Source organism: Coptis chinensis, chromosome 2 (assembly GCF_015680905.1).
Source record: "Coptis chinensis isolate HL-2020 chromosome 2, ASM1568090v1, whole genome shotgun sequence".
NCBI lineage: Eukaryota > Viridiplantae > Streptophyta > Magnoliopsida > Ranunculales > Ranunculaceae > Coptis > Coptis chinensis.
The window spans coordinates 17,097,066-17,169,154 of record NC_141457.1 but is presented as its reverse complement, the minus strand read 5'-3'; the positions used below and the strand labels follow the sequence as shown (position 1 = coordinate 17,169,154).

Genomic DNA, 72,089 nt, shown 5'->3' with positions numbered 1-72,089 from the left:
AATTAAACACGCATTCGAGCTTAAAACTCTAATCGAATCACTCACTAAAAAGGTAGAGGCCATTTCTCAGACAACAAAAAGTCTATCCCCGTCATGAATGTAAATTCAAACCCATGTAGTTTCTGTTGGAGTCCTGAGCATCCCGACTCCCACTGTCCTATAGCCTATGAACAGGCTTGTTCCATTAATAGTGAACCTAACGCCCCTTGGAGACAAAATCCCAACTTCGGTTGGAGGAATAACCAACAAGTCACACCTCAAGGGTACAATAATCAATATGTTAGGCCAACGCACAGCTTTAACCAAGCTCCACTACGACAAGGACAGAGTCAGGGTAATTTTAATAATTATAACAACCAAGTGCAACCTCGACAAGGTCAAGCACAAGGTCAAGGTAATTATAATAATTATAATGCTAATAGAGGTATCGTTCCGGTAAATAATAACTATCAAAATCCACCAATAAATAATTCACGGGAATAGTTCCCAGTAACACCACCCGTGAACACTACACCCACCCAACCGGATCGTCTTGACACCTTCATACAAGTGAGCCAAAAACTTTTCCAAACCATGGCTCAATCTAACCAACAGCTTCTCCATCCGCTAATAATTTAACCCAACGGTTGGCTCAAGATAAAGCCCAACCCAAAGGTGTGTTTCCGTGTAACGCAATACCTAATCCTAAAAAACAACAAACACAGCCTTTGAGGTCACCGATAATACTAGTAATGAATATGAAAATGTAGGTGAGATAAATGCCATCACCACTCCGCTCGGCAGAGTGGTTGATAACAAAGTAACTATGCCTATAGTTACCCCACCAAGATAGCCCCTACACCGCTATATTACTAGATAACCAAATAGAAACTGAAGAGCCTACCACCGTAGAGGTCCCGGTTACAACACAACTTAAGAAACAAAAGCCACGGTTAAACATCCAGTGATACCATTGCTAAATATCGTGAAACCACCGTTTCCACAAAAATTAGCCATGTTAACTAGAGATACAAATTACGAGGAGATTAGGGATGTTTTCAAGAATCTAACTATAAACCTTCCTTTCCTCGAAGCTATAAAAAGCTACCACACCATGCTAAGTTTCTTAAGGAATTGTGTACTACTAGGCGTAAGACAAATATACCAAAAGACGCCTTTTAACGTAACAATTCCCAACCTTATCCGAACATAATGGAATTGTTAAGTACAAGGACCCTCGGGTCGATCCCCATCGCATAATGCACCTTAGAGATTCCTATACGACCACCGCGTTATTAGACACGGGGGCTAGTGTTAACTTACTCCCATTTTATTTGTATAGACAAATAGGTCTAGACAAAATGCAACCCACTAAAATGACGCGTTGCAATTAGTCGATCGGTCTATTAAGTACCCTAAGGGTGTAGTCGAAAATGTGCTTGTAAAAGTGCAGGATTTCTACTATCCAGGGCTGATTTTGTAGTCCTCGATACGTAAGTCGCTAACGACTGGTGTCCCATCATTTTAGGGCGCCCTTTCTTGGCAACCGCCAACGCGCTCATTAATTGCCGTGATGGTTCAATGTCCATGTCTTTTGGCCATCTTGTCATTTGAAGTCAATGTTTTTAAAACAAGGACCACAGTTACCCGATTCGCCTATGGATGGAGAGGTTAGCATGATCGAGAGCTTTGCTCGAGATTATTTCAACAACACGCTCCATGATGATCATATGCCCAAAATTCTTTTCTTTGGAAAGTCGACTCAACATTTTCATTCCTACACTAGTCGATACACATATTATTGATGAGGGCCGGGATAGATGACTTTCTCAAAGATGTAGAGGACTACCATAGTAATGTGGATATGACCAATCTAGATGAGGAATTTGATGAGTTTCTTCGAGTAGGTGACAATTCACCCTATCAAGAACTAACTTGCACAACAACCACCTCGATGCCCCTCCTTCCACCCTTTCAAAGGAATCTCGAGTTTGCACTCGATCCTGTTGTTTCTTCTGTGCTTCATAATTTTTTAAATCCTCCTAGCAAACGGATACCTTGGAGGAAGGACAACCTATTTGACACCTTCATTTTCAGAATTGAGACAGTCCCTACACACACAATGAATGAGTTCGATGCTAAAACCACATCCTCATTGTGTACAAGCTGCCTTTCTAAAACTTATCCATATCCACCATATCCTTCACAACCATTCACTTTTCCACACTTATTTACTAGTACACCCACTCATTCAAAAATGAAAAAGAAGGTGCATGATAGGTTACACAATAGGGTTATCCGACTTCGTTTGGATTCCACTAGGCTGTGTCGTAGGAAATCTTGGTGTTTCATTGTGTTTGGATATGTTTCCTCTGATATTTATTTATGGAATGATCCACAACTATTTCGGTTGTTGATATATGATCAACTGCATGTTCATACATATGTTTTAGATAAAGTCTTGAGTATCTGACTATAAACGACTCAAATTTCTGTGTTGGTGCAATTCCTTTCATTCCAATATATTGGTGAGTGCACCATTAAGGTAACCGGGCCCTCCCTATGGAGTGTGTGGCTGTAAGTACCGGATCCTAAGTCCACGGTTCACATAGTTCACGTTTTCCACTCTTGCATGTTTTCTCGGATTTTTGAGTCATGTTTCTCTATGGTGTGAATTATGTCTTTATTGCTTATTGTTTTTCCTTCTAAAACTAAAATAAAAAAATAAAAAAATAAAATAAACATAGTAATCTATGAAGTCTCGGGAATCTGACTTTAAAAGACCCACTGCTAAAAACAAATTTTCTAAGCTTCGTTGTAAAAAATTTGTTTGGGGGTGGGGTGTTGTGTTTCTGTACTAAAATGTTTTATGTCCCATTAGAGTTGCTTAGGCCGTTTTATTGTATTACGATTCGGATTGACATGATCTATTCATTTAGATTTCATTCGTTCGCATAACTTACGTCATGCACGCACTTCGAGGCGTTTTCCACTATCTCGTATGTCATCCCGAAGTCGGAATAGAGTGTTTTATGGATCATTGGATAGGAAATTCTCTCCTGATCATTTCCATATATCATTCGCAAAAAATCGGACATGTAAGCGGGAATTTTGATTTGAAATTAAGCGAAAAAAATCGAAAAATCGAAAATTTCGATTTTGGGCTTGGGCCCAACTCGCTCCCACCCGCGCCCATGGAGAGCGCGCTCGCTAGCTCTTACATTCTCACGCAACAGTTCATCTTTTCCATCTTCCACCGCCATTAACAACCTCCAAACCTAGAAAAATCAAAATTAAAAAGAAATACCATAAACCCACGCCAAAAATCAAATCCCAACCCCAAATCGACTTCAAACACCAATCAAAACAAACTCCACCAATTTAACCCAACAAAAACGACCAAAATTTCAAAAATTTGTTGCCGCGCCGCCACCACTCCACCACCACCACTTTTCTTTAGGTCGGTCAAGTTAAACCACAACTACCACACCTCTACAAACCCCAAACCATAATCAAACTCTAAATGGCTCAACGAATCATACCGAGCAGGTTTTTCCTCCGGACCATTTCGCCGTTTTACGGTGACGAAATGGCTAGTAGAGACTGGAGTAGTTCGTGGTACTTTCGACCAAGACTTCTACCACGAAGACTTGGTCCGACGGTTCTACAACACCAGGGAGTTGGAGGAGAGTAGGATTTTTGTGATGGTAAGGAAGAAGAGAAGGGAGTTGACTACGGGATTGTTGGTTGAGATTCTAGGCATTCGCCTAGAATCCATCCATCCGAGGCCACTCTACAGAGCCCGGTTTGACGGGTAGAGAGCCGTTGATGGCGTTACTGTCATCAATGGGAGTTACAATCCAAACTCCCATTGTGTGCGCCAGGCATCCCTGAGGACCAACCAGCTGGCTACAGCCCAGTGGATTGGTCGGAATGTCCTAGGGAAGGTCAAGGTCAGTGACATCGGTCTGACCTGCCTCCACGTGTTATGGGTACTCCAAGAGCAGAAGTACGATTTCTGTATCCTGGAGTTTTTGCTGAGCATGATCAGGGGGGTCGGAAGGTCTTTGGCACCTCTCCCTGTGCTTATTACTAAGATCATGCTGAAGATGAAGGCAACTCCGGCTTCTGAGAGGATTTACATTACCCTGCACAAGAACCCGCGTATCTATAGGGAGTGTGTCCAACAAGTCTGGTTGAGGGTCGAGGATAGAGATGAAGAGGATGGTGGAGCTGGGAATGAAGAGGAGGTCGGGGACAAGCAAGATGATTCGGAGGAGGATGAGGAGGATGGCACTTGCTTTGATACGGATGCCTTCCGAGAGGTGTTGGTACGATCTTTGGCGCATGGCTATGCTTCATAGGGGCATCGCGTTCACTCAAACACTCTGTCTGCAGACCTCCGGACTCGACGGCGACCATTCATCACAACCGAGATCCGCACCTAGAGAGAGGATGAGAGATGGGAGCAGGCGGAGGGTGAGATGGAAGCCCGGTGCCGGTTTAGAGTAGATATGCTAAGACGCTTCCCCCTCATCTGGACTCGCCTCGAGGACCAAACTACTAGGCATGAGCGTCATCGACGCCGAAGGGCGGCGCTTTCTTTGGACCTTCGGAGCCCGTGAGCCACCACTGAAGTTCAGGCCCTCCGCCACCAGTGGCGAGGTGTTTAGAGAGGATGAGGAGTGATAGTGGTAGTTATTTTTGTTTTATAAGTTGTTGTTTTTATTTATTTTTGTTGTTTTTATTGTAATGTAATTTTTATTCTCGTAATTTGAATTTTGTAAGTGAAAGGACCTCCGAATGAAATTTTTTAATATAAGGGGTTATTTTCAGTTTGTGTGCTTGTTTCATATTGACCCCACCTTCCCAACTTGTTTGGGGGTGGTTTGATTATGTCAAGCTGTATTTTTTATAAAAAACCCTACTGTTAGAATTTACTGCGGAGTAAGGTGAAAATATGGTAGTTTAGGCATATCTGTGATTGAGAATCATTGTAGGATGAAATCTAGATTAAATAGGTACATTCAGTCATAAAATCCAAATAAGAGATACTGGGTTTGAATTAGAATCCAGGAGATGAGTTGTTTCCGTTTCGAAGTTTGGAAATTTTAGGATTTCCGAAACTAGCGGTAATTAGTTTTGGCAACTTTCCGATCCATTCTAGCAACTTTAAACCTATATAAACTTGATACAATCTATCCTCACAACTCACACTACACCTAAACTCCATCACTCACCCCTTCACACCCGCGATTCCCACGCTTCTCCATTTTCACAAAATTTCTTCAAAAGCGCTAGTTGAGCTGGCTTTCAGCGCCCTAAAAATTCTGTCGAAAAATTTGGTCGAGGCCGCTCGCGCACAAGTCAAGCGCGACCAGCTAAGTTCTTGGAAATCAAAATACAAAAGATGCCAGCGTACCTAAGTTGAGCTACCTACGACTCTCGGACCAGAAATTTTCCGCCAGCGCGTAGTATCCGGATCATTCGCAGCTATTCCAAAGCGTAATTTTGAGATGACATCTCCAATATTGATACCGGAACAGTCTTTCGAAGATTTGTTCCAAAGCACTACTTACGGTGCTTGGTTTCGCGAGGTGATCACATATGTTGGCTGGGAACCTCTTATGGTAAGACCGGCTGAACTTTATTCTCCAGCACTTGCATCTTATTTTTATAATAACTGCATTTTCTTTGAGAGACCGGACGGAGAACAAGTGTTCTCCATCAACATTGACGATGAACCAATGGAGATTACCGTGTTCTTGCTAGCATTTGTTCTTGGACTTGCTATGCCCGGCCGAGATACAAGACCCATGGTGCTATTGGGTCGATAATATGCATGTCTACACTTATGAGTCTTTGCACGAGGCTTATGGGGCAGGCATTTTTCAGATTGAGGACCAAGGGGACTATAACGTTGCCCTTGGTAGCCGGGTCCATGAACATAAGAACTGTTATGTTTTGGATTATGCTAAACATTTTAGGGGAATGGCGTTTTTTCTTACGTGAATGACGCCACTTGCAGCGTTTTCCTTGCTTTAGCCAATGGGCGCCCGATTCTATGACCTTCCTTAACTTTGATGTCTAGTTTAGCACGAGCCTATACCATGAGGCATAAGTACCTTCTTATGCCTGTTTTAATTTCACGTATTATGCTATGTTTCTTTCCTGTTTTTGTACACGTTTCACGGATTGGATTAAGGTAGACACGGTGCGACCCACCAATAGTATTATTCGATCTTTCCGTGCAATGACTTGGCATGGGTGGCGGATACAACCTCACCAGGTTGCACCCTACACCCCATCAGACCAAGTGGCACTTAATAGGTTAGCAACCATAGATGATAAATGGCGTGAAGCCTGGCAAATTATCATAGCATGGCAGGATGCGAAGGAACCTCACTTCTTTATAGAAGTAGAGGATGACGAAGATGACGAATAACAACGGGAGTGGAGGTAAGTTTTAGTTTCTGTTAGTGTCTGCTTATGTCCCAAGCAATTTAATTAGGTTAACCCCATAATGGGTGGAACTCTTATAGAGTACGCGTCGGAGTTTTATTTCCTATATTAGTGCGTTCTAACATTGTTTTGCAGATGTTTTCGAATTTCCACGGCTTCAATGGTATTTTTCCTACCCTCTTTATTTACAATGCTTTGAGGACAAAGCATGCTTCTTGTTTGGGGGGCATAGAATCGCGTGTAATTAAGACATCTGTTAGGATATAGATATATATAATATGCATTTGTTTTCTAGTTAAAATTTCAAAAATTTAAAAATATAAATAAATAAGTTTATGCTATACACTTAGGAATATTGGTATTGTTTTCTTTCTCCATGCTCTTAACAATCTAGAAGTCTCACATAGTTGTTGCATCGAGAATAATTGTTAGAAACTTAGGTTAATCGTAGGTAATAATCTTTGCATCTATCTATAAATATATTACATGAGTATCTATGATTGTTAGAAGTAAGTTTACGAAATCAAGGCTAGAGTACTTATTCTACAAATCCTGTGAGAATATAGCCTAAAAAGCCTTATATGAAATAAACATTTGAGAAATGACACAAGGGAGAAGTAAAACCGGATAGAGAAATCACACGCCCACTTGCTTGATCACTAAACCATATCCTAAGTGAGAATTTAGGCCGCTCTTTGGATCGATATAGCCGTAAATTCAAACCTATGAATTATTTTCGCTAGTCACCACTCGAGCCTTTTCTTTAGCCTTCCGTACACCACAATTCCTTTACCCCCTGTTAAAAAACAAAAAACAAAACAAAAAAAAAAAAAAGAATAAATCAACCTACCCAATTTAGAATAAGTCTGAGAATAGAATGAGTGAAGAAAGAAGAAGAGAAAAAAACCTGTGTAAACAAAAATTGTTACTTGCTTCAGAAAATAAAGAAAAGAAGTTTCCATCCAAAGAAAAGAAAAAAAAAAATACGGCTAAGGATGGAAACAAAGTGTAGAAGCAAAAGAAAATAACAAGGTTTTCTCTAAGTTACATAATACGAAGACTCTATTATCTCAGACTTGTCCTTTTGAATATCCATTTCCTTCCTTCTTAAACCATCTCCTAATCCCCGTAACACCTAATAAAGACCTTTAGCTCAATTAGGAATAGGTTAGTGTGATAGTAAGTGGCAGATGTGTTTGATTGACCCCGGCTTCCTTGTTGTCATGGAGATTGTAAGGTAAAGTGTGCCCACTGTACACTGGAGTAACGAAACTTGAGTGAAAAATCAAAGTGTTGTTTCTTGACTATTATTGTGAGAACCTACTTAAGGACGCTATTCCGAGTTCTCAGAAACAACCCTGCTAAACATTTGATAGTACTACTCATTGTATATATGTGTATTGTAGATGATTGATTATTATGCATATATTAACTTAGGGTTTTGACTGGTTATTCTTATGTAATTGCTAGAGAGATGTATAGATAGTTGAGCATGAATAAGGAAACAATAGTTTTATTTTCTTAGTGGTTGTAGTATAGATGAAGTTTGTGAGTACCTTCATCGAAAACTCTCACGAGGTTATAACTCGTCCACTAGGGAATTCCTAGTGGTTTAAGGCCTTGTTGCATATGGTCAATGCAATCGACTCAGTAAAAACGAGTAGTTAGAACTCCACTTTTGGTCACTTATTCTAATTTCTCATCTTTGCTTGAGGACAAGCAAAATCTTTGTTTGGGGGTGGTTTGATAAGAGCCCAAAACTGTAGTTTTAACCCCTTAATAATCATATCTTGTTAGACCAATTATGTGAATAATAAGTAAGAGTTAACACTGATTACGCGTTTTTATGCATTTCGGGCTTCAAAGTCCATTATGTGCAGAAATGTACCACTTTAGCGAGATCTGAGGAGCAAAAGTCAGTGAGAACTTCCAAAGCCGTATCTTTGGACTCGGACCACCGAATTGGGCATACCTTATGTCAAAACGACCGGCTCGGAAAGAGCTTTGTAATGGTCCAAGCCTTGACCCAATCAGAGGAGCAGAAGTGGACGAAAAGTCTGTGGAAGGCAACTGCAGCTGAAGAGGCCTTTTTGGACTGAAAGAATTGGGTTTTGGGCCTGATTCTCTGGCCCAAACCCTGGCTCCAAGCCCATGCACGAATTTTGGATCTGAATGTATAAGAACAAAAGCTTAAGTCTTTGTTAATGGTAGAGAAAATAGTAGAGAATTAGGGTAGATAGCTTAGAATAGAAAGTAGCCATTAAAATAGCTTCTAGATCTAGATTTAATTGTTTTATTTAATCAGTTTCAAATCCTTTATTAGATTAAACCTTTGGATCTTGTTCTTCAATTTGATTAGATCAATAAAGTAGTATTCTTTATCAATTTCGATTTTGTCAATTCCAATTCTAGATCTAATTTCAATTCATGTCCTTATTTCTAATTTAGTCATTAAATTAGATTTCATTATTGTTAAATTAAGTAAATTTCAATGCTTTATATTATGTTTAGTTTTAATCTAAATGGAAATGATTATGAATGATTCAAGGCTAAACCTCCATTAGAGGGGGTTGTGAAGCCTTGATGAAAGCTTGATTCCGATTATCGTAGAGTCGTCGTATTTTCTATTCCACTCTAGAAATGATTAGTTCACCATGAGAATGGGTTTAATTGTTCACATGCTAGTTATGAATTGGTAGAAATGCCATGTATAATTAGGGATTATGAATAACCAATTGTTTCTGCGAAGCAGATTCAATTCGATTACTTGACGATTCGTCGTTAGTGGATTAAGTTGAGTTAAGGTGGAATCAATCCCCCTAACTCCTTATCATAGAATCAACGTAGCCTTCCCATAATTATTTAGATAATCGACTAGTTGCATCTTGTGGGTAGTTGCATCGTAGTATAATTCCCTTCGTAAAACTCTCATAGACTTAAAAACGACTAGTTAGATTAGAAAACATCCATGCTAGAGCACTAGGAGTGGAACGAACTTATCTACTCCACTATATCTCATAGGATTGAGAGTAGAAATCTTTGATAAACAAGATAGCATCAAAATAGTTATAGTTTACTTACGTTGTGAATTCATCGTTCATTTCGTAGGTAGACTATTCATTTTACATTTATCACAGCACATGCGTAGGATAGACCAAGTTCTCACTACATTCCATCATCCTAGCGTAAGTCCAGATCAAGTTAAACTTAGGGTGTTTCCTTTCACCCTAGCCGACAAGGCGGCGTCTTGGTTAACTGCCCAAACGCCAAACTCTGTGGACTCATGGGCTCAACTTGTTCAATTGTTCATGGAACAGTTTTATCCACCACTGAAGACAGATGAAATGCTTCACAAAATTCATTTCTTCAGCCCGGAATCCTCATGAATCCTTTTCAGGAGGCACGGAATCGTTTCATCGATCTTTCATTGAATGCCCAAGATCATAATCTTGCGAAAGACACGCTTTGTTCGTGCTTTCTTCAAGGGGCTTTCACATTATCATAAGGAGGTTCTAGATATCATGTCTGGGGGTAGTTTTCTTAGTAAAGGAGCCTTAGAGGCTTATACATTCTTAGAAGATCAATCTAAGAGGAACAACAATTGGGGAGGTAACGATTCCTCCCGCTCCTCTCCTTCTTCTCTTGAGGTTAAACATGATCCCGAGCTTAAAACTCTTATCGATGCCCTCACTAAAAAGGTAGATGCCATCTCTGTTCAACAACAACCCACTCCAGTCATGAACATTAACTCTATTCGTTGTAATGTCTGTTGTAGTCTTGAGCATTCCGACTTCTATTGTCCTCTTGTCTATGCACAAACACCACCACAACCACCACACTTCAACTAGTTAACTCAACATCAAGGACAAGGGAACTTAGGTGACCAGAATAGAGGTTTTGTACCCATAACCCATAACTATCAACATCAAGACATGAACGCTCAACAAGCTTTAATTCCAATACAACCATCTACAGACAAAGTAGTAGTGACCTTGTTGGAGAAACAAAATCAAATTATGCAACAAAACTCCAACTTGATGAAAGATCAGCATGATCAAAACTCTAATATGATTAAACAAACGATGCAAATGATGCAGTCTTTGTGCCAAAAGGTTATTGACATGTCTTCTAACCAAAATAATAACCAAACCGGCGTGTTTCCAGGTCAAGCAGTGCCTAATCCTAAGTCAACAAACACCGCCTTTGAAATAAACAGTAATTACGGTAATGGTAATATAAACCAAGGGGACCTACAGGCAGTCACTACCCTTCGTTCAGGGCGAGTAGTTGATAACCAAGTGACTATGCCTAAAGATTACCCACAAACTAAAAATGATACCATACCACATATTATAATAGAAACTGAAGACCCTACAACTGTAGAAGTACCAGTTAAACCACAACCAAAAGGGAAAACATTACAAGATCCAATAATAGAAAGTGAAGACCCTACACCTGTAGAGGTTCCAATATGGATACCTAGATGGAAAACGGATAGAGATAAAAAGCAAAGCCTAATAATACTCTTATCCCTTCGTTAAAAATAGCGATAAAGCACCATATCCCCAAAGACTAGTTGTGTTTTAAAAATGACGAGAATTTTGATGAGATTAGGGAAGTGTTTAAAAATTTGACTATAAACCTACCTTTTCTAGAAGCTATAAAAGTCTACGGACACGCTAAGTTTCTAAAAGAGTTGTGCACCAAGAAGAGGAAAACCAACATACCCCACGAAGCATTCTTTAGCTGAACAATATCCCTCTTTATCCGAACATAACGGAATTGTTAAGTACAAGGACCCCCGGTCGATCCCATCAGATAATGCACCTTAGGTGATACCTTCATAACAACTGCTTTATTAGACCTGGGGGCGAGTGTTAACTTACTCCCTTTTTATTTATATAAACAATTAGGTCTAACAAAACTTCAACCAACCAAAATGACTTTGCAGTTAGCCGATCGTTCTATTAAGTATCCCAAAGGTGTAGTTGAAAATATTCTCGTTAAAGTTCAGGATTTTTACTATCCTGCCGACTTTGTTATTCTCGACACAGAAGTTGATCATGATTCCATTCCCATCATCTTAGGGCGTCCTTTCTTGGCAACCGCCAATGCCCAAATCAATTGTCGGGATGGCTCAATGACTCTTTCTTTTGGAAATCTTTCTATAGAAGTTAACATGTTTAGACAAAAACAGGGACAACTAGGTTTGCCTATAGAAGGAGAAGTGAATTCCATTGAGAGTTTTGTACCTCACATTAGTGCGGCTGACACTTTAGTCCCCACACTAGTAGATACCCCTCTTATGGAAGAAGACAAGGATCACAATTTCTACTCCCTAGACGTAGATAACATCGAGGAAGATTTTCCGACTCCTTGAGTTCTCTCCTATTGACATCCATTCATCTCTTGACGCCATGGACGGAAGAATTTTTAAGCCCTTTATCCCAGTGGATTCTTCTTACCCACCTATTGAGGAATGTCTTGCATATCTCAAGGCCTCGATGATATAGACCTAAGAACACTAGTTGAACACCATTCACCCACCTCACATCCTCATGTCACTCATTCACCTTCCATCACGAATGTTCCTCGCCCTCTACCTTTTCAAAGAACCATTGAGTTTGTACTTGACCTTGGTGTTTCTCCTATGCTTCATAACTATCTAAAACCAATTGGTGAAGAAGTAACACCCAAGGACAAGCCACCTGACATTTTTTCATTTTTTCCATTTTTTCCTTCTCAAAATTATCCACATCCTACGTATCTTCCACAACCATCAATTTTCTCAAGTTCATTTACTTGGCATCCCCTTCGTAGGAGGACAAAGAAGAAACTGTATGCTCGATTAGGTTTTAGATCTATAAGGCTTTACTCTCATTCCACTAAGCTACATCATAGGAAATCTTGGTGCTTAATTCTGTTTGATGGTGCATTTCATGTTAATTATTTGTGGAAAGACCCACAACTTTTAGATTATTGATATATGGGAAACCTGCATGTAAATACATATATATCACTTTAAGTCTAGGGAATCTGACTTTAAAAGACTGACGTTTTAAAACAAATTTTTACAAACCTGTTTTCAAAAAAAATTTGTTTGGGGTGGGGTGTTTGGTTTTTCCATTCTTGATCACTCAAATTCCTATTCTTACCCCCACCTCACTCCTTGAAGAGTAGTTAGATTTCTTCTTGTTTGTTGTTTTGATGTTGTGTCTTTTTTATTTTTTTAGTAGATAGGATGTTACGTTGTTAAATTCCGTAGTTAACTTTGAATTTGGTAGTTAAATGTTGTTTGAATTTCAATTTTAATATAATGTGGTTCTTTTCAAATTGTGCATAGATTTTATTGTTAATCCCACCTTCCGAATTGTTTGGGGGTGGTATTATTTATTCTATCATGATTTGTAGAAGATCCTCCATTTTAGAGTTTGTTTTGGAGTGAAGGTTGAGAATATTGTCGTGAATTGGCATACCTATAATTAGATGTGGTGGTAGGATGAAATATAAGAGAGTTTAGAAGTTACTAGTCTAAATCCAAAGATAAAAGATACTAGAGTTGTTTTAGAATCAAGAATATGAGTTGTTTCCGTTTTGGTTTTGAAATTTTATTGTTTCGGAAATTGCCTTAAAACTTTTTGGCAACTTACCGATTCGTTTTAACAATTAAAACCTATAAAAAAACCCCTTCTTTCTACACTAACAAACCACAATACATTCCACCATCATCCCGCACCATCCACTCCAAGTTTTTTTCTTTTTCATCTAAACTCCGGTTTCAGCCCCTTCAGAGCGCTGCGCTTCTTCACATTTTGGAAAATTTATTCAGAGCGACCGCCCGCCATCATCTTGAAGCGACCGCCCCGCCCTCATCTATGGACCTAGAGCCGCCGAATTTGGCGACGCTCAAACACCGGAATTCTAAAAACCACAGAGCGCGACTCGCGCTTCTAGTTGGCGCTGGCGGGCTCGACTTCCGTGGACCAGAAAAATTCCAATTTTCCGCGGGTTGTTCCCGGGTGATTTGCAGCTGTTCCAGAGCGTAGTTTTGAGATGACATCTCCTACAATAATACCAGAACAGTCTTTCAAAGATTTGTTTCAAAGCACTACTTATGGTGCTTGGTTTGTGAGGTGATCACACACACGTAGGCTGGGAACCGCTTATGGTTCTTGCTAGCATTTGTTCTTGGACTTGCCATGCCCGCTGAAATACAAGACCCATGATGCTATTGGATAGATAATATGCATGTCTACACTTATGACTTTTTGCATGAGGCTTATGGGTCCGGCATTTTCCGTGTAGAGGACCAAGGGACATATAACGTAGCCCTTGGTAGCTTGTCCCTTAATGTGATACGGTAATGTTCTTTATCATGCTAAACATATTAGGGGAGTGGCATTTTTCTTCTGCGAATGATGCCACTTGCGATGTTTTCCTTGCTTTAGCTGAGGAACGCTGCTATATGACCTTCCTAAGACCTTAATGTCTAGTTTAGCACGAGCCCATATCATGAGGCATAAGTATCTTCTTATGCCTATATTAGTTTGCCGTATTATACTATGTTTCTTCCCTGTTTTTTGTGCCCGTTTCACGGACTAGGTTGGGGTCGACATTGTGAGACCCACCAATTCTATTATTAGATCTTTCCGTGCAATGACTTGGCAAGGGTGGAGGATACAACCTCATCAGGTTGCACCTTACACCCCATCCGACCAAGTGGCGCTTAACAGGTTAGGATCCGTAGATGATAAATGGCGGCAAGCTTGGCAAATTATAATGGCATGGCAGGATGCAAAGGAACCTCACTTCTTTATAGAAGAGGAGGATGACAAGTAAACGCTGGAGTGGAGGTAAGTTTTAATTTCGGTTAGTGTCCGCTTATGTCCCAAGCAATTTAATTTACATTAACCCCATAATGGGTGGAACTCTTATAGAGTTCGTCGCTTTTTTATTTTCTATATTAGTATATTCTAACCTTGTTTTGCGGATGTTCCGAATTTCACGCATTTCCATGGTATTTTTCTACCCTCTTTATTTAAATGCTTTGAGGACAAAGCATTCTTCTTTGTTTGGGGGCATAGAAATACGTGTAATTAAGGCATCTGTTAGGATATAGATATGTATAATATGCATTTGTTTTCAAGTTAAAAATTTCAAAAATATAAATAAATAAGTTTATGCTATACACTTAGGAATATTGGTATTGTTTTCTTTTCTATGCTCTTAACAATCTAGAAGTCTCCGTAGCTTTTGCATCGTAATAATTGTTAGAAACTTAGGTTAATATGTAGGTAATAATCTTTGCATCTATCTATAAATATATTACATGAGTATCTATGATTGTTAGTAGTAAGTTTTGAAATCTAGGCTAGAGTACTTATTCTACAAAATCTGTGAGAATATAGCCTAAAAAGCCTTATATGAGCCGAAATATTTGAGAAATGACACAAGGGAGAAGTAAAATCCGGATAGAGATATCACACGCCCACTTGCTTGATCACTATGCCATATCCTAAGCGAGAATTTAGGCCCTCTTTGGATCGATATAGCCAAAAATTCAAACCTATGAATTATTTTCCGCTTAGCCCCTCACGAGCCTTTCTTTAGCCTTCCATAAACCACAATTCCTTTACCCCACGCAAAACAAAAACAAAACAAAATAAAAAATTCAACTTACCCAATCTAGAATAAGTCTGAGAATAGAATGAGTGAAGAAAGAAGAAGAGAAAAAACCTGTGTAAACAAAAATTAGTTAGTTGCTTCTGAAAAAGAAAAGAAGTTTCCATCCAAAGAAAAGAAAAGAAAAAGAAAAATAGAAATAAATAAAAACTCCAAAAATAGAATAAAAGGGAGTCAAAAGCCAAAGAAAAGAAAAAGAAAAATATGGCTAAGGATGGAAACAAAGTATAGAAGCAAAAGAAAATAACAAGGTTTTCTCTAAGTTACATAATATGAAGACTCTATTATCTCAGACTTGTCCTTTTGTATATCCATTTCCTTCCTTCTGAAACCATCTCCTAATCCATGCAACACCTAATAAAGACCTCTAGCTCAATTAGGAATAGGTTAGTGTGATAGTAAGTGGCAGATGTGTTTGATCGACTTCGCTTCCCCTGTTTGTCATTGAGATTGTAAGGTAAAGTGTGCCCACCGCATTAATCGGAGTAGCTTAAACTTGAGTGGAAAAATCGAGTGGTTTTTGTCTTGACATTTATGTGAGGACCTACTTAAGGACGCTTATTCGAAGTTTCAGAGAAACGGACCTGCTATTACATTTCATAGTATTACTCATTGTTATATGTTTATTTTAGATGATTGATTATTATGCATATATTAGCTTAGGGTTATTTGACCGGGTTATTCTTATGTATTTGCTAGTGAGATGTATAGATAGTTGAGACATGAATGAGAAAACAATAGTTTTATTTCTTAGTCGTTGTAGTATAGATGAAGTTTGTGAGTACCTTCACTGGAAAACTCTCACGAGGCTATAACTCGTCCACTAGGGAATTCCTAGTGGTTTAAGGCCTTGTTGCGTATATGGTCAATGCAATCGCGACTCAAATAAACGAGAGTAGATAGAACTCCATTTTTGGTCACTTATTCTAATTTCTCATCTTTGCTTGAGGACAAGCAAAATGCTGTTTGGGGGTGGTTGATAAGAGCCCAAAACTGTAGTTTTAACCCCTTAGCAGTCATACTTTTAGACCAATTATGTGAGTAATAAGTAAGAGTTAATCACCGACACGTGTTTTTATGTATTTCGGGCTTCAAAGTCAATTATGCGAGGAATGTGCCACTTTGATGAGATAAAGGAGCAATGGTTGGTTACTAAGGAGTTCGGTGATTAAAGGCCAAGATTCAAGAAGACAAAGCCTTTGTAAAAGCCCGGTCAAAAGATGAAAAGTCAAAGTCCACGAAAAAGTAAACACAAGACAAAGGCAATGAGAACTTCCGAAGACTATATCTTTGGACTCGGACCTCAGAATTGGGCCTACCTTATGTCAAAACGACCGGCTCGGAAAGAGCTTTCCAATGGACCAAGCCTTGACCCAATCAGAGGAGCAGAAGTGGACGAAACATCTGTCGAAGCCAACTGCAGCTGAGGAGCCCATTTTGAACTAAAGAAATTGGGTTTTGGGTCCGATTTTTTCCGCCCAAAACATGGCTCCAAGCCCATGCACGATTTTGGATCTGGAAGGATAAAAACAAAAGCTTGACTCTTTGTTAATGGCAGTTAGGTTAGGAAGCTAATGTTAATGGAGTTTAGGGTTAGAAAAAGATAGATCTAGATTAGTTTTTAGATCTAGATCTAGTTTTGAATCTCCATTTTTATTAGTTTTCATTTCCCTTGTTTTAATTTAAAGTATTAAAATATTGTTATTGCTTCATTAGATAAATCAAGTAGTTATTTATTGATCAAATTCGATTTTGTCATTTATCTATTGCTTAGATCTAATTTCATTTCTTGGTTGTTAGTCATTTCGTAGTTATTGATGTTGGGTTGGATTATTGTTCATTAAATTCATAAATTAGGTTGTCTTCATTTTGATTCTTAGACTATTGTTAAATTTAGATTTATAAAGTTTTAATTTCAGTTTAATTTAATTATGTCTTATTGTTATTATTGTTCTTGTGTTGAGAATGGTAGTATAGAAATTTCACACCAAACACATCACTCTCACTGTTCCTTGTGTTTGATAAATTGAATTCTATTTAAGTCTTGAAGGTTTAAGAGTGGAACGAATCCTGACTCTCTGATATTACTTCATTATTGAGAGTAGGAATATTGATATAAACACGTATTTACGTAATTTGATTATTTGTGTTTACGCATAGATAGTTAGAATACGTAAAATCACTGTTATCAATCGGGTTTCATCTCAAACATACAAGCGGCCTTAACTGTTGAAGAAGAACTAGCAGAGCGGGGGATATCATCACTACCCCCCCAATTGTTATTGCGTTTAGTTTGTTCTTCTAAAAATTTGTAAGCCTCCGAGGCTCCTTTACTTAGGAAACTACCCCCATTCATTATGTCAAGGACTTCTTTATGGTGATGTTGAAGTCCTTTGAAAAAGGCACGAACTAACGTGTCTTTTGCTAGGTTATGGTGAGGACACTCTATAAGCAGATCGGTGAAATGATTCCAAGCCTCAGAAAATGATTCATGAGGATTCTGTCGGAAAAAATGAATCTTGGAAAGCATCTCATCCGTCTTTAGGGGGTGGGTAAAAATGTTCCATAAACAAATTTGAACAAGTTTAGCCCACGAGTCCACAGAGTTAGGCTTTGGGCAGTTAAAGAAGACGCCTTTATCGGCTAAGGTGAAGGAAATACCACCAGTTTAATTTGTTCGCACCAACCGTAGGATGATGGAATGTTGTAAGGACTTGTTCAATCCTACGATGTGTTGGTAAGGTTTTTCATGGTCTAAACCATGGAAGGCGGGTAACAAATTAAATATGTTTGGGGATCGAAAATCCCCCATCGGTCCGCTAGAACGATGCAAGATTTAGGGCTATATTTTCAAGGCTTTGTAGAAGTCGGAGAGAGGAGTCTCTCTTTCTTCACCATTATGTCGAGGTGTGGTTGGTGGGATAGTAGTTAGAGGTGTAGTGATTGGTATACTCGATAGATTTGTTTGTTGACGTTGACAGATTAATTACGTTGGTGTTTTTCTCCCACTGGACCTTAATCTCATGCAAGTCTAAGTCTAAACACGACAACACTCCAAACAATCTTGATATTTTAGTATAAACCTCTAACTGGAGATGCGAGGTATGGAAGAAAGGAATACCTGATAGCGTCCTTGCTTCGCTTATGAATAACGTCTTGTTTACGCGTGTTCAGTGTACATAACAAGTTAGAAACACTGAAAAACTAAAAAATCGGAAGTCAAAACAAACGTAGAAATCCGGAAAATTTAGCTTAGCTGGTGCGCCAAGCGGCGGTCGTATTCGCGGTATATTTCAAGTTATAGTGTTTTAGGGCTGGTCGTGCTCAAGATGGTGGAGGGTCGCGCTCAAGGTTCCAGGCTTATGGGCGAGGTGCAAATGGCGGCGATCGCCTTCGGTGTAATTTTAATGGCGGAACTTTTCAACGCTGAAACGGACAACCACAGTATGAATCAAACAAGGGTGGGTGGGTTTAATGGGACTTAAAAATGACTAATTACACTATGAAAACAATGCTAAAGTGCAACTAAGATGGCAGCGGCGCCATTTGATAAAACATAAAATTGATAGTTTACCTACGAAATGAACGATGAACTCAAAACGTAAGTAAACTAAAACTATTTATGATGCTAGATTGCTTATCAAAGTTTCTACTCTCAATTCTATCGAAATAGAGTGGAGTAACAAATTCGTTCCACTCTTAGTTCTCTAGCATGGAGTGTTTTCTAATCTAATTAATCAGTCTTAAGTCTAATGAGAGCTTTACGAAGGCTGTTATACTACGATACAATATGAAATTGATTATGTTGAATTTAAACTACGAATGCTATGGAAATATGATTGTTTTTGAATCTAGATAAAGGATTAGAGGGGAATTGAATCCACCTCGAATCCAACTTAATAACCTAGCATAGATTCTTGTATCTCGATTCTTCCGTTCTTACGGCAATAATTTCGAGTTCTAATCCCTAGTGTTCATGGCATTTCTACCAAATACTAACTAGCATGTGAGGTCGTCCACCCATTCTCATGGCGAATCACGACCTTCTAGAGTGGAATAGATTCTACAACGCTACTACACTATACCGCTAAGTTTTCATCAAAGCTTCATCAACCCCTCTAATGGAGGTTTTAGCCTTTAGTCATCAACCCATCATTTCCCATTGAATTATAACTACTCATCATATTAAAATTCTAACTTAACTAATTTAACTAACAATGTTTCAATCTACTTAAACTACGAAATGATAATCAACAAGAATTAGTAGATCTATAAATTGAAATGACAAAAATCGAAATTGACAAAATAACTATTTTATTTATCTAATCAATTAAGAACAATGATTCAAAGACTTAATCTAAAACAAGAATTGAAAATGGAACTTAAACATAATTACTCTACTGAAAACTATATCTAGACTTCTATATAGTTTTAGGTCTAACTAGCTACCATTAACAAAGAGCTAAGCTTTTGTTTTTATATGTCCAGATCCAAAAATCGTGCAGGTCTAACTAGCTACCATTAACCCAATTCTTTCAGTCCAAAAAGGCCTCTTCAGCTGCAGTTGACTTCAATAGACTTTTCATCCACTTTTACTACTCTGATTGGGTCATAGCTTAGACCATTGGAAAGCTCTTTCCGAGCCGGTCGTTTTGACATAAGGTAGGCCCAATTCCGAAGTTTGAGTCCAAAGATACGGCCTTCGGAAGCTCTGCTGACTTTGAGTGCTGTTTCTGCCCGCGCCGACTTTTCAGCTTTTGACCAGGCTTTAGAAAGGCTTTGTCTTCTTGAATCTTAGCCTTTAATCACAGAACTCCTTAGCAACCGACCTTTTCTCCTTTATCTCGCTAAAGTGGCACATTTCCGCACATAATGGACTTTGGCGCTTTGAAATGCATAAAAACAATGTCGGTATTAACTCTTAATTATTACTCACATAATTGGTCTAAAAGTATGACTGTTATAGGGTTAAAACTACAGTTTTGGGCTCTTATCACTAAATGTGAAACATCATCTTGAGAAATACCTCTAGATATAATAGATGATTTGTTTGAGTTTAACACCAATCCAGTTGCCCTAGAAAAGTCTTCAAGTAATTTGTTTAGGGCTAGAATTGAGTTTTCTTTCCCCTTATGAAGATTGATAAGAGCCCAAAACTGTAGTTTTAACCCCTTAACAATCATACTTTTAGACCAATTATGTGAGTAATAAATAAGAGTTAACACCGATGCGTGTTTTATGCATTTCGGTGAGAAAGTCAATTATGTGCAGAAATGTGCTACTTTGGCGAGATAAAGGACCAAGGATTGGTTGCTAAGAAGTTCTGTGATAAAGGCCAAGATTCAAGGAGACAAAGCCTTCGTAAAGCCCGGTCAAAAGCTGAAAAGTCAACACGAGCAGAAACAGTGCACAAGTCGGTAGAACTTACGAAGACCATATCTTTGGACTCAGACCTCGGAATTGAGCCTACCTTATGCCAAAACGACCGGCTCGGAAAGAGCTTTTCAATGGTCCAACCTTGGGCCAAATCAGAGGAGCAGAAGTAGATGAAAAATCTGTTGAAGTCAATTCCAGCTGGAGAGCCTTTTTCGGACTGAAAGAATTGGGTTTTGGGCCCGATTTTCTGGCCCAAAACATGGCTCCAAGCCCATACACGATTTTTGAATCTGAAACATATAAAAACAAAAGTTTAGCTCTTTGTTAATGGTAGCTAATTAGACCTAAAATATAGATAATTCTAGATCTAGTTTTAATTGTTTTTAATTAAGTTTAGTTTCATTTTCATTCCTTGTTTTAGATTAAACCTCGAAAATATCATTATTGCTGGATTAGATAAATAAAATAGTAGATTCTTGTTCATTTGATTTTTGTTATTTACAATTGTTTAGATCTAAATTCCTTTATCACTTGTTATTCATTTCCTATTTATTACCTGAGATTTCAATTATTGTTTAGTAAAATTGCATAAGATAGAAGTTTTATATGATGTCTAGTTTTAATTTAATGGGAAATGATAGTAGTATGACTCAAGGCTAAACTTCCATTAGAGGGGGTTGAAGAAGCCTTGATGAAGCTTGATCCTTGTTAACTTAGAAATCGTCGTAAGAGTTTATTCCACTCTAGAAGGTCGTTGATTCGCCATGAGAATGGGTGGACGACCTCACATGCTAGTTATTGATTGGTACAGATGCCATGTATAATTAGGGATTAGAATTACTAATTTGATATGCGGAGCATTCAATTTGGATCACAATGAGTCTTTGTTAGTTGATTAAGTTGAGTTAAGGTGGATTCAATTCCCTTTAATTCTTCATCTAGATTCAAACCCTTAGCATTCTATCATTTCGTTATTCGTAACTTGTTAATTGAATTCACCTCGTAGTATAGAATTTCCCTCGTAAATCTCTCATTAGACTTTGGACTGATTAGTTGACACGAAACCATCGCATGCTAAAGAACTAGGAGTGGAACGAATCATTTACTCCCTTATATCTTAATAGGATTGAGAGTAAAATATCTTTGATAAATCTAGTAAAAAGAAGCTTAGTTTTACTTTCGTTTAGAGTTTCATCGCTTTATTCATTTGTAAAACTATTCATTTTATCAATATCAAATGACGCCACTGCCATCTTAATTCCCTTTAGCATTGGTTTCAAAGTATAATTAGTCATTTTTTAGTCCCATTAATCCCACCCACCCTTGTTTGATTCATACTGTGGTTGTCCGTTTCAGCACTTAAATTTTCCTCGCGAAAATACATGGAGCTTACTGGCTGCTTCAAATAGAAGCTACTTGCGCTCAAACGCCTGAAATTCATTTTTTGTACGGGCGCACCTGCGCTTCAAACAGCGCCACCAGCTCAAAACATGGACATCGAACAAGTCCCGGTTTTCGGCCCAAAACGAGCGCCACCTGTGCCCAAAGACGGAACTCGAAGTTGTCCGGCACTGCGCTTCAAACAGAGCGCACCTGCGCCCTCTGTTGAAATTGCCCGATTTCCTCAGGTTTGTTTCAAACTTTCCATTTCTTCAAGTTTTCAGTATTCTAACTTGTTATATACACTGAGCACGCGTAAACAAGACGATATTCATAAGCGAAGCAAGGAGGCATTCAGGTACTCTTTTCTTCCACACCTCGCATCTCCGGTTAGAGGTTTCTACTACTATATCAAGATTGTTTGGAGTGTTGTCGTGTTTAGACTTACCCTTGCATGAGATTGAGGTCAGGTCGCAGAAAAACACCGAACGTAATTAACCGTCAACGTCAACAAACACGTCTATCTAGTATACCAATCACTACACCTCTAGCTACTATTCCACACACCACACCTGACATAATGGCTGAAGAAAGAGAGACTCCTCTCTCCGACTTTTACAAAGCCTTGAGCGATAGCCCTAAATCTTGCATCGTTCTAGCAGACCTAGTGGGGAATTTTCGAATCCCCCCAAATATTTTTAATTTGTTACCCGTTTTTCATGGTTAAACCTTATCAGCACATGCGTAGGATTGAACAAGTTCTTACAATATTCCACCATCCTATGCTGGGTGCTGAACAAATTAAACTGAGGGTATTTCCCTTCACTTTAGCCGATAAGGCGGCGTCTTGGTTAAGCGCTGGCGCCTAATTCAATGGACTCGTGGGCTAAACTTGTTGTTTGTTTATGGAACATTTTACCCACCCCTAAAGACGGATGAGATGCTTTCCAAGATTCATTTCTTTCGACAAAATCCTCATGAATCATTTTCAGAGGCTTGGAATCGTTTCACCGATCTCCTTATAGAGTGTCCACATCATAACCTAGCGAAAGACACGTTAGTTCGTGCCTTTTTCGAAGGACTTCTACACCACCATAAAGAAGTCCTTGACATAATGAATGGGGGTAGTTTCCTAAGTAAAGGAGCTTCAGAGGCTCACAAATTTTTATAAGATCAAACTAAGCGTAATAATAATGGGGGTAGTGATGATATCCCCCGCGCTAGTTCTTCTTCAACAGTTAAGGCCGCCGGTATGTTAGAGATAAAACCCGATCCAGAACTTAAAAATTTAATCGAATCTCTAACTAAAAAGGTAGAGGCTATTTCTGTTCAACAAAAGCCTATCCTCGTCATGAATGTCAACTCCAACCCATGTAATTTCTGTTTGAGTCCTGAGCACCCTGACTCTTATTGTCCTATCGCCTATGAACAACAACAATCAGAGCAAGATAATGTTTGCTCCATTAATAGCAATCCTATTCCTAATGCCCCATGGAGACAAAATCCCAACTTCAGTTGGCGAAACAATCAACAAGTTACATCTCCAGGGTTTAATAACCAAAATGTTAGCAAGCAAACAATTATAACTAAGCTCCACCTAGGCAAGGACAAGGACAAGGTCAGGGGAATTATAATAATTATAACAACCAAGCGCAACCACGACAAGGTCAAGCACAAGGTCAGGGTAATTATAATAGTTATAATACCAATAGAGGTATTGTTCCGGTTAACAATAATAACTATCACAACCCGTCCATAAATAATCAACGTGAGATAGTTCTAGTCGCACCACCTGTGACTACTACACTTACATAATCGGATCGTGTAGACGCCTTTATACAGGTTACCCAACAACTTTTCCAATCAATGACTCAATCAAACCAACAGATCTTACAATCCATAAATCAGGGCATACAACAGTTAGCCCAAGAGAAAGCCCAACCAAAAGGCGTGTTTCCAGGCCAAGCGATACCAAACCCTAAAACAGCAAACACAGTCTTTGAGGTAAACGGTAATACTAGTACGGAAACTACAACCGTAGGTGAGCTAAATGCCATCACCACTCTCCGTTCTGGTAAAGTGGCTAATAACAAAGTAACTATGCCTATAGTTATCCCGCCAGTAGTCCCTACACCGGATATCGAACTAGATACCGAAATAGAAACTGAAGAGCCTACCACTGTCGAGGTACCAGTTAAACCACAACCTAAGAAATAGATACCCAAGGTTAGACATCCAGTTGAGCCATACGCTAAATATAGAGAGAAACCACCGTTTCCCCAGAAATTAGCCATGCTAACCAGGGATACAAACTTTGAAGAGATTAGGAACATTTTCAAAAATCTAACGATAAACCTTCCTTTTCTCGAAGCTATTAAAAAGCTACCTAACCACGCTAAGTTTCTTAAGGAGTTGTGCACTACTAGGCGTAAGACCAACATACCTAAAGACGCCTTTCTAACTAAACAGTTCCCAACTTTATCAGAGAATAATGGAATTGTTAAGTACAAGGACCCTGGTCGTCCTACTGTAAAATGCACCTTAAGAGATTCCCACACAACGACCGCTTTATTAGACCTGGGGGCGAGTGTTAACTTACTCCCGTTTTATTTGTATAAACAAATAGGTCTACAGGAAATGCAACCTACAAAAATGATGTTGCAGTTAGCGGACAGGTCAATAAAGTATCCTAAGGGTGTAGTGGAAAACGTGCTTGTTAAGGTTCAGGATTTCTACTATCCTGCAGATTTTGTTATCCTCGATACAGAAGTCGCTAACGACTTCTGTACCCGATCATCTTAGAGGCCCCTTCTTGGTAACCGCCAACGCTTTATAAATTGCGATGGTAAGATGTCCTTATCTTTTGGCCATCTTTCTGTTGAGGTAATTGTTTTTAAAATGATGAAATAGTTACCAGAATCGTCTATAGATGGGGAGGTTAGCATGATCGAGAGCTTAGCTCAAGATTATTTTAACAACACGTTTACCAAAAACCATATGTATAAATTCCTTTCTTTTGGAACTTCAGATTATGTAAATGACTCCTACTTAGAGGAAGTCAACACCATCCTTGAGTCCACACCAATTGTATACCCTTCAGTTGCTCCATATACTGAGTATGAAGACTTGCTACCTAAGCAAGTATTCATTACGCAAGATGAGGACCCTGATGAAACATCTATTGACATTCCTTCCACCCCGGTGCTTAAACCTCTTCTCCCGGAGTTAAAATATATTCAACTTGATCCGGATGGTAGTCATCCGGTAATTATATCTTCTCTGTTATCTAAGGATGAAGAGACACGTTTAATCAAGGTGATTAGGGAACATCGGTCTGCGATTGGTTGGTCCCTAGCCGACATTAAGGGAATTGACCCTAATGTTTGCACTCATCGTATCCATTTGGAGGATAACGCGAAGACTTCTCGCGAACCTCAGCGTCGCTTGAACCCTGCCATGAAAGAGGTGGTTAGGGAAGAAGTCTTACGTTTACTCGAAGCGGGTATCATATACCCAATCTCTGATAGCGAATGGGTAAGTCCCATTCATGTAGTTCTTAAGAAATCGGGGGTTACCATGGTACGTAACGCTAAGGGTGACTATGTTTTCACACAAGGTCCTATGAAATGGAGAATCTATATTGATTACAGACGTTTAAATCCTATGACACGAAAGGATCACTTTACTTTACCTTTTACAGATCAGATGCTCGAATGTCTAGCTGGTCATGTTTTTTATTGTTTTCTGGATGGCTACTCTGGCTATTTTCAGATTATTATTGATATTGATAACCAAGAAAAGACTACCTTCACATGTCCCTTTGGAACGAATGCCTAGAAACGAATGCCTTTTGGCCTTTGTAATGCTCCTGGTACCTTCCAGCGGTGTATGCTTCATATATTTAGTGACATGGTAGAGCGCTTTATGGAAGTTTTCATGGATGATTTTTCTATCTATGGAGACTCCTTCACAGATTGCTTGTCAAACCTGTCTAAGGTTTTGACACAGTGTGAAGAAAAGAGCCTCGTTTTAAATTGGGAAAAGTGTCATTTCATGGTAAAAAAGGGCATAGTACTAGGTCACATTGTATCTAGTGATGACATCGAAGTAGATAAGGCCAAACTAGATAAGATAGCGACTCTACCTATACCACGGACTGTCCGTGATATTAGAGCCTTTCTAGGCCATGCAGGTTTTTATAGGCGCTTTATTAAAGATTTCTCGAAAATAGCTAGGCCTTTAACTAATCTGCTTTTAAAGGATGTCATCTTTGATTTTGATTTTAACTGTAAGCAGGCTTTTGAAACTTTAAAAGCCACCCTAACCTCTGCACCAATTATACAGCCTCCCGATTGGTCTAAACCTTTCGAACTCATGTGTGATGCTAGTGATTATGCAGTTGGTGCTGTCTTGGGACAGAAACTTGATAATAAGTCCACTGTTATTTATTATGCTAGTAAAACCTTAAACGATGCTCAACGGAATTATACAACTACTGAAAAAAAATTCTTAGCTGTCATTTATGCTTTAGATAAGTTTCGTCCTTATTTAGTTGGTTCTAAAACTTTAGTTTACACGGACCATGCAGCCCTTAGGTACCTACTTGCAAAGAAGGATGCTAAACAGAGATTAATCCGATGGATTCTTCTCCTGCAAGAGTTCACATTAGAAATAAAGGACAAAAGAGGGGTCGAAAATGTAGTTGCCGACCACTTATCTAGACTTACAAACGACGATGATAGTGATTCTGAGTCCATACCGGACTCTTTTCCTGATGACCATCTGTATGCTATTTTTTCAGCACCATGGTATGCTGACATTATAAATTATTTAGCGGCTGATGTTATTTTTTATGATTGGTCAAGAAATGAACGTAAGTAGTTCTTGACCAGAGTTAAGTTATACTACTGGGATGAGCCCTACCTTTTTAAGTATTGTGCGGATCAGATTATTCATCGTTGTATTCCCCAGTGGGAATATAATGAAGTTCTATCATTCTGCCACGACAAAGAGTGTGGTGGCCATTTTAGTGGAATGAAAACAGCCGCTAAAGTTCTTCAATGTGGATTTTATTGGCCTACCCTTTTTAAGGATGCCTAAGTGCATTGCAAGACGTGTATTCGTTGCCAACAACTTGGGCGAATCACGAAGCGTAATATGATGCCATTAAATCCAATCATGATAGTAGAAATTTTTGATGTTTGGGGCATTGATTTCATCGGTCCCTTCCCTGTTTCTCATGGTTTCATTTATATTCTAGTTGCCGTGGACTACGTGTCTAAATGGATAGAGGCCATGGCTTGCGGTAGCAATGACCATAAGACAGTTGTTTTTTTTTATTAAGGAGTATATTTTCTGTTGTTTTGGCATTCCTAAAGCCATCATTAGTGATGGTGGAACATATTTTTGCAACAGAGTTGTTGCATCTCTAGTGAAAAAGTATGGAGTTACACACAAAGTAACAACTCCTTATCATCCACAAAGTAGCGGACAAGTAGAAGTTTCTAATAGGGATATCAAAAAGATTTTAGAAACAACTGTAAAAACTAATAGGAAAGACTGGTCGAAGCGTCTATCGGATGCCTTATGGGCGTATAGGACGGCTTCCAAAACTCCTATAGGTATGTCTCCCTTTAGACTTGTATTTGGGAAACCTTGTCATCTACCCGTTGAATTAGAGCACCGTGCTCTGTGGGCTATAAAAAGCCTTAACTTCAATATTGATGAGGCGGGTGTCAAACGCAAGTTGCAATTGAATGAGCTTGCAGAAATCCGTAGCGATTCTTACGATCTCGCGAAGGATTATAAAGCTAACATGAAACGTGTTCATGATAAGAAAATCTTGCACAAAGACTTTGTGGTCGGTCAAAAGGTCTTGCTTTACAACTCCCGTCTACATATTTTCCCAGGGAAACTAAAAACCCATTGGTCTGGTCCTTTTCTGGTTACTGAAGTCACCCCTTACGGGGCAATCACCTTGGTAAATCCCAAGGACAACAGTACCTTTCAAGTCAATGGCCAACGGTTAAAACATTTTCACGAGCTTCGCCCGTCACGATGTAGGAAGTCATTCTGAGGACCACTGTCTATGAGGACTGACCTTTGTCATTTGGTGTACTTCCTTTCACTTCCATATAGTGGTAAGTGCACCATTCAGGTAACCGAGCCCTCCCTATGGAGTGTGTGGCTGTAAGTACCGGATCCTAAGTCCACATTTCACATAATTCACGTTTTCCACTTTTGCATGTTTTCTCGGTTTTTGAGTCATGTTCCTCTATGGGGTGAATTATGTATTTATGGTTTTTCGTTTTTCTTATAAAAAAAAAAAAAAAAAATTAAAATCATAGAAATAGCAATCCAACAAGTCTTGGGAATCTGACTTTAAACGACCCACGTGTTGCTTAGGCCGTTAGTCGTAGTTCATTCGGGTTGACGTTATCTATAACTTAGATTTCCTTCGTTCGCATAACTTACGTCACACACGCACTTCGAGACATTTTTCCACCTTCTTATATGTCACCCATGGTTGGAATTGAGTGTCTTATGGATCATTGGATTGGAAATTTTCTACTGATAATTTTCATAACTCATTCGCCAAAATCGGACCAGTAACGAAGCGGAAAATTGAATTTGAAATTGCGCGAAATATCGAAAAAGTTCGGAATTCGGTTTGGGCTTAGGCCCAAACCACACGCACGTGCGTGGCACATACGTCTCCTTCCTTCCCAAAACGCAAACAGTCATGTTTCCTTTTTCATCCCGCCAGTTAACAAAGTTTAAAGGAAAACCTAACAACCAAAAAAAAAAAAAAAAAAAAAAAAAAAAAAACACCTATTTACACCACGCCCATTGTTAACCACCAGCCGAAGTTCTCTCAAACAAATTTGCCATACCAATCAAAAACAGCCGCCAATTCAAGCTTCCAACTGCGTAGTACCCACCATCGCCACCACCATTGTTTTAGTTTGTTTTTCATCAAACTCGCCTCCTCCACCGTCTACAAAACCATTGTTTGTTTCAAAAACTTCAATGGCTTCACGACGAAGAATTTTGCGAGCACGCGTTTCTTTTGCCGCCGCCGGCGCCATTTTACGACGAGGAGATGATTAGGATAAATTGGAATAGACGTGGTACTTTCAAGCGGAGGATTTTACCACTATGATTTGGTAGAACAATTCTATATGAAGAAAGAGGTGGAGGGGGATCGAATTTTTGTTAAGGTTGTGGGGAGAAGGAGGGAAGTAACGAGACAGTTGTTGGCTTAGCTTTTAGGCGTTACGCCTGAAAGAAACCTAGAAACTACCATTCAGGAATCCCAGTATACTGGAGTTCCTACTTTGATGAAGGATACTGTCGTGGAAGGTGAATACAATCCGAGTTCTCATTGCGTCCGCCAGTCAAGTCTGAGAACCAACCAACTGACTGTAGCTCAGTGGATTGGTAGGAACGTCCTCGGGAAAGAAAAAGTTAGCAACATCGGTCTGCAATGTCTGTACGTTCTCTGGATTTTGCAAATGAAAAAGTATAATTTCTGCATCCTCGAGTTAATTTTAAATGTGATTAGAGGAGTGGGACAGAGCACTACGCCCCTTCCAGTATTGATCACTAAGATCATGATGTCTTTTAGAGTTGTCACAAAATCTGTTCCTATTAAGATCAAATTGCATTCTAATGCAAGTATTTATACGGATTGCATCTAAGAGACTTGGCTGTTGTCTGAAGGAAATGTAGTTGAGTTGGAGGATGAAATGGAAGATATGACATGTCTGGATGAAGATGCATTAGATAGTTGTAGTTCTAATTTAGAACGCATGCAAGTGCTGCAAACTGGCTTGCGTTGCGTTTATGGTATTTGTGAAGATATCCGAGATAGACAGATTATAGTTCGAAATAAACAAACGAACCTTCAGACGAGAGTTGAAATGCTCGAAAGAGGTCAGGAAGATATCTTGTCTAACATGGAGACTATCCACCAGCGTCACCAAGCCCAGTATGCAGTACTCAAGACTGAGATGGAAGCACAGCGCTTGTTCCGAATAGAGATGCTACGATGCATGCCACCCTTGGAGGGTTCTGTTTCAGATGAGTCTGAGAGGCATGAGCGTCGTCGCCGAAGAACAGATGGCGCAGGCAATTCATCACTCCAGGACCAATCTCCATCTCCGGGTCCAGCTTAATCACGTGGCTAGGTGTTTCGAAGAATGTTGGGTTTTGATGTTATTTTGTCTTTATTTATTTTATGGTTTTATTAGTTCGGATATTAGATCAGTAATTAAATTAGAAGTTGGGTTTGATGTTGTTTGAATTACATTTTTTTTAATATAATTTTGGTTATGTTCAAATTGTGAGTGTTTTTATCATCAATCCCACCTTCCTGAATTGTTTGGGGGTGGTATTATTTCACCCTAGCAAAATTCGTTATATGCTCATCTTTTGTAAAATTGTTTTGGAGTGAGGATGGACAAGTTGGCCGATATCGGCATATCTATGGTTATATGTGATGGCAACATGAAATTTATGAGAATTTAGAAGTTACTATTCTCGATTCAGCATAAGATATATTACATTTAGAATAGAATCCAGAATATGGGTTGTTTCCGTTTTCGGTTTGGAAACTTGTTGTTTCCGACAATTGCCGTAAAATTTTTTGGCAACTTGCCGAATCGGTTTAGGAACCCAAACCCTATATAAACTTCATTCATTCTCCACACAAAACTCACATCTCCCACATTCAACCATCACCCTTCACTCCCACGTTTTCCCTTCTTTTCCTTCTCACATTCCGCGGTTCAGAACTCGGAGCGCACCTGCCCTCCTGTGGAGCGCCACTTGCGCCTTAAGTACTGCCACAAATTCTAGTCGAGGCACTGCGCTTCAACACAAGCGCACCTGCGCTTAGAGTCTTGTAACTTCGAAAACCATCGAGGCACCTCGCCCCATCGCTGGCGCCACCTGCGCCCAAGTGCCTGGAAGTCCAATTCTTCGGAGCGCTACCTGCGCCCCATCTGAGCGCACCTGCGCCCGGATTTCCGTAGACGCAAAATTTCTGATTTTGGGTGAGTTGTTCCAGGATCGTCGCAGCTATTCCAGAGAGTAGTTTTGAGATGACATCTCCTATAGTCATTCCTGAACAGTCGTTCGAAGACTTGATGGGAACCGATACCTATGGAGCATCGTTCCACGAGTGGATCATGCAGTTAGGATGGCGGCATCTTCTGGTGAGGGATGACGATTCTTTTTCACCTCAGCTAACTGAATTTTTCTATAATCATATTACATTCTATTGTAACCAAGAAAGAGAACAAAAATTTTCCCTTGCAATTAATGACACGACTATAGAATTCAGTAAGTATTTGGTAGCTTTGGTTTCGGGATTGCCCTTGCCTGACCCTATGTTCACGTGGGGGTATATGACCGATAACTCATACCTCTATGAATATTGATAAACATAAAATTGATAGTTTACCTACGAAATGAACAATGAAACTCAAAACGTAAGTAAACTAAAACTTTATTACGTGTCTATATTTATCAAAATTTCTACTCTCAATTCTATCGAAATAGAGTGGAGTAACAAATTCGTTCCACTCCTAGTTCTTCCGCATGCTGTGTTCTCTACGTATAAATACTCTTAACTCTAAAGTCTAATGAGAGATTTACGAAGTGGCAACTAGACTACGATGCAACTACCCACAAGATGCAACTAGTCGACTATTAGAACAACTATGGAATGCTACGTTGATTCTATGATAAGGAGTTAGAGGGGGATTGATTCCACCTTAACTTCGACTTAATCCTACTAATCGAATTTAATCGTCAGTAATCGAATGAATTGCGCAGAACAATATGGTTACTCCTAATCCCTAATTATTACATGGCATTCCTACCAATTCATAACTAGTATGTGAGCGATTAAACCCATTCTTATGGTGAACTAATCGTTTCTAGAGTGGAAAGGAAATTACGGCGACTCTACGATAATCAGAATCAAGCTTTCATCAAGGCTTCTCAACCCCTCAATGGAGGTTTAGCGAGAATCATCATATTTATCATTCCCAATGGAATTCAAACAAGACATGATATAAAGATTGAAACTTTGCTTGTTTAAATCCAATTCAAAACTACTAATGCAATAATTGAATTAAACTAATAATGACAATTAATTGAATCTACGAATTGAAATTAAACAATTAAGGGAAATGAAACTAACTTATGGAGAACACTATTTTCTTAATCTAATGAATAATAAAACAATGATTCAAATACTAAATTCATAATCTACTTGTTCTAAAGTAATTAATTTAACATGGAACTAGATCTAAACAATTGTAAATGACCAGAATTGAAATTGACAAATAGCTATTTTATTTATCAAACTAATTAAGAATAATAATTCTAAGAGTTTAATCTAAAACAAGAATTGAATTTTAAACTAAACTTAATTTTATTACATGAAAACTAGATCTATAATTATCTATAGTTTTAGGTCTAACTAGCTACCATTAACTATCTACCCTTAACAAAGAGTGAAGCTTTGGTTTTTATACTTTCAGATCCAAAAATCGTGCATGGGCTTGGAGCCATGTTTTGGGCCAGAGAATCAGGCCCAAAACCCAATTCTTTCAGTCCAAAAAGGCCTCTTCAGCTGCAGTTGGCTTCAACAGACTTTTCGTCCACTTTTTCCCCTCTGATTGGATTAAGGCTTAGACCATTGGAAAGCTCTTTCCGAGCCAGTCGTTTTGACATAAGGTAGGCCCCATTCTGAGGTCTGAGTCCAAAGATCTGGCCTTCGAAGTTCTCACGACTTTGTGTGTCTTTTTTTACGCCGCGTCGACTTTTCAGCTTTTGACCGGGCTTTAGAAAGGCTTTGTCTTCTTGAATCTTGGCCTTTAATCACAGAACTCCTTTGCAACTGACTTTTGCTCCTTTATCTCGCTAAAGTGGCACATTTCTGCACATAATGGACTTTGAAGCCTGAAATGCATAAAACACGTAATCAGTATTAACTCTTAATTATTACTCACATAATTGGTCTAAAAGTATGGCTGTTACAGGGTTAAAACTACAGTTTTGGGCTCTTATCAAATATGCATATTTCCATAAATATTATGGAGGAGGGGTATTTCGTGTCATGGACCAAGGGCGATATAGCATAGCCCTTGGTAGCCTATCTCTCAACGTAGGTACAACCATGTTATTCATTATGATGAATATTTTAGGGAAACGGCAGTTTACTTCTGCCAATAGTACCGCTGGTGATGTTTTCCTTGCTTTAGCTGAGGGACGTCGCTGATATGACATTCCCCGAGTTTTAGTGGCTACTCTAAAGAGAGCCCATACCATGAGGCATAAGTATCTTCTTATGCCTATTTTGGTTGGCCGCATTATGCGCGGTTGCTTACCGGAATTCTGTACCCAGTTCACGGATTCAAAAAAGGTTGAAATCATGAGACCCACCAATCGCGTAGTCAGATCATTCCGAGCCATGACTTGGCTGGGATGGCAGGTGCAACCTCATTTGGTTGCCCCTTACACCCCATCAGACCAAGTAACACTCAAGAGATTAGCAATGGTTGATGATACACGACGGAAGGCGTGGCAAGTTGTTATGGCATGGCAGGATGCGAAAGAACCTCGCTCCTTTGAAAGAGAAGAGAATGGCGAGTAAGCGGGAGATAAGGTCAGTTTTTAATTCCAGTTAGTGTCTGCTTATGTCCCAAGCAAGTAATTTCTTACTACTCCATAACGGGTGGAACTCCTATAGAGTTGTGTCAGTTTTTATTTTCTATATTACTATGTTATAACTTTGTTTTGCAGATGTTCCTGAATTTCACGCGCTTCAATGGTATTTTTCCTACCCTCTTTATTTAAAATACTTTGAGGACAAATGCTTCTTGTTTGGGGGGGGGCATAGAAACACGTGTAATTAAGGCATCTGTCAGGATATAGATATGTATAATATGCATTTGTTTTCAAGTTAAAAATTTCAAAACTATAAATAAATAAGTTTATGCTATACACTTAGGAATATTGGTATTGTTTTCTTTCTCTATGCTCTTAACAATCTAGAAGTCTCACGTAGCTTTTGCATCAGAATAATTGTTAGAAACTTAGGTTAATATGTAGGTAATAATCTTTGCATCTATCTATAAATATATTACATGAGTATCTATGATTGTTAGTAGTAAGTTTATGAAAATCTAGGCTAGAGTACTTCTTCTACAAATCTGTGAGAATATAGCCTAAAAGCCTTATATATGAAAGCGAAACAATTGAGAAATGACACAAGGGAGAAGTAAAATACGGATAGAGAAATTACCGTCCACTTGCTTGATCACTATGCCATATCCTAAGCGAGAATTTAGGCCCTCTTTGGATCGATATAGCCAGAAATTCAAACCTATGAATTATTTTCCGCTAGTAAGCCCCTCGAGCCTTTCTTTAGCCTTCCATAAACCACAATTCCTTTACCTTGTTACAAAACAAAAGAAAATAAAAAATTCAACTTACCCAATCTAGAATAAGTCCGAGAATAGAATGAGAAAAAAAAAAAGAAGAAGAGAAAAACCACGTGTAAACAAAAATTAGTTAGTTGCTTAGAAAAAAGAAAAGAAGTTTCCATCCAAGGAAAAGAAAAAAGAAAAAGAAAAATAGAAATAAATAAAAACTTCAAAAAATATAATAAAAGGAGTCAAAAGCCAAAGAAAAGAAAAAGAAAAATATGGCTAAGGATGGAAACAAAGTATAGAAGCAAAAGAAAATAACAAGGTTTTCTCTAAGTTACATAATATGAAGACTCTATTATCTCAGACTTGTTCTTTTGAATATCCGTTTCCTTCCTTCTTAAACCATCTCCTAATCCCCGCAACACCTAATAAAGACCTCTAGCTCAATTAGGAATAGGTTAGTGTGATAGTAAGTGGCAAATGTGTTGATCGACTCCAGCTTCCTTGTGTGTCATTGAGATTGTAAGATAAAGTGTGCCCACTATGCACTGGAGTAACGAAACTTGAGTGGAAAAATCAGAGTGGTTTTTGTCTTGACATTTATGTGAGGACCTACTTAGGGGACGCTTATTCGAAGTTTTCAAAACTTAAACCTGCTAGGCATTTCATAGTATTACTCATAGTATATATTTGCATCATAGATGATTGATTATTATGCATATATTAGCTTAGGTTTTTGACTTGGTTATTCTTATTCATTTGCTAGTGAGATGTATAAATAGTTGAGACATGAATGAGGAAACAATAGTTTTATTTCTTAGTCGTTGTAGTATAGATGAAGTTTGTGAGTACCTTCACTGGAAAACTTTCACGAGGCTATAACTCGTCCACTAGGGAATTCCTAGTGGTTTAAGGCCGTGTTGCATATGGTCAATGCAATCGCACTCAACGAAACGAGATTAGTTAGAACTCCATTTTTTGGTCACTTATTCTAATTTCTCATATTTGCTTGAGGACAAGCAAAATGCTGTTTGGGGGTGGTTTGATAAGAGCCCAAAACTGTAGTTTTAACCCCTTAACAATCATACTTTTAGACCAATTATGTGAGTAATAAATAAGAGTTAACACTGATTACGTGTTTTTATGCATTTCAGGCAGTAAAGTCAATTATGTGCAGAAATGTGCTACTTTGGCGAGATAAAGGAGTAAGGATTGGTTGCTAAGAAGTTTTGTGATAAAGGCCAAGATTCAAGGAGACAAAGCCTTCGTAAAGCCCGGTCAAAAGCTGAAAAGTCAACACGGGTAGAAATAGTGCTCAAGTCGGCAGAACTTCCAAAGACCATATCTTTGGACTCAGACCTCGGAATTAGGCCTACCTTATGCCAAAACGACCGGCTCGGAAAGATCTTTCCAATGGTCCAAGCCTTGGCCAAATAAGAGGAGAAGAAGTGGACGAAAAGTCTGTTGAAGTCAATTCCAATTGAAGAGCCCTTTTCGGACTGAAAGAATTGGGTTTTGGGCCCGATTTTCCGGCCCAAAACATGGCTCCAAGCCCATACACGATTTTCGGATCTGAAACATATAAAAAAAAAAGTTTAGCTCTTTGTTAATGGTAGCTAATTAGACCTAAAATATAGATAATTCTAGATTTAGTTTTAATTGTTTTTAATTAAGTTTAGTTTCATTTTCATTCCTTGTTTTAGATTAAACCTCGAAAATATCATTATTGCTAGATTAGATAAATAAAATAGTAGATTCTTGTTCATTTGATTTTTGTCATTTACAATTGTTTAGATCTAAATTCTTTTATCACTTGTTATTCATTTCCTATTTATTACTTGAGATTTCAATTATTATTTAGTAAAATTGTATAAGATAGAAGTTTTATATGATGTCTAGTTTTAATTTAGTTGGAAATGATAGTAGTGTGACTCAAGGCTAAACCTCCATTAGAGAGGGTTGAAGAAGCCTTGATGAAGCTTGATCCTTGTTAACTTAGAAATTGTCGTGAGAGTTTATTCCACTCTAGAAGGTCGTTGATTCGCCATGAGAATGGGTGGACGACCTCACATGCTAGTTATTGATTGGTAGAGATGTCATGTACAATTAGGGATTAGAATTACTAATTTGATATGCGAAGCATTTAATTTGGATCACGACGAGTCTTTGTTAGTTAATTAAGTCGAGTTAAGGTGGATTCAATTCCCTTTAATTCTTCATCTAGATTCAAACCCTTAGCATTCTATCATTTCGTTTTTCGTAACTTGTTAATTGAATTCACCTCGTAGTATAGAATTCCCCTCGTAAATCTCTCATTAGACTTTGGACTGATTAGTTGACATGAAACCATCGCATGCTAAAGAACTAGGAGTGGAACGAATCATTTACTCCCTTATATCTTAATAGGATTGAGAGTAAAATATCTTTGATAAATCTAGTAAAAAGAAGCTTAGTTTTACTTTCGTTTAGAGTTTCATCACTTTATTCATTTGTAGAATTATTCATTTTATCAATATCAAAGATCAATACATCATCAGCAAAACACAAGTGTGTAACTTGAATTCTCTTGCATGTGGGATGAGGTTGAAAATCTCTTTTTTGAAGACCTCTCAGAAGCAATGAGTTGAGTACCTCCATAACAAGAACAAAGAGATATGGTGACATGAGGTCACTCTGCCGTAAACCTCTCATGCCTTTGAAAAAACCCAAAGGTTCTCCATTGAAGATTAGAGAGTAATAAGGAGTAGTGAAACATGCGTTAATCCATCTTTTAAGCTTTATAGGAATTCCAATCTTATCAAGCATGGAAGAGATCGAATTCTAATTCACTGAGTCAAAAGCTTTTTGAAAATCCACCTTTATGGTACATCTGGGAGTACCATGCTTCCTTGAGTAACTTCGAAGCATCTCATGGGCCAACAAAAGATTGTCTTGAATAGTTCTTCCTGGGACGAAAGCAGATTGGCTAGGAGCGACCAAGTCATGTATAACATGCTTAAGTTTGTTAGTTATGACCTTAGTAATGCTCTTCTATATGACATTAGTACATGAGATAAGTCTATAATCACCTACTTTGGATAGATTTTGAACTTTAGGAATTAAGCAGATGAATGTAGAATTAATGCATTTGGGAATGTATGAGTGGAGAAACATGTACTTGACTGCAGTGAGGAAATCAGGACCAACCACCTCCCAACACTTTTTGAAAAAATAAGCATTGTATCCATCTGGCCCGGGTGTTTTGTTATCATCTTGTTCAAAAAGTGCAGCTTTAATTTCTTCCTCATAAACTTCCCATGCAATCTCATCTTGAAGTGGTTGTGTGATGGTGCCCGTGACTTGTAACTCTTGAAAAAATTGCTCTTGCACAGTGATACTCCTTGATTCACCCAGTAAACCTTTATAATAGACTAAAAAAACTTCAGAGATTGTTTTTGGATCATTCAGACTTTCACCTTGTTCTTTCACAACTGACCAGATACAATTCCTACCTTTTCTTTCTTTTATAACATTAAAGAAGTAAGCATTACACCTATCACCAAATACTAGCAGTCACAGTCAGTCTTTTGTTTCAGGTCAACCTGCTCTATCTTTGAGAGTTCGATATATTTGGTTCTTGTCTGCTTCTCAAGTTGAGCAATTTGAGCATTATGAGGGTCAGCTTGAAGTTTGAGTTGCAATTTGTGCATGGACTCTCTTGTTTATTGTATCTGCTCATGAAATTTTGAAAACTTTTCCTTAGACCATCCTTTAAGAGCTTTTTTTGAGTGCTCTTAACTTAGAATATAAAATAAACACTGGAGTTCCATAAAATTGTTGGTTTCACACCGAAATGAGTAAATCATGGAAATTAGAATGCATAAACCAGATGTTGCAAAATCTGAAAGGTAAAAGTACCTTTTTTGCATCATTCCATTTTACTAGCATAAGAGAGTGATCAGAGATGCCTGGTGGAGTGAAAGTGGCTTTGGTTAAGGAAAGATTGCTACATGTTACATTGACAAGAACTCTATCAATCTTGGACATCTTCCTATGAATTCCCTCAGCATTATTTGACCATGTGTAGTAACATCCAGAGAATTTCATATCGATGAGGCCAGTTGAAATTAAACAGTCCATAAACTCTTCAACCTCTTTAGGATGTATAACATCACATCCAACCCTTTCATTAGTGTACAAGACATTGTTAAAATCACCCATAAGACACCAAGGCTTGGAGAAGCAACTCTGCATGCTTTTTAGAGTAGACCATAGAGTAAGTCTTTCAGAAGGATCATTGCTTGCATAAATAATTGATAACTCAAATAATTGATGCACTGTGACATGTATATGTTGCCTGCTCTCCTCAATCTTTCCACATCTATATAATTTGAATCCCAACAAATCTATATTCTCCCACTTAGATCACTATCATAGTTATTGTGAGATTTCCATCCAGGGCAACATAAGTTACTAATAAATTTGAAATGATCTTTCTTAACTTTAGTTTCCACTAGCCCAAAAAGACATAGCTTGAGCTCCTTTCTAACTTTATTCACCTATTTAGCTTTCTGAGGCATGTTATTGATAGGGTTATATACTAAAAGCATTACTTTTGTATTAACTCTAATTCTTCATTTTTGAATGAGAATCATATGGGCAAATGTTATGTATATTAGTTATATGCATGTGTCTAATACTTTATGTTGTAGATGATATGGTGTGAACACACAAAAGATCATATCATCAGTACCTTATAAAGTATAAGTAATCCTTCACAACCTAGATGGATTGGACAAACCATTAGTACAGTTGTAGTATAATCTAGTATTAGTTTATCTTGACTATAGGATTACACTAGTACACTTTGTGTGTATTGAACAGGACCAAGTGAGATTGTTTCTCTTTATATTGACTATATAAGAGAACAAACGCCTCTGTTATTATGGATGCTTGTCCTCCTAATCCAGATATAATAACGGGTACTTACATGCATTGTACATTGCTTTAAATCATCAATGAGTGAGATTCATATGTGAATCAACAAACTCGATAGATTGGGTAATGACATTGTATGTAAGGTGTGCTATTAATTATAGAAGGAATCCGTGTTCCGCAAGAAGTCGGGTTGATGATGTCCCCTTGAGGAGCCAAAAAGATTGTCATGTAAACCCTGCAGGTGGATTTATTCCGACATGACAATGAGGTTGAGTGGTACTACTCAAGGACATAAGAAGTTGATTAATGTAGTTGTCAGTAACTTGACTTAATCAACGGACATTCGATATCTTAAACACGGGGAGATCAACGAGCATATGATATGGAGCCCATAAACGCTGACACGTAATTTGGGATTAGGGCGGTAGTGCAACAATGGCCTTTAGTACAATAAGCCATTTGTTGACGGACTTGGGCCATGTGTTCGGGGCGAACATGGGAAGCCCAAGCCCGTCAGGAGGCCCAACCCTAATTTCTCCTCATGGTCCCTGTTGTAGCCAATAAATAGAATACTCTTTCTCTCTGGTCGAAATTTACTATTCACTGGATCTGAAAAAGAGGCAAGAAAAGTATATCTGAATTCGTTTATAATCTTGAGAGAAAGAAGGGGGTTGGTAGATCGTTGTCCACACAACGTCCAATCTATTCTAAAGGAATACAACAGAAGATCAAAGGGTTGATTGTTGATTTCGGATTTGATAAAACTTGGATTCTCAGAGTTATCTAAATCGGATTGAAAGGTATGTTTTTCTATTCAAAATCGTGAGAACCCCATTGATTCCGCTTCGCGTGGGTTCTCGCGGTTTGTAGAAATATTAGCATTCTGAATAACGATTCCTACAGTTTATTCCTCTTACATTCCATATAGCAATCTTATTCATCATTAAGGAATTAAGAGTGGTTGTTACCAGCCCTCTTCGCCCTGGTTTTGGATTTCCACTTTGCTTTCTGCCACCTTGCTTGCTTAGAGAGTCCAGAGATCTCTGTTATCTGTTTAGTTTTGACACTAATGCCATTTGTTGGTGGTGATTCTAGCATGCCAGCTACCTCAGATCCTTCTTCCGGGTCAGTAAGATAGTTTGAGAAATACTCTTTCTCAATCTCTTCTTCACTAGCTGAGTAACTATCTTCTTTTTGTATTTACCCTTTCTGAATTGAATAAGCTCTTTGTTCCTCTATATCCTCTGAGAGTCCTTCCTCCCCTTCTGTAGAAAGAAATCCTACTTCAGAGGGATCAAATTCAGTTATGACTTTCTCATAGTTTTCCTCTAGTAATATTTCTTTATCTCCTCTGTTAGTGGCAGCCACATATGGAACTAATTCCATGTTGCTTTGTTTCTCAGGGTCTGACTTTTGTATAATGTTTTCTTCTGCTGGCATGAGTACCTTAAAACAATTTGTTGCCTGGACTTCAACATGTACCACCACTTGTGAACCTCTTACTGTTGGTTCCAAGTTTGTAGTAATCTCCTTGTCAGTTCCCTCTTGTAATTTTTCTTGATTATCTGTTAAGATAACTGGAGAGTCTTCTGACTGACCTTCAGTAGTGATAGGAACACCATTTGTATCTCGTAAACAGCTTGTCTGTCCAGTTTGAGCAGTCTTTTTTGGAGTCCATCTTGTTTTTTGTTTCTGTGGTTTGTTTCGATTCTGTACTCTATCGCCTGAGTTCCTTGTACTGGCAATTCTGGGATCTGTGCATTGTCTTTCTTGCTTTTTGGGCATTTAGCGTCAAAGTGGCCAAATATCTTGCAGCTTGTGCACATTTCCAGAATCCATTCATAATCAAGTCTAATATCAGCAATGTCTCCTTCACCAAACTTGAAATATGGGAAGGAAATTCGAACTTTGTGTCCACCACAACACAAATTCTTGCATAAGAGATTCTAGTTCTCCTTGCTGTAGCATCATCCATACATATTGGCTCCCCTATGATGCTAGACACAAAGTCAATGCCATTTTTTTGTCTATAGATGTTTTGGGAGATCCACTCTAACCCAAATAGGAAGGGCTTTGATCCCATTACGATACTTTTCTACTTTTGGAGACCATGGCCTTACTACGAATATTCTACCCGCAAGAATAGGCCGGGGTCCATGGTCTATAACTAGCTGTTTGTCCTCTTCATTAACAAATTTGAAGTAAAACAAGTTTTTATCAGCTATCATATCAAACCCTCCTTTTAACTTACATTGCTTTTGAACTGCATCCTTAACAAATTAAGGGATAAGATAATCTCTTTTCCACAAAGAAGCCAACAACATATTCATTCCACAATTATATACCTTCGTTTACAATATCTGATGGAACTTCGGCAATACCATTTGAAAAGGAATAAGGAAGGATAGACCTTTGTGAGATTTGGCTGAAGTTTGGAGTTCTTACTCTTTGTGAAAAGTAAGCTCCATGTTTGTGCATCTGTATTTCTAAGGTTTTATTCATAGTTAAGGATTCCAAAAATCACAATTCTGACCACAATAATTATGTCATATTCCAATTAAATTTATAAATTTATAAATTTTCAACACTATATATATATCACAATTCGCCACACACACACACACACACACACACACACACACACACACACACACACACACACACACACACACACACACACACACACACACATATATATATATATATATATATATATATATATATATATATATATATATATATATATATATATATATAATTGTGATATATATAGTTCGGCGGAATAACGAGATTCAGTGAAAGTGGACATTGGGCTTAAATAAATTATATACCAAATTAAAACAAATTACATGTGAAAAATTAAATTATACAAAAAATAACATCACAAAATACATAATAGAAAATGAAAAAAAAAAAATTAACAGCAAAGTAATAATGACAAATATTTAAAATATCAAAGAACAATTAATGGAGAACCGAAAACTGGATGCAAATGCATCGAACTAACCTCAAATAATATTTAACGGAAAATCGGAAACTGGATGCAAATGCAAGCATTAAACTAATATTAAAAAGTAATTAATAGAAAATCGGAATATGGATACAACTGCATTAAACTAGCCTCAAAGAATAATTAACGGGAAATCAAAACTTGGATGCAAATATATCAAACTAACATAAAAAAATAATTGTTGGAAAATTGAAAACTGGATGCAAATGCATTGAACTAACCCTCAATGATTAAATTAAAGGGAAATTGGAAACTGGATGCAACTGTATTGAACTAACCTCAAAGAAAAATTAATTATAAATTGGAAACATGATGCAAATGCGTGGAACTAATCTTAAAGAATAATTAACGGGAAATCAGAAATCGGATGCAACTGCACTGAACTAATCTTAAAAAATAAGTTGGATGCAAATGCATTGAACTAACCTCAAGAAATAATTAATGGGAAATTGGAAGCTGGATGCAAATTCATTGAACTAACCTCAAACAATAATTAACAGGAAATCGGAAACTAGATGCAAATGCAATCTTATCAAATAATAAACGAGAAATCAGAAACTGTATGCAAATGCATTAAACTAATCTCATAGAATAATTAACGGGAAATCAGAAACTGGATGCAAATGCATTGAGCTGACCTCAAAGACAATTAATAGGGAATTGGAAAATGGATGCAAATGTATTGAACTAACCACAAAGAATAATTAACGAGAAATTGGAAATTGGATGCAACTGCATTGAACTAACCTAAAAAAAAAAAATGGGAATCAGAAATTGGATTCAACTGCATTGAACTAACCTGAAAATATAAATAATATAAAATTAGAAACTGGATGCAAATGCATTGAACTAACCGCAAAACATAGTTGGATTATATGTTGTGAGAATGTCTCAATAAGTATAGTTTTGCATTTAAAATGGTGTTTATCTTATCTCTTTCTGTATGATTGGTAACTCCTTGCTATTCAAGTAGCTTCAATATATATGAACTTTGTCTTATTAGGCAATCTCACAAAACTTCAATCAAACTTCTATTATTAAACAACAAAATGAAGTTGAAGGGTTTTATCAAAGTTGAGTTTTTTTTTTAATGGAGACTGAGGTTTTCACGTTATAAGAAATTTGGATGAGTGATCAATATAATATTAATATATAATAGTTCTGTATATTTGCAAATATTTTTTAGAATAATTAATATAACAACACCCGTTCCTAGATAATATTTGCAAATTCCACATAGTGAGTCATGCATAATTTAAAGAATAATTAACAGGAAATCGAGAACTAGATAATCTTCGATGATCCCACATAGTAAATCAAACATAATTTATTTTTTATGTCATGTTTGCCAGGACACTACAGATGGATCAGTAGAACTTGGTATTATACACCACATTGGATAATTAAAAGAAAATTGAAAACTTGATTCAAATATATAACTGAGCTCAAAGAGTAATTAACGGGAAATCGAAAACTTTATGCAAATGTAATAAACTAAACTCAAAAAATAATTAACTAGAAATCAGAAACTGGATGCAATTGCATTAAACTAACGTCAAAGAATAACTAATGAAAAATTAGAAATTGGATGCAAATCCTTAAAATTTTAAAATATTCAACGGGAAATCGTAAACAGTATGCAAATACATCAAACAAACATCAAATAATAATTAATGGGAAACGGGAAAATGGATGCAAATACATTGAACTAAACTCAAAAAATAATTAATAGAAAATCAAAAATTGAATGCAACTGCATTGAACTAACCTCATAGAATAATTGGTGGGAAATAAAAAACTTAGTTAAATGCAAATATGCATTGAAATAACCTCAAAGAATAGTTAATGGGAAATAAAAAACCGGATGTAATTGCATCGAACTAACCTCAAAGCATAAATAATCAGAAACTAGATGCAGATGTATTGAATTAACCTTAAAGGGTTATTAACGGAAAATCGAAAACTGGATGCAAATGCAATGAACTAATCTCAAGACTTATTAACGAAACATTGAAAAATGGATAAAACTGCACTGAACTAACCTAAATGAATAATTAGCAGGAAATTATAAATTTGATATAATTGCATTGAACTAACCTCAAAAAATAATTAATAGAAAATCGGAAACTTGATGCAAATGCATTGAACTAACCTCAAAGAACAATTAACATAAAATCGGAAATTGGATGCAACTGCATTAAACTAAAATTAGAGATTAACTAACAGAAAATCAGAAATTGGATGCAAATGCATTGAAATAACCTCAAAGAATAGTTAGCTGGAAATCGGAAGCCGGATGTAACAACATCGCACTTACCTCAAAGCATAAATAACTAGAAATTGTAAACTATCAAACTAACCTAGAAAAACAATTAATGGGAAATCAGAAACTGTATGCAGATATATTTAACTAATCTCAAAGAGTAATTAACGGGAGATTGGAACCTGGATGCAAATGCATTGAACTAATCTCAAAGACTAATTAACGAAACATCAAAAATTGGATGCAACTATACTGAATTAACCTTAATGAATAACTAACGGGAAATCATAAAGTGGATGCAATTGTACTGAATGAACTAACCTCAAATAATAATTAACGGGAAATCAAAAACTTGATGCAACTGCATTGAACTAACCTTAAAGAATAATTAATGAGAAATTGGAAACTGAATGCAACGTACTACATTGAACTAACCTCAAATAATAATTAATGGAAATTCAGAAACTTGATGCAAATCCATTGAACTAATAACCCTAAAACATGTTTGTACAATATGTAGGGGGAATAAATGTCTCGACAAATATAGTTTTGCATTTTAAGAAGTATTTATCATAATTTTTTTATTATGATTTAGAATGTCTTGCTATTCAAGTAGTTTCAATATTATCTTCGTCACATTGGGCATTCTCACAAAATTTCAATCAAACTTCTATTATTAAACCTAACAACAAAAAGAAGTCGATGAGTTTTATTAAGGTTTGATGCTTCATTTTTATAGAGAGTGGTGTAAAAAATTTGAATGACTGATTAATATAATTTTCATATCTTATAGCTATATGTATAATTGCTAATATTTTTTACAATAATTTAATATAACGACACCCGTTCGTAGGACAGATTCGAAAGATAGTGTATCCATAAATCCATAGTAATTCGGAAGAATATAGAGGTCATCTTCCCTTTTTTTGTTTTGGAAAATGTAACTTGATGTCTGCCAAAAGCTCACTATATACGCCCTGTTTTCCACCCTTTCCACATTAGACAATTTCCCTTTCTCTTATTCTGTGCGTTTTACATCTAACAGTCCATGCATCCCACAAAGCAACAAGCCACAATGGTCATCAGGCTTTCATAGGACACCAAAATCCACGCTACCACTACCAAGTATTCCAAAACCCACCAGTAGTACTTCCTTTCCACATACTGCTTTATATTTGTTAATTTCAACTTTCTTTTCTTCTCTGCTGTCCTCCCACCTTCCCAGCTATGTTTGTGTAAAAAACAAGCAAGAAGAAAAACTCGCAATTGAACAACCTTTTCGAAAGGTTAATGCTAAGCAAAAAATTAAATAAAGCTAAAACTTTTTTAGGCCCATGTATATGCATGGGGTGTCTTCTTGCTCTCTAGCTAAGTTTGGCATCCATCCTCCTCCTCTCCATCAAGAAACACTAAATCTCTTCTCAACATAGTTGTGTATATAAATGACCTTTGTGATCTTTCTTCTCATTCCAAAATAAGTGTATATCGAAATAAGCATAGCTATAAATGGCTGCTGACTGGGGACCTGTTGTTGTGGCTGTGGTGTTGTTCATCCTTTTGTCACCAGGACTTCTCTTCCAACTACCAGCCAAGACAAGGGTAGTAGAGTTTGGTAACATGGCTACTAGTGGGATCTCCATTCTTGTTCATGCGATTTTGTTCTTTTGTATACTCACCATCTTGGTCATAGCAGTCGGAGTGCACATCCATTCTGATTAGATCATTATCCCGGCTGAACGTAAATTTAAGTACTTCTCGACAGCTTAAGTTCTTGCATTAGTTCTTTCTTTCGCGTGTGATGTTATATTTGTTATGTGTTCCTTCTTTTTGCTAATTAATTTTCATTCTTTTGTATATTGAATTGTTGATTGATCTTCACCTGATTCAAACTAAGTTGTTTCTCTTACGGCGCGGGTTTCTGTTAATTTGCGTTCTATAGCATTTTCACAGAAGATGATCAATTAATTTGTTCAACCACAAGAGTTCATTTCAATTCAAATACTAGGGAATAACACGGATCAAAAGCTTTTATTAGACGCATAGCTTTTGTTCCTATAAGTTCTATGAAAGCAAACCAGGACCAAATAAACTAATTGAGCTGTAATAAGGTAGTGTAACATGTAAAGCATACAATCAACCAATTGTGTTATGTACGCTAGCATATAGAAAATTACGCTTGCATTAGATGATGCGAATTCAAACCACGGCACATATAAGCCACGAAAGCAATACATTCATGATTCTATTCTTTTAGTTCGATATAAAACTTTTACAGTACCAACAAAGAAACATTTATCGACATAGAGCATTTCAGAGTACAATGAAAAACAAAAAAGCTATATTCAGAAACAATGTAACCATATGCAGCATGCCACCATATTTATGAATAGGAACTTAAGAAGGACCTGAACATTCTTTTATCAATTAATACGTTTAAATTACATAGCGATAACTTCACTGCCATACAGATTACACGGGGGAAAGCTCACTGTTCACATTAATTATTGCTTTAACTCCTTAAGTACGTTCACTATCGCTAAACTCACTGTTGTTCAAGCCTAAGTTCATGATATACCCTTTAATTTATGGATTAACCTCCGGGCCTTTACCTGTCTCAACAGGAGGACGCGGTGGCTTATGAAATAAGAGACGACGAAGTGACTCCGTAGCATGAACATACTCTAGAATTAAGACTGATAAAGATGCCTTGTGAGTATCTAGTTTTGAAGGTAACAGAATCTGATGTGGGACTACACCAGCTGCACTCGTTTGAGACCCATAATCTCTTACTGCAAGAGCATTATAAGCACAAAGCAGCGTAAAAACCGCAAACACAAGCATTGTTGCACAAAAACTTCGGTAGCCCTCCATTGTTGAACCAATGATTAGCAGCAAAGAATGAGAATTATTTATGCTATGGAAGGCGCAAGGTTTAAATTTGATAATAGTTTGTTTAAACAAATTCAGTTTATGTAACACTGGTTAATTAGTCACTGTTGTTATAACAAAATAACTAATTCAGTTCATCGTCAATGAAGTTGTCTGTAAAATCTATAAATAGGCGACTCTTCCTAATTGTAAATTTGTAATTGTTTTTTATGGGCCACAAATAGGTCTGTCGTTTGTGTATGTAGCTGTAATTTGAAGTTCGAACAACCTGCACATGGATCATGGTGTCGCACCCCCAAAAGCTTAGGAAAAGCTACATAATAATGTGAATGATGGTAATTTGCAAGAAATATGCCCCCAAGATTTTTACAGAAGCTCTATTACCATGCCGTATACGGTATACTCTTGCACCCGACATTAAATCCTGATTCCGTTCCTGCGGCCCCACTGTTAGCATGATTATATTATCGTTAACTTGGTCGGATTAATATTTCTTTTATTAAGTATTCATTGCTATAAACTCACTACCATACCTCACATATATTATCGTTGAGGGTTTGGGTTAATCCCATCATCTGGGGGTCTGCGGTCTGCGGTCTGCCTATTTCAATAGGAGGACGTGGTGGTGTACGAATTAACAGACAGCGATGCGGCTCAGTATCTTCATCAACATGCTCTAGCTAGAGTTATGCCTGGTGAAGTGGTGAAGATGCCTTGTGACATATATCCCTACTTTTGAAGTTAGTAGAATAAGAGTATTACTCGTCACACACCGATACTCTCTCTCCACACCCCGTGCAACACTCTCTCTCCACACCGTTTTCAAAGAATCACACACCCCGTTTGTTATGGGGTATGGTGTGTTAACTGTTCACAAAAAGAGCATAAAACTACATAAAGATGAGAGATCCAAAAAGAGTAGAAACTCTCAACTGGAAAATGGAGTAGAAATTCATCGTCACTAATTTGATGTTTTTTGTTTAAGATTTGGTGTTTAAGAAACTCCAAAAAGAATTAATCCATTAATTTGGTGTTTTTGGTTTAAGATTTGATTGGTTACTCTTAATTTGATATTGTTGAGGCAGAGATGTTATAACTCATTTCTCTACCTCCGATCTTACATGTCTTTTTCGAGGAATAGTGCTCATTCTCAGTGATCGGTTGAACCCGAGAGGGTTGCCTACGTACCCCCTTTTTGGGGGATCAAGCCGACCGTAGTTCTCCTCTCACCCCTCACCCCTCTCTCTCCATTCTCAACCCCTCTTTTACTCTGTTCTCCTCTCTTTCTTTTTATATCCCTCTTAGGTTTACTCATGGGGCATAGTATGGCCCTGGGCCTATTCTCTGGGCCCAATACATACTATGGTTTGGGCCTTATCTCTTGACCCAGTACCTATGTGATATATCCCTGAATATGGCTACTACATTTGCCCCCTCTCGGGTTCGACAACGATGATGACGGCGGACCCGAGAAGTCCTCAAACTTCCTTGTCTCTCTCTTTGAACTCTAGATATCCACAGTATCCTGTGACTATACGTAGTCTTCTTCTCCTCAGGACATTTCATATCCATGTACTCTTCTACTGGACCGTATGTCTGTGAAGTACTCAATCTATCGGTTCTCGTTCGTATACCCCATTAACGTATCCACGACGGGTCTCACCCTTTGCTCTCTCTCTTCAACTCAATACAATGCCAATGATGTGTCTCAACCCAGCCAGCACCTCTCACGTAGAACTCACTACCATGTCAGCAGAATGCCTCCCCCAGCCACCTGCTCTCCTTCTCGGAACTCACTGACCTGTCCGGAGTGTATCACCTCAGCCACCATCTCTCCTTCAGAGAACTCACCACTATGTCCGCGGATTGTCTCAGCCCAGCCATAAGCTCTTCTTCACATAACTCACTACTATGTCCGCAGAGTGTCTCACCTTAGCCAACATCTCTCCTTCCGAAAACTCACCACTATGTCCGCGGAGTGTCTCAGCCCCGCCATAAGCTCTCCTTCACATAATTCACTAATATATCCGCAAAGTCTCCCCCTTTCATTTCACTTTCGTAGAACTCAACCTTTTATCCGCCAACGGTCTCATTCCCTTTGCATTTACTCATGGAACTCGATATCCTGTCCGCAAAGGGCCTCGTCCCCTCTATTTCTCTTTTGTTGAACTCAATAGTACTGTTTCTTTTGGATACGTTGCTTGCTCCCAATTGCAATTTGGAACTCCGGCTTGCGGAAGGCTCATCCCCCCTGCTGTCTTTGCTCTGGAATGGACTCTGATGAGGGGCTACTCAACTTGCCCCCAAGCTTGATTCGAATCTCATGTCCGCGGAGGGCTCATCCCCCCCGCTGTCTCTGCTCAGGAGTGGAGTCTGATGAGGAGCAACTCAACTTGCCCCCATGTTTGATTCGGATCTCATGTCTGCGGAAGGCTCATCCCTCCCCCCTGTCGCGCTCGCCGGAATGGAGTCTGATGAAGGGCAACTCAGCTTGCCCCCATGTTTGATTCGGATATCATGTCTACGGAGGGCTCATCCCCCCCCCGCTGTCTTTGCTCTAGAATGGAGTCTGATGAGGGGCTACTCAGCTTGCCCCCATGTTTGATTCGGATCTCATGTCTACGGAGAGCTCATCTTCCCCGCCGCCTCGCTTTCGGGGAGTGGAGTCCGGCCGAGGGGCTTCGGCTTGCCCCCGCTTGATTCGGATCTCATGTTCGTGGAAGGCTCATCCCCGTTGTCTCTCGCCAGGGTAGAGTCTGATGAGGGGCAACTCAGCTTGCCCCCCTATTTGATTCGGATCTCATGTCCGCAGAGGACTGATCCCCCCCGTTGTCTCTGCTCAGGAGTAGAGTCTGATGAGGGGCAACTCAGCTTGCCCCCATGTTTGATACGGATCTCATATATCCATGAGGGGCTCATCCCCCGCCGCTTCGGGGAGTGGAGTCTGGTGAGGGGCAACTCCGCTTACCCCCAGGCTTGACTTGGATCTCATGTCCGCATATCCTATGTCGCTCGAGGCTTCAGACACGAAGGTCCGGGACAGCTCTGCCTGCCCCACATGCGCTGTTTGGACATGAGGGTCAACGGATCCTATCCCCCTCGAGGCTTTGGACACGCCAGTCTGGGACAGCTCTGCTTGCCCCACATGTGTTGTTTGGACACGAGGGTCCGCAGATCCTATCCCGCTCGAGGCTTCGGACACGAAGGTCCGGGACAGCTCTGCCAGCTCCACACGCGCTATTTGGACACGAGGGTCCGCATATCCTATCCCGCTCGAGGCTTCGGACATGCCGGTCCGGGACAGCTCTGCCTGCCCCACATGCGCTGTTTGGACACGAGGGTCTGCGGATCCTATCTCGCTCTAGGCTTCGGACACGCCGGTCCGGGACAGCTCTGCCTGCCCCACACGCGCTGTTTGGACACGAGGGTCCGCGGATCTTATCCCGCTCGAGGCTTCGGACATGCCGGTCCGGGACAGCTTTGCCTGCCCCACATGCACTGTTTGGACACGAGGGTCTGCGGAGGGCTCATTTCCCCGCACTCATTTGGATAGCCCCACGACATATCCGCGAATGGTCTTCTTGAACCCCTCCACTCTCCTGCTTAGAGGCATCTCCTCTCTATCTCTTCCCACATAAGAGTAGACTCAACATCCTCACTACAGTTAGTTTGTTTTCTCTCAAAAGCCGGCAAACCAAAATATTATATCGGAATACCTCGGGAACATACCCTTCCATTAACTTCTTACTTTGCAAGAAATCCATTGCTCCATCAAGTTTCCCAGCTTGAACATGATCCCGAATCCAGATACCATACATATGCCCAAGTGGAAACTTCCTTAAGCTCCAAAAGTTTTCCATCAATCGATGTGCCTCCTCAAACTCAAACTCCTTAAGTGTCATGAACCTTCGTGTACCTTTCGCCAACTATCAATAGAGACGTTGTAGACTCAATAGAGAGCTTATGGATGCTGGAATGTCACCGTATAAATTGTTGAAGGAAAGATTAAGACGCTCAAGAGCACCAAAATTACCAATATTGCTTGGAACACTCCCAGATATCTGATTACACGAGAGGTTATGGTACTTCAGACTAGTACCCAAACTCCAGAAATCTGATGACAAACTCGTGATTTTGTTATTGCTCAAATCCAAAGTTTGAAGCATGTTGAGCTTTCCAACAGTGGTTTCAAGTATTACACCAGAGTGCCCCATTCCAGATGCCACTAACCCAATAACACTTTGTTGTTTGGCATTACAAAAAACACCTTCCCATAAACAAACAGAAGCAGAATTATTCATTTTTGAAGAAGTTACACTAACGACCATTTTTTGAAAGAAAACATACAAAATATCCATCTGTATTGACTTGTTGGGAAACCAAAGTTCTAAATTACAGTATGAGAACTAGAACGGAACCAAAGAAACAACAACCACAACCCATTTGAGTAACTGTAAGAAAACCAACTCAATGATTCTATATCAAGTACTTTACGAAATTGGTTTTTTGGTTGAATGTTTTTGCAGTATTGTTTGACTTGTGTTACCACCTTCAACAAGTCAAAACCATAATGGAGAGAAAGTAGTAGTTTGGACTAGATTACAAGAATCCATGAAAACTAATCCGTACTATAAGCAAACATGGTGTAAGTTGAAAATCACTATTCACCAGAAAATGAGAATTACCTTGTCCAGTTCTACAATTTCATATATGAATGCAAACAAACTTTGCTTCTTTTGTCTCTTCTTGACTCTTGAGAATATGAGATGCTCTGAACTTATTTTATGCCTGTAAAGCATTGACTACAGTTACTGAATTGAATTCTACTATCTTCTTAACTATCTCGTGGAAAGACCTAGTGCTTCAGTAGTCTTCCCGTTCTGAGTATAGCGAATTCTACTCTCTTCTCAACCATCTCGTTGAAAAGACCCAGTGCTCCATTATGAGTATAACAACCAATCATAGAGCTCCATGAAACAATATCTTTTTCATCCATCAGGACGAACAACTTTCTCGCATTATCAACTGAACCCGACTTCGCCCGTACGTATTCAACAAGGAATTAACCAAAGACAAACCAGTATTAAATCCCATCCTAAACACAAACCCATTAACAGATTTTCCAGTCAAAAGAAACCCCAATTGTGCATAAGCAGTAAGGGCGCTAATAAACGTCACATTCAGACCCAATCTTCTTCTCACACTTCTTAACAAACCCATGGATCGTCCTTCCCATTTCAAGCTCCAACAAACCCGCAGAAGCTTTAACAACGATGGGTATAATAAAATTATCAGGCATTTCCATCATCACAATTTCGAACTGGACTCCATCATCACCATTTTGAAGTGAATTAATCGTATGCTCACCTTACTTAAACACACATACCAAACCATGGCTTATCAGTTTGGTAACATTAGCAAAAAGAGACACCTTTTTATGGTTTTTGTTGACCCCCAAATAGCATCCACGACCTCCCTCTTCCTTACCCCATTTGCTCCACTTATCCACTTATCTATTCAATCCCCACAGACGGCGCCATTTGTTATAACTCATTTCTCTACCTCCGATCTTACATGTCTTTTTCGAGGAATAGTGCTCATTCTCACTGACCGGCTGAACCCAAGAGGGTTGCCTACATACCCCCTTTTTGGGGGATCAAGTCGACCGTAGTTCTTCTCTCACCCCTCACCCCTCTCTCTCCATTCTTAGCCCCTCTTTTACTCCTTTCTCCTCTCTTTCTTTTTATATCCCTCTCTTAGGTTTACTCATGGGACATAGTATGGTCCTGGGCCTATTCTCTGGGCCCAATACATACTATGGTCTGGGCCTTATCTCTTGGCCCAGTACCTATGTGATACATCCCTGAATATGGCTACTACAAGAGACAAAGATATGCAACTAGAAATGACATTATGAAAGTATGACATTCATTGTGACATATGCAGTGAGATGTCAACATTGGAGTTTTTACTCTGCCAAAGTATGTCACTTAAAATAACATATCGACCTGTCAATTTTGTAAACTAATATAGAAGGGATTATCAAGAGAGAAAAAAATATGTTTTTCTTTGTGAGAGAATGAGAAAACTTTTTCTAAAGTTTCTTAGTGATTTCATTTTTTTTAATTGATTTTGTTGAGTGAATCGATTAATATGATGTTTTTTGTTTAAGATTTGGTTGACTAATTTGATATTGTTGAGGCAGAGGCAAATATATGCAACTAGAAATGACATTGTGAAAGTATGCTATTTATTATAACATATGCAGTGAGATGTCAACGATTGGAGTTTTTACCCTGCCAAAGTATGTCACTTAAAGTGACATATCGACCCGTTAGTTTTGTAACCCGTATATAATGAATTATCATGAAAAGAAACTTGTTTTATTTGGTTTTTGGAGAGAGATAACAGTGAAAGTTGGTGGAGTTGTAAGTACGGTGGTGTTGAAGAGGGTAAGAGTGAAGGGTGAAGAGTGAATGAAAGTGTTCTGGACGTTGAAATATAATGGGGGTGTGGAGAGACATTTTTAGGGGTAGGATGATCATGTTAATAAAGAATGGGGTGTGGAGAGAGTACTAATTTTTTTCAGAAAAAATTTGCCATGTGGAGAGAGTATCGGTGTGTGACAAGTATTACTCTAGAATAACCCAAAATCTCTTATTGCACGAGCACAATAAGCACAAAGCAACATAAGCATTGTGGCCATGAAATTTATAGTACCCCATTGTTTAGCAGATATGCATGAAGGTAGGGGTGCAAGTGGATATCCAAATATTTGAATCCGATTCGAATTCATATTCGAAAAATCGGATATTATCTGAAAATTTCGGATATCGGATTCGGATAATTTTTTATGTCCGAACTGGTTTCGGATACGGATTCGAATACTACCATATCCGCATCCAAAAATATCCGATCCGATTTAAAATATTAATAGTTATTATATATAATTAATTAATTAATTAATTAATTATTATATAAAATCATAAACTAATACTATAAAACTATAATAACAAAATAATAATAATAAATGACAAATATATATATTTATAATAGTTTTTATAGTGGTAAAATGAGTTATTCAAAGCAAATAAAATTTTAATTAATATTAATTTTTGGATCGGATATTATCCGATATCCGATTCAGATATCTGAAATCGGATTCGGATAAATTTTTTAATATCCGTCGGATTCGGATTCGGATATCGGTATAAATTTTCAGATTCGAATTCGGATACATACATATTCGAATCCGAACCTATCCGTTTGCACCCCTACATGAAAGCTCATGGATATAATTAGATTATAAACTCCCCAATAAAGTTGTGTCAATATAATTTAGTAAGGTGATGTTTAATTTGGTATTAAAATATGTAATTTTTTTATGCTGTAAATATATACGTACTTGCAGATAACACTCCTATGAGGCCAAAGAATGGTACATAAAATCTATTTTCTCGCGCTAGTGTAATATCCTACCCATGCGCGAACGACGACACTAATAAAAACCAAAGTATTCTTTAATTAATGAAGACATAATGACGACACTAATGACAACACTCAAAACTACCAGCATCATTGCTACCACTCCCACTCTCCCAGAACATGAAGGGCTTTGGGGTGGCTTGCTCATCATCTCCTCAAACCTGCTCATCATTTCTCGTAAATGGCTACTCAAGGAGGATACCATATCCGGGTCAAAGAGTTCGGTATCAAGTTTCCCAATTGTTTGATAACATGCTCTTCATAAATATGACCCACTTTAAGGTTTAATTTGATGCAATTGAGGTTAAATTAATTAATTTCAATGAATGAGTTTTGCTATTGAGGTTTCAATTAATGTAAAGTCTTTACCTATTTTCTGGTAGCGTGTATGATATACACTGTTCTTTTATATCTACATGAATCAAATTTCGTGTGGTAATCCTTAAATATATCTGAAGATACCAACCCAATTTTGGAGATATTTGAAATTTTGATTTGTTTTTTAGAGTATTTTAGTGATATAAGTAAAATAAGAGGAAGGTGCAACTCACGTGACCAGTTCCAACGGCTAATTAACATTCCGTCCAATCAATTTAATGGATTGTATCAATTGTAAAAATTTGAAAGCTCCATAAATTTTTAGACAAGAAAAAAAATACATACAAAAAACAACAAAGTACATTGTATTCATTTGTCATTAATGAATATGCATTACTACAAACTCGACTCACATAGATTATTGCGACAAGTGCCCATAGCTAGACTCTCCCGTGGTTCAACAAATAAAGCCCTAAACTTGATGCCTTAGGCGGAGATGACCCTTGGAGGAGTTGGGTTGATATTCGGGTCTCTTCCTGTTGAAATAGGAGGACGTGGTTTAGTTTGAGGCTCAGTAGTTTCAACTTGCTCTAGAAGTGAGCCTTGGGAAAATGCCTTGTGGACATCTAGTTTTGAAGTTAACAAAAGGTGGTCTTGGACTACACCAGCTCCACTCGTTCGAGACCCATAATGTCTTATTGCAAGAGCATTATAAGTACAGAATAACATAAGAACAGTAAACATAAGCATTGTGGCATGAAAATTTCTGACCCTCCATTGTTGAACTGATCAGCTAAAAAAACAGAGAATTCTTTATGGTTAGAACATGGAAGGCTCGAGATATAAATAGATTAAGAACTTCCCAAGAAAGTTGTTCCCATTTTCGTGTCATTAAAGTAAGACGATGATTTTGTATCAGAATCATCAAATGGATTTTCCAATTTTGTCAGGCAACATAACTAAACAATTCAGTTATTCACTCAAAAAATGAGGCTCACCTCCCTCATTCAGAACCCGTTACACTAATCCACTCTCAAATCGCTAATACCCACTAAACCCCCCTCTTTTTAAGTCGTTTATACGTAACCTCCCTGTTTTTGTAAAAGTAATTAAATTTCGGTCTAATTTTAATATCCTCACCAAAATTGTTTTCTTTTCTACCCTTTCACTGAAATAGAGATTTAAGATTGATGAACCACCGAGGATTACAAAAATCAAAATGAAAAACACCGAAACAGTGATGTTCTTGTTTCACCATTGAAGAAACAAGCTTCCACTTTCAGATTTTCATTGTTTGACTATTGAAGAAACAAGATTTGACATTGAAGATTTATAAAATGGTTATTTTTACATCTGAGAGATTGAAGAAAGTGGTATATATTTTCATCTCGATCGTCTTCAAATTTGTGTTGGATGCTTTCTCAATTTGATTACGAACTCTATTCAATTCTTTCGTATTTTATAGTTTTATGCAATTATACATCTTGATATTGTTTTCACTTTGCTTTAATTTGGTTTTATGTGTTTCTATTAGATTTGAATTTGTTATGAAAAATAAAATTTTCGTAGTGATTCATCAGTTTTGGTGTTCTTACTATGAAAAATTAGATTTGCATAGTGTTCATCAGTTTTGGCATTGTTTTTGTAAATGCAGTGAAATGGAGGGATTGTGCTTTTCTGTCATTTGTTGCAAAATCCTAACTAGTGTTCGTCTTGGCGCTAATTGTATTATCATGGATTTTAAGGGGAAAATGGTCGGATTTTATTACTTTATCCATTGGACATTTCATTTTATTTGTTCTTTGAAGCATAGTGTGATAGAGACTGACTCGGAGCTTCAATCCTTGGCGTGCTTCTGTTGGGTGAAAAGTGAGTACCGTTGTTATGGCCACCGCAAGCTTAAACTCTTGGATTATGCTAGAACACCACTTGCCTATCACTACAATGGTGGACAAGATCCGTGGAAAAACTATAAAAATGATGTCTGATCGGCAAGAGTTGGGAGACCAAACAAGAAACGGAAGCAGAGCACTGGTATTGCAAGAGGTCGAAGAAGAACAAGCGCCCTTGCTATGACCATCGCAATCCAAGAGTGGGCTCCACTCCTACAATATGCTCTGCACCAATTCAATTATTTGCTATTTGATGGTTGCTCTTATATAAAAGCAAGATGTTGATGATTTTGCATTCTTTGATCTATTCTTTGATGTTGCTCGTATATAAAAAACGAGATGTCGATGAACTTGCTTTCTTTTTTCTGATGCTGTTGGATTTTATAGTTTGACATTGAATTTTATATGTTATGCTTTTTAGTTGGAGATTTTTAAAACAGCTAGTTAAAAGCGGTTTTGTATTAGTGTGTAAAGATACTTTTACATGGTAACTTTTGGGACTGAAATTAGCCTGACACCTAATATAATATATGTAAATGTATTTTTACATAGTCATTATATATGTAAATCTATATTTACATAGTAACTTGACCTATGAAAACTTACATTTACATAGTTACTTTTTAGTAATAAAAATTGTCCGACACCTGACAGAATGTAAATGTATTTTTACATAGTCATGTATATGTAAATCTATATTTACATAGTAAAACTACTATGAAAATTTAAGATTGCAGAGTAAAACTACTATGCAAATTTAAGATTGCAGAATAAAATTTAAGAATGTAAAGTAAAAGTACTATGAAAATGTAAGATTGCAGAGTAAAACCACTATAAAAAGTTAATATTGCAGAGTAAATTTTAAGATTGCAGGATAAAACTACTATGAAAATTTAAAATTGTAGAGTAAAACTATTATATGGACCTGACAACCTTTAATAATCGAACCCAGGGAAAAATAACATTTCGACTTAAGTCTTACTATGTACCATCACCACATGTTTACATCCCCATAACTGCATATTTTGTTTTCTAAATAACTTCATATAATAACAGCTTCAAAGACACAAATACTCAAAGACCTACCTATTAAGGCTTATCAAAACTCTAACATCACGAATTTTTGAATTGACTACTTATAAAATATAAGAATGCATAGTAACAATTATTACTAGGTCCGTGGTTCCCTTTTTAAAACACAATATGTTTTTAATTTCAGGAATGAACTAACCATTGGCACCATACCAACTTTAAAATCCGAACAAACTCGACTTCTGATTTTCATTTTACATAGTAGTTTGACATATGAAAGTTTAATTTTATAGAATAATTTGATATATGAAAATTTTGAATTTACATAGTAGTTTGATATAAGAAAATTGGAATTTACATATGAAAATTTAAGTTTACATAGTAGATTTGTGAAACAAAATATGCCTGATGAAAAAACATTTGTACTATGCAAATTTAAAAATGCATAGTAGTAGTATTATGCAAACTTAAAACTACATAGTAATATTATATCACTCTGAAAATTTTAATTTGCATAGTTTAACTCTCTAATCGTTATGAAAGCTAGAACCAAAAAGAAATAGATCCCCAACAAACCCAAACGGCCAAACACAAGTTTTGTTGCAAAACTTTTACGACCAATATTAACATTCAATATTTAGTATTTGGATTTCTCTTTTCGAGTAGGAAATCAACAATGTCAATATTTAATCTAATATATAATGAGAACAGATTTAGAAATTGAATTTTCATTATCTTCACCCTGTTTTCAATCTTCAAAATTGTCATTCGAATATGAATCTATAACCTTCTTTAATTCTTCCACCATAAAATCGATCTTAAATTCTTCGAATTTGGGATTGTGGGGAAGACAATACCATTTGAGATGGTGCTGAGTTTTTTGGGAAGTTTTCTCTCGTAAAGAGAAAGAAAGCTGGCCCGGGTTGTTTTAATTACGTGGGTATTTTGGTAAGTTTTGGATGTAGAAAAAAAATAGGGGGGTTTTATGGTTTAGTCCGTAAGGAGGGGGTTTTTATGTAGCCACTTGAAGGTAGAGGGAGATTAAACACAAAACCTGGTTATTCACTAGATGAAAGTACCATATATATAATAATAGAAAATATTAGAAGATTCTAATGTCGAAGTTTCCAAACATTACTTGATTTACTTTTCTGGACACGATTTTTTCCCTTTTTGTTTGTCTCTTTTTTAGGTTATTTGTTTGGCTCTTTTTTTTCCAGGTGAAGAGAATTAGATTAGATGTTTCTTCTTCGAAAATGCTAGCGAGACAGCCACTGTCACAAACTTTTTTTTTTTTTAAAAGATAAGCTAGGGTTAGGATGACCCTCACCTACATTAATTAACCATATCTTACATAGATAGTACCTCGTGCATCCTCCTCTATTAGTTTTTGCAATTCTCTATCTAAAGGAGGAATAAACACTGATAAATCATTACATAAAGATGGATTAAGCCCAACAAGTAAGTCTGCCGGCTTATTAACTTCCCTAAAAACATGCGAGAAAGAGCAAAAACTAAATTGTTCAGCTAGCTTTGATATCTGGGCTTCTATATCCATGCATGTCCATGGTGGTTTTGCTATCACAAACTTATGTGACAACCCACTTGTGTTTCGCCACGTTGCAATTGGATAACTGGGAACATGGGAGATCGGTTCTCACCTTCTACCCAATCACTAATCATCCGAGAAAAAAACATGTAGAACCAAGAGGAGAGTGATTGGTATGGTTGTCTCATCTTCTCAATTCAAGAATAATCCATTGAAAGTCTCAATTGATAGTTCCAAGCTTTGTCCTCAAATTGGATTACTAGGCTTGCAATTTTAGAAAAGAACAATTTTTTTTTCTGGGTTGATAAATGGATTTGTGTTTTTAATCTTCTTTCACCTAAATCTTAATTTAGTTAAAATTTGGACAGCAATAACGTTTTGCCACTCATCAATCTATTATTATTTTTTTTTGTATTTCTAATCTTCTTTCACTTGAATTTTGATATTTTCACATTCAATTTCAATCAAAGTAGATGTTTGTTTTTGCAATTACTAGCACATACAAATAGGTATGAGATCACCGGATGGGGCCATCGAGGAGATGGGGAGAAGAAGATGAAACAAAAGTTTGCCCCTTTTTCTTTTCTTTTTTCCATGCCCATCTTTTTAATTCGTAAACAAAGACTATCCATTTTGAAGGTACCCAGTTTCCCACTTGCAAACGTGGCAAAACACTAGTGGGCTGTCATGTATATTTATGACAGTAGCTCTCGCTAGCACTACTCTTTATTCTTTTATTCTTTGAGGTATATATAAGATGTTTACAAGCCTAATAAGGCAAAAAATATTAATACAATAAAAGAAGAATAATACATGATCTTCACTAATTATGGTAACACAAGTTATTGCTTAACACTCCCCCGCAAACTCGACTGTCCTGGAGAGACAAGGTTGGAGCGTAGAAGTTGAAAATGAGGCTTGTGTAGTCCTTTAGTGAAAATATCAGCAAGCTGATCAGGAGAAGGAACAACCTGGACTCAATGAGTTCCAGCAATGAGCTGCTCACGAATAAAGTGTGAATTTAACTCAATGTGCTTGGTCCGACCATGAAACACAGGATTGGATGCCATGTACGTTGCACTAAGATTATCACAAAGAAGGGTGATAGGTCTTGAAACTACAAGTTGAAGCTCATGTAACAAGTAAGATACCCAAGTAGTTTCAGACACACATGAGCTAGTGACCGATACTCAGCCTTAGCACTAGACCGTGAAATAGTCGGTTGTTTCTTGGCAGTCTAAGAAACAAGGTTAAAACCCAAGAAGACACAGAAACCAGCGGTGGAACGTCGAGAGTCGGGACAACTAGCCCAATCGGTATCGCAATAAGCCCGAATGGCGAGTGGATTAAGAGAGCGACTAATTAGTAATCCATACTCTAAAGAACCCTTAAGATACCGAAGAATACGTTTGGCTACAAGAAAGTGAAGAGTATGAGGAGTACTCATAAATTGGGCCACATGATGAATGACATATGCAATGTCAGGGCGAGTGAATGCCAAATACTGAAGATAACTAACAAGTTGATGATACTCAGCCGCATCGAGTAAGGGGTCACCACTCGAGATTGAAAGCTGGGCCTTGGCACATACAGGGGTGTTGCAAGGTTTACATTCTATCATAGAAAAGTGATGAAGTAGATCAACGATGTACTTGGTTTGTGAAAGATGGAGTCGAGACCGGTGGAAGTAGATGTGATCTCAATACCTAAGAAATATGAGGGAGAACCAAGGTCTTTAATCTTGAATTCTGCTCCAAGAATATAGATGAAAGATGATAATAGAGATGGAACATTTTCAGTCAGAATAGTGTCATCAACATATAGTAACAAAACCATTATCTCTGGTGAACAGCGAAAAACAAACATCGATGGATCTGCTCGACTTTGAAGAAACCCATAATGAAGCAGAAAGGTGATGAGACGCTGAAACCAAGCTTGAGGAGCCTACTTAAGACCATAAATAGCTTTATAAAACCGGCATACATGATTAGGACGATTAGGATCAACAAAGCCAGGTGGTTGACTCATATTAACTGTATCATCAAGAAAGCCATGGAGAAAAACATTCTTGACATCCAACTATTGCAATGACCAACCATAAGATACAACAAGGCTTAAGACAGTTCGAATAGTAGTGGGTTTCACCACTGGACTAAATGTCTCACCATAATTAATGCTAGGCTGTTGATGAAATCCTTTAGCCATTAATCGAGTCTTAGGTCGCTCGATAGATCCATCCAATTTCAATTTCAGTTTGAAGATCCATTTGTTTGGTACCACATGTTCGCCTCTGGGAGGAGGGACAAGATACATGTCTTGTTTTTCAAAAGAGCATTGAACTTATCTATCATCGCTTGGCGCCATTCAGGAAACTGAACAGCCTATGAGTAACAAGTGGGTTCCTTAGTGGAGGTAAGTTGGGCACCGAAAGCACGAGGAAGAGGGTACCGAACTGTACCATCAATGCAAACTTTAGGTCGGCAAATGCCATCCCTGTGACGAGTGACCATAGTATGGCTAATAGGAGGTGGCCCAGACCCTGGATCAGAAGAGTACCCATCTGTAGTGGTGGTAAGAGATTGATTAGAGGAGCCTAAATGAGTATCCATAGGAGAATTAGTAGCCTCGGGCATAGTCACTGTATTAGGAACATGCACATAGATTGTAGGGGGCACACTCACTGTATGAGGGAATGGGGCAGGAACATGCAGGTTGAGAGGAACCTACTCAGAGACTGGAAGGAGTACTGGAACAAGAACACAATCCATAGAGCCATGAGTGGAGCATGAGGGTAAATATTGAAATAGAAAAGTCTGCTCATCAAAACGAACATGCCAAGATATGTAAACCCTTCCAGTGGAGCGATCAAGGCCCTTGTACCCCTTATGCTGCATGTTGTAACCTAGAAAAACACACTCAGTAGTTCTTGGAAAAAGTTTGTTAGTCATATAAGCTCCTAAATGGGGGTAACAGGCACAACCAAAGACACGTAACTCAGAGTAAGTAGGGGACTTCCCATAGAGACAAGAAAAAGGGGATGACCACTGAATAGTAGGAGAAGGAAGACGGTTAATGAGATAGACAGTAGTGGAAACCGCATCAACCCAATGAATCAAAGGAACATGACTACTAAGAAGGAGAGTACAGGCCATGTCAGCAATGTGGCGATGTTTCCATTTTGCCAAACCATTTTGTTCTGGAGTGTGTGGAGAAGAAAAATGATGATGAATACCATGAGTGGAGCAAAGAGTCTTAAAGTTACCATTATCAAATTCCTCCCCTTCGTCACTTTGAAAGTTTTGAAGGTTAAAGGAAATTTGAGTTTTGATATAGGCAAGAAAATTTTCAAAATGACTAAACACTTCAGATTTGTGTTTCATAAAATACAACCATGTAAAGCGTGTAAAATCATCAGTGAATTAAACATAGTATTTGTAACCAGAGTATGAAACAGTAGGAGATTGCCAAACATTATAATGAACAAGAGTAAAAGGTGAAACAGTACTTATTTCATTAGAACTAGAAAAAGGAAGGTGTGTGGATTTACCTATAGCACAACCTTTACAAAAAGACTGCTTAAACTTAAACTCTATTGACAATTACCCCAAGAAAGACATAACCTTACTTGAGGGATGACCTAACCTACTGTGCCACAAAGATGAGGTCTGGTGAGATGCATGTAGAGCTTGGGAACGAGGCAGAAGCGGAGGTAGTTTGTAAAGACCGTCTCTACATTGGCCCTGAAAGAGCATTAGATTTAGCAAAGATAAAGAAGTGAAGAGAATCAAATAATGCACAAACGACATTGTTATCACGACAAAACTGAGCAATAGAAAGTAAGTTTTTACGCATTGAAGGGATAACATAGACATTATTAAGACGAAATTGAGAGGAACCAATAGGAAGTGCCATGTTACCTGTGTAAGTAATGGGAAGCTTATCACCATTGCCAAGAAGTACCAAGTCAGGTCCAGTGTAAGGCGTACACTGGTGAAGATAAGTCGAGTCACCAGTCATGTAAGTAGAAGCTCCTGTAACCAAGTAGTAGGAAGGATTATATGATTGTTGTGGAGTATAACCAGATGGGCCTCCTGAGTAATAAGGTTGTTGAAGAGCAGGAGGAGCAATCTATAAACCAACAAATGTAAAATGTAGGGAGGCAGGGACTTGAGGTCTATCAAAGCGACGCAACATGGGACAAATGGAAGCAAAATGCCCAGTTCCATGACAAAGTTGGCAAGAGCCAACAGTGGGATGCGCTCCAAGAATACCTGGTGCATCTGTCCGATGTTGGGGAGGGCCCCTATAGTTCTGAAAATTAGCTGCATTTGTGTGGTACTAGGAAGGACCCTTATAGACATTTTGACCTTTCTTACCCTTATGAGAATTTTGGGAAGAGGCATGAGAAGCTAGCAATGCTGGAGGCCCCAAGGGAGTGGATGCACGGTGCCAAGACTCATAAATGAGAAGTCGAGAGCGAAGTGTCGAGAACTGAGGCAAGGTGATAAGAGCCCAAAACTGTAGTTTTAACCCCTTAATAATCATACTTTTAGACCAATTATGTGAATAATAAGTAAGAGTTAATACTGATTACGTGTTTTTATGCATTTCAGGCTTCAAAGTCCATTATGTGCAGAAATGTGCCACTTTAGCTAGATAAAGGAGCAATGGTTGGCTGCTAAGGAGTTCTGTGATTAAAGGCCAAGATTCAAGAAGACAAAGCCTTTCTAAAGCCCGGTCAAAGCTGAAAAGTCAAAGTCAACGCGGGCAGAAACAGCACACAAAGTTAGCAAAACTTATGAAGACCATATCTTTGGACTCACACCTCGGAATTGGGCCTACCTTATGTCAAAACGACCGGCTCGGAAAGAGCTTTCCAATGGTCCAAGCCTTGACCCAATTAGAGGAGCAGAAGTGGACGAAACATCTGTCGAACCCAACTGTAGCTGAAGAGCCCATTTTGGACTAAAGAAATTGGGTTTTGGGCCTGATTCTCTGGCCCAAAACATGGCTCCAAGCCCATGCACGATTTTTGGATCTGAATGTATAAAAACCAAAGCTTCACTCTTTGTTAATGGTAGCTAGTTAGACCTAAAACAATATAGATAATTCTAGATCTAGTTTTCAGTAGAATAATTAAGTTTTAGTTCCATTTTCAATTCTTGTTTTAGATTAAGTCTTTGAATCATTGTTCTTGATTGATTAGATAAATAAAATAGTTATTTTGTTAATTTCAATTTTTGTCATCTCAATTTATAGATCTAGTTTTAATTCTTGTTGATTATCAATTCGTAGTTTAAGTAGATTGAAACATTGTTAGTTAATTTACTTAAGTTAGAATTTTAATATGACGAGTAGTTATAATTCAATGGGAAATGATGGTTTGATGACTCAAGGCTAAAACCTCCATTAGAGGGGTTGATGAAGCTTTGATGAAAACTTAGTAGTATAGTGTAGAAACATTGTAGAATCTATTCCACTCTAGAAGGTCGTGATTCGCCATGAGAATGGGTGGACGACCTCACATGCTAGTTAGTATTTGGTAGAAATGCCATGAACACTAGGGATTAGAACTCGAAATTCTTGCCGTAAGAACGTAAGAATCGAGATACAAGAATCTATGCTAGGTTATTAAGATTGAATTCGAGGTGGATTCAATTCCCCTCTAATCCTTTATCTAGATTAAAAACAATCATATTTCCATAGCATTAAGTAGTTTAAATTCAACATAATCAATTTCATATTGTATCGTAGTATAACACCCCATTAAAAGCTCTCATTAGACTTAAGACCGACTAATTAGATTAGAAAACATTCCATGCTAGAGAACTAGGAGTGGAACGAATTTGTTACTCCACTCTATTTCGATAGAATTGAGAGTAGAAACTTTGATAAGCAATCTAGCATCGTCAGATAGTTTGTAGTTTTACTTTCGTATAGAGTTTCATCGCTTTATTTCGTAGGTAAAACTATTTCATTTTATGTTTATCAAATGGCGCCGCTGCCATTTGATAAATATATCAAGTTTTAGTTTTGTAGAAACTTGATAAATATAGACACGTAAAATAGTTTTAGTTTACTTACGTTTTGAGAGTTCATCGTTCATTTCGTAGGTAAACTAATCAATTTTATGTTTATCAAATGGCGCCGCTGCCATCTTAGTTGCACTTTAGCATTGTTTTCATAGTAGAATTAGTCATTTTTAAGTCCCATTAAACCCACCCACCCTTGTTTGATTCATACTGTGGTTATCCGTTTCAGCGTTGAAAAATTCCGCGAAAAATTACACTAAGCGCGACCGCGCCTATAAGGAGGGCACGCCCTATAGCCTGGAACACGAGCGCGACCCGCGCTAACTTACTGGAACACGGAGCGACCCGCTTCTATGCGCGCGACCCGCCCTAAGCAAAATTTTCTGGATTTCTACAGGTTTGTTTTGAACCCGATTTTTAAGTTTTTGGTGTTCTAACTTGTTAATTACACGAACACGCGTAAACAAGACGCTATTCATAAGCGAAGCAAGGACCCTATCAGGTATTCCTTTCTTCCATACCTCGTGATCTCCGGTTAGAGGTTCATACTAATATATCAAGATTGTTTGGATTGTTGTTGTGTTTAGACTTAGACTTGGATGAGATTAAAGGTGCGGTGGGAGAAAAACACCGAACGTAATTAACCGTCAACGTCAACAAACAAATCTATCGAGTATACCAATCACTACACCTCTAACTACTATCCCACCAACCACACGACACAATGGTGAAGAAAAAAGAGACTCCTCTCTCCGACTTTTACAAAGCCTTGGCGATAGCCCCTAAATCTTGCATCGTTCTAGCGGACCCGATTGGGGATTTTTGAATTCCCCAAACATATTTAATTTGTTACCCATTTTTTTCACGGTTTAGACCATGAAAAACCTTATCAAACACACGCGTAGGATTGAACAAGTCCTTCTAACATTCCACCATCCTACGGTTGGTGCGGAACAAATTAAATTGAGGGTATTCCCTTTCACCTTAGCTGATAAAGGCGGCATCTTGGTTAAGCTGCCCAAAGCGCCTAATTTCGTGGACTCGTGGGCCAAACTTGTTCAAATTTGTTTATGGAACATTTTTACCCCCCCCTTAAGACGGATGAAATGCTTTCCAAGATTCACTTCTTTCGGCGGAATCCTCATGAATCATCTTGAGGCTTGGAATCGTTTCCACGGATCTCCTTATAGAGTGTCCACACCATCACCTAGCAAAAGACACGTTAGTTCGTGCCTTTTCAAAGGACTTCTACACCACCATAAAGAAGTCCTAGACATAATGAATGGGGTAGTTTCCTAAGTAAAGGAGCCTCAGAGGCATATAAATTTTTGGAAGATCGGACTAAAGCGTAATAATAATTGGGGGTAGTGGCGATTACTCCCGCTCGCTAGTTCTTCTTCTTCAACAGATTAAGGCTACCGGTATGTTTGAGGTTAAATCAGATCCGAGCTTAAAACTCTAATTGAATCCCTCACAAAAGGTAGAGGCCATTTACGTACAACAAAAGCCTATCCCCGTAATGAATGTAAATTCAAATCCATGTAGTTTTATTTGGAGTCCCGAGCATCCCGGCTCCCGGCGTCCTATAGCCTATGAACATTCTTGTTCCATTAATAGTGAACCTAAGCGCCCCTTGGAGACAAAATCCCAACTTCGGTTGGAGAAATAACCAACAAGTCACACCTACGGGTACAATAATCAATATGTTAGGACAACACACAGTTATAACCAAGCTCCACCACAACAAGGACAGGATCAGGGTAATTATAATAATTATAACAACCAAGTGCAACCTTGACAAAGTCAAGCACAAGGTCAATGTAGTTATAATAATTATAATGCTAATAGAGGTATCGTTAGGTAAATAATAACTATCACAATCCGCCCATAAAAATAATCAGCGAGATAGTTCCAGTCACACCACCCGTGACTACTACACCCACACAACCGAATCGTCTTGACACCTTCATACAAGTGAGCCAACAACTTTTCCAAACCATGGCTCAATCTAACCAACACATTCTACAATCCGTTAATAATTTAAACCAACAATTAGCCCAAGAGAAAGCCCAACGAAAAGGCGTGTTTCCAGGCCAAGCGATACCCAACCCTAGAACAGCAAACACAGCCTTTGAGGTAGACGGTAATACTAGTACGGAAACTACATCCGTAGGTCAGCTAAATGCCATCACCACTCTCCGTTCTGGAAGAGTGGTTGATAACAAAAAGTAACTATGCCTATAGTTACCCCCATCAAGATACTCCTACACCGCATATCGAACTAGATACCGAAATAGAAACTAAAGAACCTACCGCTGTAGAGGTACCGGTTAAACCACAACCTAAGAAACGTAAAGCCAAGGTTACACATCAAGTCGAGCCATACGCTAAATATAGAGTGAAACCACGTTCCCTCGAAATTAGCCATGCTAACCGGGGATACTAACTTTGAGGAGATTAGGAGCGTTTTCAAAAATCTAACGATAAACCTTCCTTTTTCGAAGCTATAAAAAGCTACCGACCACGCTAAGTTTCTTAAGGAGTTGTGCACTACTAGGCGTAAGACCAACATACCTAAAGGCGCCTTTCTAACTGACGGTTCTCCCAACTTTATCCGAAAATAATGGAATTGTTAAGTACAAGGACCGGTCGCCCCTCTTTGTACAATGCACCTTAGGAGATTCTCACACGACGACCCGTATTTACTACTAGACACGGGGGCTAGTGTTAACTTACTCTCCGTTTTATTTGTATAAACAAATAGGTCTAGAGGAGATGCAACCTACTAAAATGACATTGCAATTAGGCGATCGGTCTATTAAATATCCTAAGGGTGTGGTTGAAAGCGTCTTTGGTTAAAGTCCAAATTTTTTACTACCCGGCCGACCGTTATCCTCAACCACGAAGTCACTAACGACTCTGTACCTATCATTTTAGGGCGTCCCTTCTTGGCTACACGCCAACGGCTCATAAAGCGCCGCGATGGTTCGATGTCCTTGTCCTTTGGCCATCTTTTCTGTTGGAGGTAAATGTTTTCAAACGAGGACCGCGATATCCCAATTCATCTACAAAGGCGAGGTTAGCATAATCGAGAGCTTAGCTCAAGATTACTTCAAAACATGTTTTCGGAGAAACAGATTAACAAATTCCTTTCCTTCCTTCGAAATTCCGACTTTAACAATGACTCCACGGTAGTAGATTTTAAATCGAAGAAGAATTCCGCAACTCTTTTGCACGGCTTCTTTACCACTTCATGAGTCCCCTTGCCAATAACCATTCATCCCTTGATGCTATGACGGAAGATGAATTTTTCAATCTCTATCCCGGTGACCCTTTTGACCCAACTATTGAGGAATGTCTTGCATATATCAAGATTTCTGATGATATGGACTTGAGAGCTCTAGCTGAGAATCATTCACCTTCCATCACCAATATTCACCACCCTCCACCTTTTCAAAGGAACCTCGAGTTTGCACTTTCGATCCTTTAGTTTTCCCCGTGCTTCATGATTTTTTAAATCCACCTAGTAAACAAATACTTCCCAAGGATAAACCACTTGACACCTTCATTTTCAGACTTGAGACAGTCCCTAACTACACCATAAATGAGTTTTGTGCTAAACCCACATTCTCATTTTTTCCATGCTTTCCCTCTAAAACTTATCCCAATCCACCATATCTTCCACAACCATTCACTTTTCCACACTTATTCACTAGGACTCTCTCGTTCAAAGATGAAACATAAGGTGCATGCTTTCGGTTATGTTATAGGTCTATCCGACTTGGCTTTCATTCCACTAGGCTGCGTCGTAGGAAATCTTGGTGCTTGATTGTGTTTGGATATGTTTTCTGTGATATTTATTTATGGAACGATCCACAACTATTTCGGTTGTTGATGTATGATAAACTGCATATTCATACATATGTTTAGAAAAAGTCTCGAGTATCTGACTATAAACGACTTAATTTTTGTGTTTGGTGCATTTCCTTTCATTTCCATATATTGGTGAATGCACCATTCAGGTAACCGGGCCCTCCCTATGGAGTGTGTGGCTATAAGTACCGGATCCTAAGTCCACGTTTCACATAATTCACGTTTTCCACTCTTGCATGTTTTCTTGGTTTTTGAGTCATGTTTCTCTATGGTGTGAATTATGTCCTTACTGCTTATTGTTTTCCTTTATATTAAACCTAATTCATAAAAAGTAAAAAGTTTAAAGCTATAAAATAGTAATCTAGCAAGTCTCGAATCGACCTTAAAAGACCCACGTTTTAAAACAAATTTTTACAAACTGTTTTCAAAAATTTGTTTGGGGGGCGGGTGTGGTTTTTCTATTCTTGATCACTCAAATTCCTATTCTTACCCCACCTCGCTCCCTTGTCAAAAAAAGGCGACTGCTGAGTGTGGAAGCGCCTGGCATACGACTTTCGTAGACCAGAAAATTTCTAGTTTTTCTGCGGGTTGTTCTGGGTCATTTGCAGCTGTTCGGGCGTAGTTTGAGATGACATCTCCTACAATAATACCGAACAGTCTTTTCGAAGATTTGTTCCCAAGCACTACTTATGGTGCTTGGACTCATGAGGTGATCACACACGTAGGCTGGGAACCGCTTATGGTTCTTGCTAGCATTTGTTCTTGGACTTGCCATGCCCGCTGAAATACAAGACCCATGGTGCTATTGGGTAGATAATATGCATGTCCGGGAGATAAGGTAAGTTTTTAATTTAATTTAGTGTCTGCTTATGTCCCAAGTAATTTAAGTCTGTTAACCCCATAATGGGTGGAACTCTTATAGAGTTGCGTCAGTTTTTATATTAGTATGTTTTAATCTTGTTTTGCAGATGTTCCAGAATTTCACGCGTTTCCATGGTACTTTTCTACCCTCTTTATTTAAATACTTTGAGGACAAAGCATGTTTCTTGTTTGGGGGTGGGCATAGAAACACGTGTAATTAAGGCATCTGCTAGGATATAGATATGTATAATATGCACTTGTTTTCTAGTTAAAATTTCATAAATTCAAAAATATAAATAAATAAGTTATGCTATACACTTAGGAATATTGGTATTGTTTTCTTTCTCTATGCTCTTAACAATCTAGAAGTCTCACGTAGCTTTTGCATCAGAATAATTGTTAGAAACTTAGGTTAATATGTAGGTAATAATCTTTGCATCTATCTATAAATATATTACATGAGTATCTATGATTGTTAGCAGTAAGTTTCTGAAAGCTAGGCTAGAGTACTTATTCTACAAATCCTGTGAGAATATAGCTTAAAGCCTTATATGAGCGAAACATTTGAGAAATGGCACAAGAGAGAAGTAAATCCGGATAGAGAAATCACACGTCCACTTGCTTGATCACTATGCCATATCCTAAGCGAGAATTTAGGCCCTCTTTGGATCGATATAGCCAGAAATTCAAACCTATAAATTATTTTCCGCTAATTAAGCCCCTCGAGCCTTTCTTTAGCATTTCATAAACCACAAATCCTTTACTCATTTACAAAAACAAAACAAAAAAAAAAAAATCAACCTACCCAATTTAGAATAAGTCCGAGAATAGAATGAGGAAGAAAGAAGAAGAAAAACCTATGTAAACAAATATTAGTTAGTTGCTTGCGGAAATAAAGAAAAGAAGTTTCCATCCAAAGAAAAGAAAAAAATAAAAATAGAAATAAAATAAAAACTCCAAAAAATAGAATAAAAGGAGTCAAAAGCCAAAGAAAAAAAATATGGCTAAGGATGGAAACAAAGTGTAGAAGCAAAAGTAAATAACAAGGTTTTCTCTAGTTACATAATATGAAGACTCTTTTATTTCAGACTTGTCCTTTTTGAATATCCATTTTCTTCCTTCTTAAACCATCTCCTAATCCCCGAAACACCTAATAAAGACCTCTAGCTCAATTAGGAATAGGTTAGTGTGATAATAAGTGGCAGATGTGTTTGATCGACTCGGCTTCCTTGTGTGTCATTGAGATTGTAAGGTAAAAGTGTGCCCATCAAGACTAGAGTATAAACTTGAGTGGAAAAATCAGAGTGTTGTATCTTGACTATTATTGTGAGAACCTACTTAAGGACGTTATTCCAAGTTTCAGAAACGGACCTGCTATTGCATTTCATAGTAGTACTCATTGTATATATGTTTATTGTAGATGATTGATTATTATGCATATATTAGCTTAGGTTTTTGACTTGGTTATTCTTGTTCATAGCTAGTGAGAGGAATAGTTAATTTAGAGCATGGATAAGGAAACAATAGTTTTATTTCTTAGTCGTTGTAGTATAGATGAAGTTTGTGAGTACCTTCACTGGAAAACTCTCACGAGGCTATAACTCGTCCATTAGGGAATTCCTAGTGGTTTAAGGCCTTGTTGC

The 72,089-nt window shown here is 38.0% G+C and overlaps 1 protein-coding gene across 1 annotated transcript; it reads left to right on the top strand.

Moving 5' to 3' along the window:
• Positions 1-45,868: 45,868 nt before the first annotated feature.
• Positions 45,869-47,664, top strand: LOC147515153 (uncharacterized). Its single transcript, XM_086594451.1, has 2 exons — positions 45,869-46,263; positions 47,137-47,664. Exon 1 carries the CDS (start codon positions 46,022-46,024, stop codon positions 46,232-46,234), a length of 213 nt encoding a protein of 70 aa, XP_086450577.1. The 5' UTR covers positions 45,869-46,021; the 3' UTR covers positions 46,235-46,263; positions 47,137-47,664.
• The last annotated feature ends 24,425 nt before the right edge of the window (positions 47,665-72,089 follow it).

Coding starts and splice junctions, on each gene's coding strand:
- LOC147515153 (XM_086594451.1), top strand. CDS start 46,022: ATGGCTGCTGACTGGGGACCTGTTGTTGTGGCTGTGGTGTTGTTCATC.